This window comes from Cornus florida, unplaced genomic scaffold (assembly GCF_030987335.1).
Source record: "Cornus florida cultivar Cherokee Brave unplaced genomic scaffold, ASM3098733v1 CherokeeBrave_3.0.0_Hap2_Chr01, whole genome shotgun sequence".
NCBI classification, from domain to species: Eukaryota; Viridiplantae; Streptophyta; class Magnoliopsida; order Cornales; family Cornaceae; genus Cornus; species Cornus florida.
In genome coordinates, this window is record NW_026775571.1 from 80,891,048 (window position 1) to 80,963,136 (window position 72,089).

A 72,089-nucleotide genomic window follows, 5' to 3' on the forward strand; every position below is an offset into this window, starting at 1 on the left:
ACCCGTTCCATTGTTAAATTGATTTATAGTTATAAATAAGAATTAAAATGGAATATTTTTGCTGCCATCTATTTCTTTCATTTTTATTTTTCTTTCCTTTTGTTTTTCCATCTCTTTCAACTTCTATCATATAGTCAAAGAAAAAAAAAAATACCATGTAAATTGGGTTAAATTTGTATTCGGATCTTCACGATGCCAATTAATCGTTGCTTCATCATTAGCAATTTCACTCCATCACTTTAATTATGATTTTTTTTTTCCCCTTCTTTGTACATTCCAATTCAACTTTTTATTATTATTCATGATTTATTAAGGATATAATTGTCGAGTTAAACTATATTAATAGTTAAAAGAGTTTCAAAAAATTTACCCACCAAACAACTTTTTTGTTTTAAATTCCTTTCATCAAAATGCATTCTTCAAAGCCGATTAAGTGGAAGGAATTTTAAAATTTGAAAGCTCCCCCAAACAGGGCCTATATTTTTGCAATTATACTCTAATGGTGTATTTCATCCAAAATGCTATTTTTTAACACAACAAACATTCCATATTTTGAGAGCCCATTGGAGTGCCTTATTTTCATTTTAACAATATTTGACAATCTCAAAATATGAGAGATCTATTGAGAGAGCCCAATGGAGTGCCTATTTTCATCCACTTGTTATATTTTGAGTTTGAGAGGCCATTTTACATAAACTTGTAATAGGTTTCGCAAAATCAGCATGTTATTTGCCTCATCAAAATTCATACTCCCTCCGTTCTAATATAAATATGCACCTTTTTATTTATATTTGTTCCAAATTATTTGTGTCAATTAAAAAATCAAAGTACTATTTTTTTTTTTTTTTTTTTTTGAAACACTATTAATTTAACTTTCTTACATTGAACTTATAAAATCACATTTTAAACTCACTATGAATAAATTTGATAATTTATTAACTATCAATATAATAAAAAAAATATTAAAACTCATACTCATAAAAAAAATTAAATTCCTAATAAAAGCTACATCCAATGCTTAAACTCTTTCTTGATTATTATTTTCTTATTCCTCACAAAATATAATTTATTGGTTGAGAAGCAAATAAATTACAAAGATCATTGGTGGATTAATCCATTAACCAAGAATAAGAGTTGCTATCAGTCCATTCAAATGCAAAGAGTAACGTTCAAATTAATTGAGCAATAAGATGTGGACTTAAAAATGCTCTGACACTCCCCTCGTGTTTTGATTTATTGCTCTCATATTAAACCTTAATCATTTTTATTACGAGACTCTTTCAGCTTTGGTTTGTCTTCTTGTGACACTCTTTTTTTCTAATTGATAAAATTTAATGTCTAAATTACCCTCAATTGTTTTATGTATATTTTTACACTTAATTTGTTAGACAATTATACCTCACATATTATTTCAATTCATCCACGTGTTGCTGACAATATTTTTTTTATTTCACCTTATTATTTAGGGCCAAACAGTGACACTTCCCACCCAAAACTTTCAAACTCCAACTACTACTAGAGACGACGATCGGTAGCCAAAGATGACGATGACGACTACGACTGAAGATTCCGGCGACGATGAAGGCACGTGGCTCTGCCGACAAAAATCTGAGGATGGTGTGGGGCTTCCGCTTCCGACAACGACGACGTGGCAGCGAGAATCCAACGAGAATAACTGCCAGAAAATTGTACGATGCCGGCGAGACACTGTTCTGTTTACGACCTGTTTTCAATGGCATACAGCTCGCTAGAATGATGTTTTGTAATGCCGAAACTGTTGGTGATGTAGTTATATGTTGTTAGCCGGAAATAATGGAGGTTTCGAATGGGTTTTTGTTGGATTTGTATGATGTGTCGCTATGGTGCTCTCTAGTGTCGGTGGCCTCAGATTCTCATCATCTTGCTCTTGATTTGGATAGATGTATGGAGGGTTTGAATAAAAATAACGTTTAGATTTCGATTCCAGAAATCAATATTTTCTGAGCTAAAACTTTGGTGGATCGCCGGAGAGGATGGTGATTGATGGTGGTGGTGGATTACCGGGGAGGATGGTGGTTAAAGCCCTAATTACAAGTCGCCAATCGCTCGCAGACTAGTCGTCTATGAACCAGAGATCTGCAAACCCCAAAAAAGGGCAACACATGGTTTCTCAATTGAATTGTTTCCAATCAATTGATGTGCATCCATTCATACGAACTGACGCCCAACGATGGAGATCAGTTCTGAGCTTCTACAGTGTAGATTTTGCACACGTGCTATATGTATTATGTGGGAGCTAAAAAGTTCACCAACATTAGACATTAGACATTAGCAGATAATGACAACAATAATGATGTTTCTAAATTGTTTTGCTAGTCCTGCAGGAATACATGGTAGGCCAAGCTGTATTACATATGCCGGTGAGACACTGTTCTCTAAATGGTTTTGGCAATTAAATTACTAAAGGATAATATTGTTATTTCACTTTTTACCTGCACATGTCAGCAATGATATTAGCATGACAGTTAATAAAGTCAGGGCGTGATAGTAAAAATACTTTTTCATACTTTTTATAGTGAATTTGAGAATAATTTTGGCTGAGATTTAATATGAGAGCAATAAGTCCAAACCTAAGAGAGTATCAGAGCACTAAACCCATTTAAAATCTCTCCCGTTCCATTTGTAAGATCAGGAAAATCCGTTAAAAAAAGAACTTACCTAAAACCTCTTTTTATAGAAAATTGAAAAGTGTTAGATACATGGGATATATAATTGGATTTTTTTCTCTCTATTTTGTATAAGTCTATATCATGGTTCACAGTATCGGTTGCGGTCGCCATCGCAATGTAACGGGCTCGAACAGAGTCGGTGTAAACTGATCGATACGGATTGTGTATCAGACTTAAAAAAAAAAAAAGTCGCATATCGAGGCGAACCATAATCAAGGGTGGAGCCAGGAAAAAATATTTGGGGGGGCCAAATTAATTAATATAAAATCAAATTTAATAAATAAAAAAAAATACTTGTAATTTTTTTTAGTTCATTTTTAACTTTAAGAGCACGTGTTTATAGATGATATGAAAAAAAAATAATAATAATAAAGTAAATTAAGAACAGTTGAGGTTTTTAAGTGTTAACAGTATTTTTTTTCTTCTCTCCAATTCATAACAAATTATATATATGTGTGTGTGTGTGACTGTGTGTGTATAAATAAAGTATGTTACAATAATAATAATAATTATTATTATTATTATTATTATTATTATTATTATTTTGACTATATTTTGAATTTATTAAAGCAATTCAAATTTGAAGGGTTATAAGTAATTTAATTCACAAACCATATTTATCAAAATAAATAAATAAATAAATAAGTTCATTCACAAACCACATTCAATAATCATAAGGTAAACCATAAATAGAATTTTTTTTTTTTTTGAATTTGGAACAGGCAAGATTTAATTTTTATATAAAAAAAATCACTATTAGTAATTATAAAAATAGTTTGTTTTTTTGTTTTTACTATATTTTGAATTTTTTGAAGCAAGATGTTTATTCAAATTTGAAGGGTTATTAGTAATTTCATTCACAAACCACATTCAATAATCATAAGGTAAACCATAAATAGTTTTTTTTTAGAATTTGGGAGAGTCAAGCTTTAATTTTTACATAAATATCACCATAAGTAACTATAATTTAGTACCATAAATAAAGTTTTACAAAAATTTTGAAGAACCAACTTTAGTTTTTAGAAAAATTACCAAAATTTGGGTTGGGGGGGGGGGGCATGGCCCCCTTCTGGCCACATGGCCCCCCTCTGCCCCTGACCATGATCTATATAATGGTTTACTGTATATATATTTTAGTACAATGGATTGAAATGTTTTTTTATTTATAAGTAATCTTATCTTAGATCTTCTTTTACATTAAAAATATATTTACCAATAAAAAATGTGTATCATAATACAAAATTATAATATACTCTGCCAAACAAAAAAGCCAAGCCTCGCCCATGTGTAAAAGGGTCGGTTAAAAAAAGGCCAACGCATGGAGTTGAAGAAAGTTACTGTGTGTTACTAGTCTCAGGTTGTAAACCTATGTAAAATAGGTGAACAATGATTGTGTATAAAAAATGTAAAATAGGTGAACAATGATTGGTTATCATTTGTTTGTTACTTTAATCAAATGTTAAAGTAATTGATTGGATTAAACCGGCCGGTTCTTGGCTGCAGATTCTGGTTTATACCTCTCACTGAACGCGGCCACTAAGGGTCTTGTGACTCGATGGCATCTTCTCTATTAAAAGTAGATGGTAAGAGTTTTAGCTTCTAAAGAAACAAAGTGAATGTGTATTTCTTGCTAATGAAATATATATATATCACGGACAGATTTACTAAAGATAACACATTTTAATGGTAAAAATACTCTGTAAATGATATTTGATTTGGTCCCAAAGTAAGTAATTAGTGTTGAAAATTTCAAATAAAAAATAAATTAAAAATGATACTCTGGTTGGACCGAAAATCACTATGAATCCGACATAGCAATGTCATTCCTTCATTCTCAAACTTTTCTTTTGAGCACAAGAGAGAGAAAATAAAAATGGAGAACACGGAAAGCTTAAAAGTTGCATTACAAACTCTCTCTTTGATTTTTTTCTTCCGATTTCCCTAGTCTTCTCAGGATTAGTATGTTTCTAAAAAAAAATTGTGGGTATCTTGTGAACAAATTTTTTATGGTTTATTTTTCGAATTCATTTATTTTTGTGTGCACTCTATAATTTTGTGGGTATTTCAATCAGATTTAGTATTCTGTTGTGCTGTCTCTTGGTTTAGTGCCATTTGGTTTCCCAAACACATCCCTAAATATAAATGCTAGCATGAAGGATGAAATGTGAGTAGGGATGGCAATTTGACCAGCTCCGCCCCGTTTTTGGCGGTTTTGGTGGGCTGTTTAGCTTATTTGAGCGGGGATGGTTTGACTTTTGGGGTGTGAGTTCAAGCTTAAATTTGGGTCTTGTCACTTGAGGATTTCTTGCTCTCCTTGTTATTCCTGTCATAACCCGAAGTTTCATCGTATTAACAAGTTACCATTTTGGTCTGAGGTAGTTGAACCAGTTCAGGATGGAATTGAACCGATTCAAGTAGGCCAGAAGTGATATTGAAAATTCATCATTGTACTGGTCTTCAAACTTATTGGAAGAATGAAGCATTATTCTAGTTTCAGAAATCCGGCCAGAATACAATGGTTAAAGTTTGGGGACCGTAATTCTAGTTTCTTCCAACTAGACTCCTAGCGAGCCTTAAGAATGAACTTGAAATTAAATACCATCAAAACTACTTCACATTAACATGCTTCTACAACACAAGGTTCAACACTTTATTGGAAGCAATTCTTTCCATTCCAAGCTTCCTTATTTCTTTGTTACCGTAAACCAAAAATCTCTGAAAATGCCAAAGTAGAAACTCCACTTTGCATTCTACAAGAATCATCTAGATTTTCATTCCTGTGGTCATCGTGGGTTTCTATAGTCATATATATATATATCCATCGCCTCACTAATTAGTTTCAATGAATTTGTATAAATTTTTGTTTTTGGTAGCCTAATCAATCAATGTGTTGGCCATTCGTTTATAGCTCGGCTCACATTCTGCAATCCGCTCTGTCATTGATGAAAATTAGGTCTTGCTTTTGCCCTGTCCCCAACAATTTTGTTATTCTCTGTTGGTGATTAGGGCCTAGTTGGGCTTAGGGCTTTTTCTGTTACCCTTTGGGCTAGTTTCTTTGCGATTTGCCTTTGGGCTTGTGGGTCTGCCTATTCTTTGGTTGGAGTAGAAGGGCTTGTAGTTTCAATTGGCTTGAAATTTTGAGACTGATGGGTTGTGTGTGGCCTAAAGTGTGCCCAGGGTGAGTTACCTCACCTGCAAGCATGCCAGAACTGTGTTCGGTTCGATTTGCCGTAAGCTACCAAGCTATGCAAAAGCCAAGTAAATATTCCTGGTGTTACTGTGCCGCTAGAGCTGTAGATTTATCTCAATCTTAATATGTGGAGAGCATAAATGAGGCTCTCAAATTTCTTTGGCCTGACAAGTAGGTCTTTTTAGAGCGGGAGACAAAGCAATACAACAAAGCAGAGAAATTTCCATGTCATTTAAAATTATTATTTGAACAAAGTGGAATAAAAAACAAATAGGCAATATCAAATCAAGACCTTTTTAACCAATGGACATTAGTTCAAATTCAGATGGTATAATCTCTCGTCTTCAAAAGACAAATTTACTATTTGTGCCTTTTCTTGAACTTAAAATAAATAAAAAAGACACATCTTATTACTATGTCATTAACATGCGAAGACAGATGCACTTGAGCAAAACAAGTACTTGAATACAGTTTAACAACACGTCTCACTCTTTCTTTTTACCTAGTACATGAAACCACCAGCAAATAGAGCCATCAATACTACCTCCCTCACACCCAAACAGGGATGATCCAAACAATATAATTTAAAACGGGCTACATTTTATTCATTCACGAGCAACAACAACTAATTGTTTTCCGACGTTGCGGCCACTAAAAAGCCCTATAAGAGCTGCAGGGCCACTCTCAAGGCCTTCAGCAATGTCTTCCACATATGTTATCTTCCCTTCTCTAATAGAAGGCAAAACAATATCCAAGAACTTGGAATATTGGGGAAAGTAATCGAAAACTCTTAGTCCTTCCATACGCACTCTCTTGTGGATGAGGCACATCAAGTTTTTTACTCCTTCGGGTTCAACAAGATTGTATTGCGAAACCTGTCCACAGACAGCAATCCTGCCAAGGTTCCTCATGTTGAGGAGCACTGCGTCCAGCATCTTTCCCCCGACATTCTCAAAGTAAATGTCAATACCTTCAGGACAGTACCTGACAGTAGACAACAATATAGTCATCACATTCAGTATTTGAAGCACTTTTGCTACGTCAACTGTAACTATCCACTTGTATACAGATGCAGCCACAATTTGATACCACAACTTTAATTTTTTTACCTTTTCAAAGCTGCATCCAAGTCATGTTCTTCCTTGTAATTGAAAGCCTCATCAAACCCAAATTTGTTCTTCAACAGATCAACCTTATTCAAAATAAAAGCATAACGAAAAGCTTAGTTGAGAATTGAATCATCTAACCGGCTCATTTTTTCCCGCAAGAAATAAATAAATAAGACAACAACTCATATGGAATTCACTCTCAGTTGTGAATTTTTGAATGACTATATAATATACAAGTCAGGATCAAAATACCCACAATTAACGAAGATCATCAATATGTAACTGATGAGCTACAAATATCCAACAAAGCATCCACCAAAAAACGGCTAATGTAAAGCCAAAATGTTGTGTGGGTAAGACTGACCTTTTCTTTACTTCCAGCACTTCCAACAACATAGCAACCCATCAACTTTGCAAACTGCCCAACGAGCTGACCAACTGCACCAGATGCTGCAGAGACAAATACATATTCTCCTTTCTTAGGATTACAAATTTCGTAAAAACCAACATAAGCCGTCATTCCGGGCATACCTATAAGAAACAATGCACAAACATTAGATATATTTATGACATAACTATGAGAAAGGCGTATCTAAAATCCAGATAAATTTACAATTAAACCAAAACTTAGCTCTAGTTGTAGTCCTGTACTTTCAAAGTGTAACGTCAAGTCCCCCAAGGGACAATTTTGTGTGTGTGCGTGGCACACTTACCCAAAAAAAATTAAAAATTAAAAAAAAAAATTAATTAGTATTATTAATGTATCAGAAGTAAAATGGGGACTTCAATGATTAGAACAACGAAAAGGGAATTGCAACTTGTTCAAGTTTTAAATTTCAACAATTCAACACATTACGCAAGCCCTCTTCAAACTAACATTTTAAACAGGATCTACACCCATATCACCAATAATTAGGAAAACATCAACTAATCAGGGTTTTCAGCATAAATTCAAAATCCCACATTCAATGGCCACTGTAGTAGGAAATTCCATACACAAACAGATCATATTAGTTAGATCGATTTAATGGCAAAAGGCTAGATACTTACCCAGAATTCCTGTATAATATGAGAGAGGTACATCAGTATGTTCAATTTTGAAAAGGAAATCGGGTGCCGTAATGAGACTATACTCTTCCCATCCCGTTGTCCCCCAAACCAAGTCACCCTTCTTGAAGTTCGGGTGTCCTGAATCCAAAACTTTTGCTACTCCATACCCTATTATCACCTGCATATTTTCATAATGAATATTCATACATACAAGCTTAAGAATCTGCACCATGTCAAACAGAGTGAAAATGCATGCAAACCACTGTTAGTTCCATACTGAGTCAATTCACAATTAATTAAACTCTATCTACCCTATGTTTCTATCTATGATTTTAAAAATCAATACACAAATTCTATTTATCAAATGACTTTGAGTACCATGTGAGCTTCCTTTGATATTTCCTTAAAGATAGAGTCAACCAAGTTAGAAATCTAAATAATTATAATATGAGCATGTACTAATATTAGGGCTGCAACTTGGGCTGACCCAACTCAGTCCAGTCCCAACCCAATTTCAATCCAAATCGGGTTAGGTTGGGCTAACCTGAATTGTACTTAACATGAATTATGGTCATAATCCGGACCGAATATTTTCGGGTGGATCGGGTCGGGTTGACGGGTTAAGTTTTTTAAAAAAATAAATTTATAAAAATTATATTAATTTTTATATAATATATATATATATATATATAATATTTGATTAGATTATAAAAAAACAATATATTTTTAGGTCAAATCATTTCAGCCTCCCCTATCGCCTCTATCTTCTCTGAACTTCCCCCTTCCTCTCTCTCTCTCTCTCTCTTTCCAACTGCAAACTACAAAATCTACAAGAATCAAAAAGTTCAAAACCCAGATCGGCACATCATTTCAGATTGTTCAAAAAATCAAAACCCAGATCTTTCAGTTTCCATCGCCCGCTGTTCCGTTCGCAAGCTCCAGCCGCCGTCTCTCTCTCTCTCTTTCCATCGCAAGCTTCAGCCGCTGTCTCTCTCTCTTTCCATCCCAAGCTTCAGATCTCTCTCTCTCTCTCTTCCCATCCCAAGTTTCAGCCGCTGTCTCTCTCTCTTTCCATCCCAAGCTTTAGCCGCTGTCTCTCTCTCTTTCCCGATCTAAATATGTTATATTTTTGTTCAGGAGAGAGAAAGAAAAAGAAAGAACTAGAGTGGAAAATTTTCTGTTTCCATCGCAAGCTTCTACCCACATATAAACCAGATCGGCATATCATTGAATTGTATGTATGGGTAGAGAGAGGAAGAGAAAGAAGAGAGAATATTTTTTTTTTTTCCAGGTTTCAGGTTGGGTTCGGGTTGAGCCCGAGCTCAACCCGGATATGTCTGGGTTTTGACAAAATTCAACCCGAGCATGAACCCGATTTGTGAATTGTATGTCCAAATTTCAAAATCTTTGGATTGGGACTGGGCTGGGTTAGCCCGCCCAAATTGCAGCCCTAACTAATATATTCCTGTGATCGCATACCGTGTTTAATTAGACATCTGTACCTTATTTTTATAGTCCATTAATTTATTATATTTTGCAACTTTTCCAAAAATACTCAAATCTATCTTTGCAAATCCCAGATATCCTATTATCAATATTTTATTCATGGTTCAAAGTAAAACTATTGTAGAAATTGCAATGCCTCCATTACCTAGTGTGTTCTCGTTAAGCAAAGGTGATGAGACTGGTGAACTTACTACAGACCTTACTTTTAACATTACTTACAGAAAGTGACTGCGTCTGGACTCTATACTCAAAAGGCCATATGTCCTACCTCAACATTACTTAGAGTTCAAGTGTTTGAGGGTGCTTGTCCCACGTAAGATTTGGATTTGGATGGGAAAGATTCCGACATATATGGGCGGACATACAGTACTACCCAATAATTTAAACTTTTGAATAAGAGGGCAAGCGTCCGGCCATTACAAATGATATCAAAGTCAAATTCAATCAATTATCCCGTGTCACGCCTAACACCGACTTAAGTGGAGTCCGGGTCTGGGTCCTCCCCTCTAGGGGAGGAGGGAAGGGGGGGCTGGCGGGGGCCATGGCCCCCCCTAATTTTTTGGAATTTTTTTTTAAGTATAGGTAAAAATAAAATAATATAGCATATATGATATAAAATCTATATTTGGCCCCTTAAGAAAAAAAATTCCTTCTTTAATTAGCATTTAATAAAAGATAGTTTAAATATAATCTAAAAAACAGTGATTTAATTGACGACTAGATAAAAATTTAATGTGACTATCTTAAAATTTCAACTCAAATACCGTTCTTTCCATAATGTGACTATCTTAAAATCCTACCAACTCAAGTATGATTCTTTCCATAACCTTATTATTCAAAAATTTTATCTCATACATCATACGTTCCATCACTTCTTTTTTTCTTTTTATTTATTTTATTCGAATGCTTTTATAAAAATTCTATAAGAAATTAGTTTTTACAAAATCTAGAACAAAAATTTCATTTGAAATTTTGAATATCAACAAAAATAGATAATTTAAAAATCTAAATTCTTATTGTATTAATTTATTTGTGTTTTTTTTTTTTTATCATTGTTATTGTTTTGTTAAATTTTCAATTTTTTTTTCTTTTCAGTAGATAAATAGAGTTATTTAATTGAATTTTTTTTATAATTTTGCCATAAATCTTATTTGCGTTTGTTCAGAAAGTTTAATAAAAAATTTATTTAAATAAGTAGATTTTTTAAGTTTAGATACATATATTTTTGTATGAATATAATAAATAGTAAAATATTTTTGCCTACGTAATATTTTTTTTTTTCAAAAATTCTAGCTAAGTAATGTTATTTATAATCCCCTAACCTCAAGATCTTGGCTCTGCTCCTACTCCCCTCATTAGGGGGTACTTAATTTTTTGAGTCAGAGGAAAAGTTTGGGATCAAATAAGCAGATATGCACTATTATCCAACAACTTATCATTGATCCAATGTCAATCCAAACGCCCACCCAAATGGAGTCTGGTCCTCCCCTAATCCACAATGGCAACTTAATCCACAATGATGACATTGTGAGTATTCACAAAAAAAATAAATAAATAACATTGTGAATACTAGTGGAGGAGAATATTAGAGGACTTATCCCATATCGTTTGGCATATTTGGGGCATATATAGGTGGGTTCTTAATTTTTTGAGTTAGAGGACAAGCTTAGGGGCATACAAAGTACAAGTGGAGGAGAATATTAGAGGACTTATCCCATATCGTTTGGCATATTTGGGCCATATATAGGTGGGTTCTTAATTTTTTGGGTTAGAAGGCAAGTTTGGGGACATACAAAGAGAGTATGCATCATTATTTAATAACTTAAATTATTAGGTAAGAAGACAAGTGCTTGGTTACAGTAATTGCCGAATAAATGTATTTATTGGTAAATTATGTGATATTCTAATAGGCATGAGCCTAAATCACACCGAACAAAAGGTGAGAGCAAGAGCGAATTTGGAAACACTGAAGTGACAAAATCTAAATTTGAGAATGAGAGCGAGAGTACACACACAATGTGAGAAAGAGGGTTTAGGAAACACAAAAGTGACAAAGGGATGAGAATCATAACAAATAAATAATTACTAACATACAAGCAGTAAGTAATCATATATACAGAGAGAGACGTACAGATCCAGGGGTGAAGGAAGTGAAGACACTTGGACCTTCGATTTTTTGCATCAGAAGTCGCATGTAAGGGTCGCATGACAAGTAGAGATTCTTCACCAAAACCTTATTAGAACCTTCTGGAACCTTCAAGCATATAGTCTTATCCGTACTGATATACATATCACTCTCTTTTGGAAATCCACTGATGTAATCTTTAAATAGCACCTGTTTGTTTCTCACTTCCGCCATTTTTATCCACTAACCGAGCTGATAACAAACTCTCTCTCTCTCTGTATATTCGTGTCATTAGTCTGGACCAGAATTGCTCAATTTATAGTAGAAAAAATCAGATGGCTATTATTCTTTTACCCCTTCTGGATTTAGTACTCAACAACTCATGCCCACTTCAAAGGGCTGTTTGGTACTAGATTTTTCTAGCATCGACACCCACGCACGTAACTTCACTGCTTACTTCAGCACTTACGTCACTCACAATGGGTGTATACGGTAGTACAGTACTTTGTTTGAAGAGTGCAACATTGTCTGGTGAATTTTAAACGTGAAGATCTTGAAAATATGCCCTATATTTATTGCCGGCGTAAATTAATAATAAATTAACATATTCTATTCTAATTATTAAATTATAAATGATAATTAAATTACTATTTTTAATTTAATAAATAAATATTCACCATATTTAATTTAATAATTAAAAATAACATGTTAAAGTTTAATAATAAAAAGAAGGGAAAAGTACAAAGACACCCCCTGAGGTTTGGGGAAAGGACAAGCAGAGGAAAGTTGGCCTATTTTTGGACAATGACACCCCTTCAAGTTTTAAAAATGGACAAAGAGACCCTAAAGATGGTGAATTGACCTTATTACCCTTTCAAATAAAATTAACACTTTAATTGACTTAAATACCCTTTTATTAAACCCAAACCCGAAACCCAACCCGAACCCGCCTGTGTGTGTATTATTCAGTTCACCAGAGGAGAGAGAAGGGAGATCAAATGAATGGTGGTTTGTGACTGCGATGGTGGGTGTAGAGAGGGGGAAGAGAGGGGCGGCCATAGTTGAAGAGATGAGGTGAAGAGGAGAGAGGAAAAAGATAGGAGAGAGATTGTGGTGAGGGCTGCGACAGTGGGGGTGGCGGCGATGACTGCGATGGTGGTGGCGAAACCCAAAAGCATCGGCGAAACCCTGAAATTATCGGCGAGGACCAAGCTCCGATGACAATGCGGCCATGGACTGAACAATGTGGCGAGGTTTAAAAACCGAGTAACAAGAGACCGACGAGCAGAAACAATTCGGCGAGGACCAAGCTCCGATGACGACAAGGTTAAACATAGTCCGGCGATCGTCACCTGCAAGACCGAGGAGGCTGAAGTGGCCATCGCCTCTGCTGTCTGATTAGAGCCCTTTTCGTGCGCAGATGAGAACTGGGGATGGTGATGTGTGCAGATGGGTGATATATATGTGCGCGCGTGCGCGCGTGTGTATAGAGAGAGAGGGGAAGAGGGTGGTGGTGGCGGCGGCAGCACCGATCTAATCCTCAAATCTTCGCTGTATGGCAGGCTCAAAATCAACTCTCTGCCGTTGTCAAGAATCAAAGACGCTAGCGTGGGGAACGTCTCTGTCAATCCCGGTCAAACCCGACTTGTCCGAGGCTGAGTTGGTCACCCGAACCGAGGCTGAGCTCCGGCGAGTTCGAGGAAGTGGTGGTGGCAGAGCTCCTATTCGGCGTCTTCTTTAGGGGGTGGTGATTATGGAGGTTGGGGGTTGGTGATTATGGAGATTGGGGGCGGTGGTGAAGGATTGTTGGTGTGTGTGTGTGTGTGTATATATATATATATATATATATATATATACTTATATATAGAGAGAGATGAAAAAGGGTAATTTGGTCATTTATGTTTTTAATATTTTATAATTAAAATTAATAAAATAGTTAAGGGTAAAGTGGACTTTTTACATGATTTAAGGCTCTGTTTGGAGGGCAAATTTCACAAGGGGGTGTGTTTGTCCAAAAACAGGCCAACTTTCTTCTGCTTGTCCTTTGTCCAAACTTCAAGGGGTGTCTATGTACTTTACCCTAAAAAGAAATAATTACAATCACACTACAGTCATGATTTGCATTCGGAGTTGGGTCCATATTGGCATAATTAACGTGGTGAAATCCTTTACTTACAATAGTCAATTTTCACACATAATACCTACTTAAAGTGCACTAATAAAAAAAAAAAAAAAGTTTTACAGCATAATTTTATGAAGATAAAAAATATTTAAAAAATTTGTATTTTTATTATTTTTTTTTTAAACATTTAACACAAGTAATAACATACTAATGAATTCTAAGTTGCAGTCATTTTAAAAATTGCTTTGTATTATTAAAATATATATGAAATTGATGAGTAAAAATAAACTCAACTATGATATAAATTAATATTCATGCCATATATAACATGAGAGAATGAAAAAAACAAAATATAAAAATTCAAATAAATTTGAAAAGTATATGATTTGTGTACTTATAAAATAAATTAAAAATAAACATAAAAATAAATAAATAAATAAATCATGAAATTTTATATGTTTGGAAAATTTGGTGGGGTTGTTTTTCTTTCATTTTTTTTAACCATATGTTTTCAAAATAATAATAATAATAATAATAATAATAATAATTTGAAGTATGAGATATATATATATATATATTTTTTTTGGGAGTGTTCAGTGACGGAACCAGGATTTCAAGTGAGGGGGGGCACGCTGCCAAAAAAAAAAAAACAATAACGGAGTATATATATATATATATATATATATATAATAACTATAAAATTCAAAAGACAAAGAAAAAATATATATTAAAATATAAAAAGAAAGAAAAATGAGAGAACTTTAAAGGAAAATAGTTGAAAAGTTTCAATTGAGGAAGAAAATTTTGACTTTTTCTATTAAGGAAATTTAAAAAATGTGAAGAATAAAACAAAAAATAAAAAAAAAATATATAATTTTAGAAATTAGAAAATTGAGGGGGGCACTATATAAATTTTTTTATATATATAAAATTTTTTTTAAAAATTACGATATATATTATAAGTTGCTTACCAACGTTGGCTCCGTCCCTTGAATTGATAGGGAAGGAAACCATGTGATAAACAATGAGCAGTTAAACAAATAGAAAATTATAATATACCCATGTGATACACACGATGTTCTTGCTTTATAAAAAGCCACTCACTCATATATAGCCACCATATAAAGTTAGAAAAAACAAAAACAAAAAACATGTGTAAAAGGGTTGATTATAAAAGTCAACACGTGTAAAAGAATGTTACTCTGTGTCCCACGTTGAAATGAAAGCCCATGAAAAATAGGTGGAACAATGATGGGGATATAAAATAATACTATATATCATTGTGTACGGAACTTTAATCGATTAAAATTAATAGGTTAATTACACTCAAAGAAGTTTATCTTCTTGACAGTCAGATAATCAGATAAAAGTTTCTCTCTTTTTGACACCCCTCCCTTTCGAAACAATGACATTACAACCCAATAATAACTTGTCACATGGTGAATTGACAATATTACTCCTTTGACTTTTAAATGTCATTTTATTAGACCAAACTAACCCTCAATTGTCTCCCCTTTCACTCTCTGCACAAAACCGTCCACCCCCTCTCTCTCTATCTCCACCTCTACCACCATAGACGACACCGCCACCATCACAGTCCTTCACCACAAAAACAATATATATATATATATATACAAAGCACTGGCAATCTCCACCACCATCCATCGAAATTGATGTTAGAGACTCTTTGAAGATTCAAACCCAAAAAAAACACACAACTCAGACTACCAACTTACTAAAGATCAATCCTTAATTATCGAAAAAAAAAAAAAAAAAACTTACTAAAGATTAACCCTTGATCAAAATCAAAATCTCTCGAAACTGAAACCTTCCAAAGGTAATAAATCAATGAATCAATCAATCAAATTAACCAAGACCACCAACCAACTGCCCTATAAACTTACAGCACCTCTTGTTGGGCCGTCCAAGCAGCAAATTAAACATCAAAAAGTTTGAGTAGAGAGAAAATGAGAAGAATTTAACTGAAACCCAATACATATATACATAAATAATTCAATACAAACTGATCATAAATATATACTATAAGAGGAGAAAGAGAGGATGAGATCTGAGCTTACAAAGAGAAGCTCCGACCAGAAAGCTTCAAATCCCCAGAAACCAGTCAAATCCAACTCAATAAACTAAAAATAAAAAAAAAAATTAATAATAATAAAAGTCATCAAATCAACGATTTCGTCTAGGGTTTTGCACTGGCACACAATATTGTAATCGGTGGTGAGCAACTTGGATTTGTATCCCCGGCCTGCAGAATCGGCGGCGGCTCGCTCTCATTTCTTCCCAAATCAAAGAGTCGTCATTCTTGTACGGCCTCATGGTCCGCAATTCCACATCCTCATCGACTCTATACTTCAACACGGCCTGCTCTGGCAACTCAGTCATCACTCTGGTGCTCAGATCTCCAAATTCGACATGTTCTTTTACGTTGGCTCACAGGACTCGACGTCTGCGGTTAGATCCCCTCAATCTCGCCGTGGGATGCAACCAATCAGTGGGTGTCCAGAGGAGAGCGCCTCCATTAGATGATAGCTTAGGCTTTGTTTGGTACGGTGGGTTTGAAGGGGAAGGATAACATTAGTTATGAGGGAAAGGGAAGGGAAGGAAAAGGAAGGATAATTTTAAACGTCCATTGCGTTTGGTTGATTAATGAAGGAAAAGAAAGGGAAGGACAATAATTATGTTTGGGAAAAGAAAGGAAAAGAAATAGAAGGGAATTATTTTAACATATGGACTATTATACCCCTTTATATTTATATATTATATATATATATATATATATATATATATAGTTTCATGTACTTGCCAAAAAAAAATAATAATAATAAATAAATAAATAAATAAAAATTAGGGCAAATCATTTCAGCCTCCCTAATCCTCCATCTCTATTATATATATATATAAAGTCTTTAACTTGAGGCCATAAGAAAAGAAAAATAAAAAAATAGGGCAAAGCCTCCCCAATCTCGCTCCATCTCTGCAACTCCTTCTCAACACTGAACTTGGCCTCTCTCTCTCTCTCTCTCTCTCTCTCTCTACAAGAATCAGAAATTCAAAACCCATATATTTCCAGTTTATCTATCTGTTTGCAAGAATCAAAAGTTCAAACCCGTATCGATGTATCATTTCAGATTGTTCAGAAAATCCAAAACCCATATCCTTCAGTTTCCATGGCTGCTGTTCCAGTTCGGGTCGCCGTTCCAAGCTTCAATCACCGGCGGTCTCTCTCTCTCTATGCAATCTTGAGGGTAAAATTGGCATCTGAAATCACCCATCAAGCCTCTCCTTCCCTTTCCCTTCATTTCCTCCCATTTTTGGGAGGTTAAGAAATCTACTGTTGAAGGCACAAGCTAACCCTCCAAACCCTTCCCTTCACTTCCCTTTCCTTCCAACAATTTTTGCCAAACACACATTTTTAATCCCCCTTCATCACCTTCCCTTCCCTTCCCTTCCCTTTCCTCCCTTTTCTACTCTACCAAACTGACCCTTAGAGAGAGAAAGTAGTAAAATGAATTAAATAATAGAAAATAATTATAATGGGCATTTTGGTCTTTTTGCACTTCTGATATTTTAATGAATTAAATAATAAAGGTTTATATAGACATTTCACATGGTTTTTAAAGGAACAAACTTATTTGGAATGTCAATGTCCAAAAAAAAAATGGCTAATTTTCATTTAGCTGTTAATATATCAAATCTAAAGAAATGTGAGTATAATTAATCCAAATTAATAAATTGGATTGGATCGGCTCAGTTTATTTGATGAATTCCACTCATAGTTCTAATAAAATAGAAAAAGGATATATATATATATATATATATATATATATATGAACTATTATCCTTTTATAAATAATTTTTTTGAACTACAAATTATCCCTTTTAATTAATAATTTGTTATAATTAAAGACAAACTCATCACAAAAGATTATTATATACTTTCTCATTAAATCTGTCTACTTCTTATTAAATTATTTTATTATATTTTTTCTTATCTAAATATTAATTATATCATTTATCTTAATTTTATTATTAGTATCAATTTATCCTAAAAATTAAAATAAAATAAATAGAGTTGTAATTACCTTTTTCTAATATGATTAATTCATTATTAAAACTTTACTCTTTATAATAAAATTTATTATATTCAGTTTAAATTTTCTTATCGTAAAAAAATACCTTCTGTCTCATACAATATATTTGTGAAACACTAATAAATTACTTAAATTTAAAATAAAATAAAAATACATTTTTTTTCATGATTCATGACAAATTAAGGAATTACTTAAATTTTTTTTAAAAAATCCTACTTAAAATTTTTATTTAAATAATTATATTCAAGAATTAAAAGTAAATTTATGCAAATTTAATGGAGAATACGTCTTCAATTTAGTATGAAATTTTTCATAATTTATTTTAATAAGAAAAATGAATTAAGTGTAATTCAATAAGAAATGGTATTATAGTCATTTAATAAAAAATAATCAGTAATAGGAGCATTTTGCAACAAAATGCAATAGTTCAGGGATTATTATGATGAAAATGTACCAAGAAATCAAGAAATTTTTTTACGGCACTACAAAAGAGGATGAGAAGTGCATTACAAAAGAGGATAGTTCAGAAATGTAGAAAAAAACTTTATTAATTAACGTAACAGTGAACGGACATAGCTGAACCGTTCGCGTAATACATATGCTGAGGCATATATTACACATGCCGAATGATTGAATACACCACGTTACAACGAAATATGATAGATCAGAAATTTTTATCGAAATATGATATATCGGAAATTTTTTTTACACCACTACAAAAGAGGATCCGGCCAATGTTACGAGCAGTGTACCAAGAAATCAAGAAGTAATAGAGCCTACTGGATTCTTTTTAAGCCCTTTATTGTGCTTTCTTGAATGTATACAGTGGTATTCCCAAATTAATTATATTATGTTAATCTTCTCACCCTCTTTTTTACGGCACTACAAAAGAGGATGAGAAGTGCATTACAAAAGAGGATAGTTCAGAAATATAGAGAAAAATTTTATTAATTAACGGTGAACGAGCGTATCTGAACCGTTCATGTAATACATATGCTAAGGCATGTATTACACATGCCGAACGATTGGATACACCACCGTGCAACGAAATATGATAGATCAGATTTTTTTACTACACCACAAAACAGAATCCGGTTTAATCTTCCTACAAAAAAAAATCATTTTATGTTTGAAGGAATGCTACTTGAGAAGAACTTTTCTCTAATTTCTCTTTCATATGTTGTACGTAACATCTATCCATTGCTTAGCATTGCATCAATCTAGCATATCCATGAAAAAAATAGCATTTTTTATTTCTACAAAGTACACAAAACCACCAGCAAATAGTGCAATCAATACTAACTCCCTCACACCCAAACAATGTAATTTGAGTAGGGCTACATTGTATTCATACTTGAAACACAATGCATCAGAGGGAGAAGGATGTACACCAGAAAGGTTCAATCATTCACGAGCAACTAAAACTAATTGTTTTCCGACATTACGGCCCCTATAAAGTCCCACAAGAGCTGCAGGACCACTCTCAAGTCCTTCAGCAACGTCTTCCACATATGTTATCTTTCCTTCTCTGATAGAAGCCAAAACAGTAACCAAGAACTTGGAATATTGGGGATAGTAATCAAAAACTACAAATCCTTCCATCCGCACTTTACTGTAGATGAGGCGGGTCAAGTTTTTTACTCCTTCGGGTTTATCAAGATTGTATTGTGAAATCTGTCCGCATATAGCAATCATGCCATGGTTCCTCATGTTGAGGATCACTGTGTCCAGCATCTTTCCCCCGACATTGTCAAAGTAAATGTCAATACCTTCAGGACAGTACCCTTCAACATTATCGAAGTAAATATCAATGCTAATTCTACCATTAGCATTTTGACAATCTTTGAGTTGTAAAGCACTATGTTGGACTTCAATGTGCAAAATAAAGGTACTGACCTTTTCAGAGTTGCATCAAAGTCATGCTCTTCCTCGTAATTGAAAGCCTCATCAAACCCGAACTTGTTCTTCAACAGATCAACCTTATTAAAATTAAAACCAAAACTAAAAGGTTAGCTACTACTGAGGATTAAATTATCTAACTGCAACATTTTTCCCCAAAAGAAATGAATCAAAAAATCAGAGCAAATTAGTGAAGCTAAAACATCTGTATTTGGATACTCCGTTCCTTTTGAATTTTGTCAATCTAGTTTCCGTTATTCTATTACAGGGAGGTAGCAGTTTTTTGAAATAGATGTTTTAGTTTTGTAATTTTCTCATATTGAATTAAATTTTAGTTTAAATTTCGAATGACTATATAATATACATGTTAGGATGAGGATATCCACAATAACGAAGATTGTCAATATGTAACTGAAGCATTACCTTGGAGATGTCAACAAAGCATCCACCAAAAAATGGCTAGTGTAAAAATGAAATGCTGCAGAGATAAGACTCGCATTTTCTTTACTTCCAACACTTCCAACAACATGTCACCCTATCAACTTTGCAAACTTCCCAAGGAGCTGACCAACTGCACCAAATGAGTCGGCAAAAACGAACACATATTCTCCTTTCTTAGGAGTACAAATCTCATAAAAACCAACATATACACTCATTCGGGCACATCTAATAAGATACAAATGCACAAAAATATAAGAAATGAAAAAGGAGAGTGGTTGCGTGAAATGACAAGAGAACCCCTTTGGAGTTTGGAGATGTGGATACGAGCTGTATGGGAGAGTATGTACTGATATGTAAAAGAGTCCGTTCTTCAATCAGTAGTTATCATGCATGTCACTCCAATGGATTGTTTGGTACTGGATTTTTCTTCCATCTGCGCCCACCGCGTAACTTCGTTGCACAATTCAGCACTCACGTGAATCACTCCGTTTGAAGAGAGAAACAGCACCGTACTGCACAGCAAAAAACGAAAAATCAGATACGAAGAGAGACCTCAAGTATTAAGTCTCACAAAACTTAAACATTTGACTCTCCAAATTTACATAAACTTGTAATAGGCTCCACAAAATTCATACTCCTAATTATAAATGTTCACCTTTTTATTTATATTTGTTCGAAAATAAATGTTCACCTTTTTGTGTTAGCCTTTGGGCTAGTTTCTTTGTGTATTTTGCCTTTGGGCTTGTGGGTCTGCCTGTTATTTGGTTGGAGTAGAAGGGCGTGTAGTTTCAATTGGCTTGAAAATTTGAGAATGATGGGTTGTGTGTGGCCTAAAGCATACCAGAAATGTGTTCGGTTCGATTTGCAGTAAGCTGGTCCTGAGACCGAGCTATGCAAAAGCCAAGCAAATATTCCTGGTGCTACTGTGCCGCTAGGGCTGTAGACTTATCCCAATCTTACATACAGAATGTGGAGAGCATAAATGAGCCTCTCAAATTTCTTTAGCCCTCAAGGACAAGGGTACTGCCTGACAAGTAGGTCGTTTTAGAGCGGGAGACAAAGCAATAATACTACAACAAAACAGAGTAATTTCGTCGTCATTGACTTTACAAAGTAGGTTAAAATAAGTACTCAAACAAAATAGAAACGAAGATCAGTTACATATTGTAATCTATTCGCTAATCATGAGTATGGTGCCAAAAGGAGCCAGAGTTGGGAGAAAAAAAAAATCAGAGTATGTAACTTTATCACCACTAAGTTAACTAAGTAGATTTAAAATTATTATTTGGACAAAGTGGATTAAAAAAACAAATATGCAATATCAAATTCAGACCCTTAGAATCCATCTTCTCCAAAGGAAAGATTTAGTGTTTGAGTCTTGAGCTTAAAATAAATAAATAAATAAAAAGAGACGCATTTTATTACTATGTCATTAACATGTGAAAACAGCTGCACTTAAGCAAAACAAGTACTTGAATACTGTTTAACAACACATCTCATTCTTTCTTTTTACAAAGTACATGAAACCACTAGCAAATATAGCCATCGATACAACATCCCTCACACCCAAACAAGGATGATCCAAACAATATAATTTAAGAAGGGCTACATTTTATTCATAGTTCAATCTTAATGCATCAGTGGGAATATATAGGATGTACACCAGAAGGTTTAATCATTCACGAGCAACAACAACTAACTGTTTTCCGACGTTTCGGCCACTAAAAAGCCCTATAAGAGCTGCAGGGCCACTCTCAAGGCCTTCAGCAATGTCTTCCACATATGTTATCTTCCCTTCTCTAATAGAAGGCAAAACAATATCCAAGAACTTAGAATATTCCGGAAAGTAATCGAAAACTCTTAGTCCTTCCATACGCACTCTCTTGTAGACGAGGCACATCAAGTTTTTTACCCCTTCGGGTTCATCAAGATTGTATTGCGAAATCTGTCCACAGACGGCAATCCTACCGAGGTTCCTCATGTTGAGGAGCACTGCGTCCAGCATCTTTCCCCCGACATTCTCAAAGTAAATGTCAATACCTTCAGGACAGTACCTGGCAATAGACAACAATATAGTCGTCGCATTCAGTATTTGAAGCACTTAAGCTACTTCGACTGTAACTATCCACTTGTATACAGATGCAGATACAATTTGATACCACAAATTTAATTTTTTTACCTTTTCAAAGCTGCATCCAAGTCATGTTCTTCCTTGTAATTGAAAGCCTCATCAAACCTAAATTTGTTCTTCAACAGATCGACCTTATTCAAAATAAAAGCATAACGAAAAGCTTAGTTGAGGATTCAATCATCTAAGCGGCTCATTTTTTCCCACAAGAAATTAATAAATAAATAAAACAACTCGTATGGAATTAACTCTCAGTTGTGAATTTTTGAATGACTATATAATATACAAGACATGATCAAAATACCCACAATTAACGAAGATCATCAATATGTAACTGATGAGCTGCAAATATCCAACAAAGCATCCAACCAAGAAACGGCTAATGTAAAGCCAAAATGCTGTGTAGGTAAGACTCACCTTTTCTTTACTTCCAGCACTTCCAACAACATAGCAACCCATCAACTTTGCAAACTGCCCAACGAGCTGTCCAACTGCACCAGAAGCTGCAGAGACAAATACATATTCTCCTTTCTTAGGATTACAAATCTCGTAAAAACCATAAGCAGTCATTCCAGGCATACCTATAAGAAACAATGCACAAACATTAGATGGGGCGTTAGATATATTTATGACAGAACTATGAGAAAGGCGTATCTAAAATTCAGATAAATTTACAAATAACCGAAAACTTAGCTCTAGTTATATGTCCTGTACTTGCGAAGTGTAACGTCAAGTCCCCCAAGGGACAATTTTGGGTGTGTGCGTGTGACATACTTACCCAAAAAATTAAAAAAGAAAAAAAAATTACAATTAGTATAATTAATGTACCAGAAGTAAAAAGGACTTCAATGATTAGAACAACGAAAAGGGAATTGCAACTTGTTCAAGTTTTAAATTTCAACAATTCAAACACATTAACAATGCCCTCTTCAAACTGACATTTTAAACAGGATCTACATCCATACCACCCATAATTAGGAAAACATCAACTAATCAGGGTTTTCAGCATAAATCCAAAATTCCACATTCAATGGCCACTGTAGTAGGAAATTCCATACACATACGGATCATATTAGTTAGATCGATTTATTGACAAAAGGCTAGATACTTACCCAGAATTCCTGTATAGTATGAGAGAGGTACATCAGTATGTTCAATTTTGAAAAGGGAATTGGGTGCCGTAATGAGACTATACTCTTCCCATCCAGTTGTCCCCCAAACCAAGTCACCCTTCTTGAAGTTGGGGTGTCCTGAATCCAAAACTTTTGCTACTCCATACCCTGTTATCACCTGCATATTTTCACCATGAAAATATATACATACAAGCTTTAAGAATCTGCAGCATGTCAAACATAGTGAAAATGCATGCAAACCAGTGTTGGTTCCACACTTCGAGTCATTTCACAATTAATTAAACTCTATCTACCCTATGTTTCTATCTATGATTTTAAAAAGCAATACACAAATTCTATTTATCAAATGACTTTGAGTACCGTGTGAGCTTCCTTTGATATTTTCTTTAAGATAGAGTCGACCAAGTTAGAAATCTAAATAATTAATATATCTGTACAGAGCATGTACTAATATATCCCTGTTATTGCATATAGTCATATGTTTAATTAGACATCTGTACATAATTTTTATAGTCCATTAATTTATTATAGTTTTTAACTTTTCCAAAAAATACTCAAATTGCAAATCCCAGATATCCTATTATCAATATTTTATTCATGGTTCAAAGTAAAACTATTGTAGAAATTGCAATGCCTCCATTACCTAGTGTGTTCTCGTTAAGCAGAGGTGATGAGACCGGTGAACTTACTACAGACCATACTTTTAACATTGCTTACAGAAAGTGACTGCGTCAAGACTCTAGACTCAAAAGGCCATATGTCCCACCTCAACATTACTTAGAGTTCACAAGTGTTTGAGGGTGCTTGTCCCTGTCAAATTTGGATGGGAAAGACTCCGGCATATATGGGCGGACATGCAGTACTTTTCAACAACTTAAACTTTAACGCCCGCTTAGGTGGAGTCCGGGTCTGGGTCCTCCCCTCAATGGAGATACTTAATTTTGAGGTCAGAGGAAAAGCTTGGGATCATATATAGGCGGATATGCATAATTATCCAACAACTTATCATTGTTCCGATGTCACGCCAAACGTCCACCCAACTGGAGTCCAGGTCCTCCCCTAATTAGGGGGCAGGGGTAGGCAAGTAAATCCAACCACAATGATGACGTTGTGAGTACAAATGGAGGAGAATGCTAGAGGGGACTTATCTCATATCGTTTGGCATATTTGGGGCATATATAGGTGAGTTCTTAATTTTTTGGGTCAGAGGGCACGCTTGGGGGCATAGATAGGCAAGTTTGTAGTACTATTCAATAACTTAAACTTTTGGGTAAGAGGACAAGTACCGGTTGCAGTAATTGCCGAGGACAAAGATTGATGGAGGGAATTTTTCTGTAATTTTTGGAACAGGGGGACTAAATGTGTTCATTGGTAAATTATCTGATATTCTATCCGGCAGTGGCATAGCCATAGAAGGACAAGTAGGGCAACTGGCCTAATGAACTTTTAATTTTTTAAAATTTTATATGAAAAGATGTTTATATTTGTATTGTTGCCCCCTTCTAAAATTTGACAGTGCCACAATTATAAATATATATAATATATCTATCAATTAATACTTTCCTAGAAAAAATGATATTTTTTTTCACTTTTCCAAAATATTATATTCTTTACCACTTTCCAAAAAAAAAATTCATCAAGATATTTATCAAACTTTTGACTTTACTACAAACAAATGTATTATTTGCATCACATATTCATCTTCAACATTTTCCATAATCCAAACAAAGCAAGCGGAACAACCATTTACCAGTAGACAGGGACTCAGTCAGGACTCCAGTGCACAAACTGGTAATCTGATATATTTTTTTATAATCTAAATTTATTATTATTTGATATTATAATTTTAATTAGAAAAATTATTAGTTATTACTATCAAAATTATTTTAGGGCTTCTTGTTCTTTCAAAATTTTGTTTGTGTTTCTATTTTATTTTTGCATATGTGATATATTAGAATAGTTAGGCAACTGTATTATTTTCTTTTTCAAATCTTATTCTTGACTTATTGAATATGATTTTTTTTTAGTATATTTAATTGAATGAACTCAATTTTGAAACAACAATGAATAATCTAAAAAATTGTTGTAAATGTACTGCATAGAAATATTATGAATTAATGTTTTAATTTTTACATATATTGTTTTGGTTCAAATTTTATATATATATATATATATATATATATATATATATATATATATATTATTGCTATTAAAGATTGCCCCTACACAAAAAAAAAAAAAAAAAAAAAAAAAAAAAAAAAATTCTAGCTACTGGCACGAGCCGAAATCACACGCAACAAAAGTGAGAGTAAGAGCGAATTTGGGAAAACAAAAGTGACAAAACCTAGGTTCCATACAGTGAGAACGGGAGTGACTAGTGATAGCCATAGTTATCAAAATCGCGATTCTGAGTCGTAGAATCACACGATTCTACGACTCAGAACTCAAAATCGAGTCAAATCGTAACAGAATCGCTCAATCGGTAGAATCGGGGGCAGAATCGGTAGAATCGGAGGCAGAACGTACGATTCTACCCGATTCTACCGATTCTACAAAATTGGTTGTTTGGGCCTTTATTTTTGGGCTTTTTTTATTTTTTGGTTGGTTTCTTCTGGGCTACAAAATAAAAGAGGCCTGGCCCAAGTATAGTATACAAAGTTAAATATTTATTCTATAAAATATAAATTATTTTTCATTAGTGGCAAAAAAAGAAATATATATATGTATATATATATATATCAATTATTTTTACCATGCATGTCGATGTTCCATAATATATTTTTGTGTTTAATTATAAAAAATTAAAAAGATCAATTATATTTCAAGGATGCATACTCGTGACTAATAGGTTTAGGCAAATTTTGGTTTCATGATCAATATTTTCATTGGACTAATTTTTTTTTTTTTTTTTTTTTTTTTTTTTTTTTTTTTTTTTGAAGGCTTATCATATATATTAAAAATTAAAAATAATTTAAAAGTTTAAAAGACTTGCCGGATATGCGAGCCAAGGTATAATCTTGTAGTCTAAACTGATAATATAATGAGATCGAGTTAACATGTGATTCATTAATTTGTTGTGCTAACTCTTGATTAATTTCATACTTGTGACTAATAAGGTTACATACACCGTAACACTTGGATTGGTAGATAAAAAGGTCTTTTTATTTATTGCATAGAGTTAATAAAAAAAAATTCCTTTTGATATGTAATTTTAGTTTCTAACTTTGGAGATGGATGAATTAAGATTTGAGATTTGTAAACTCATGTTATTTTGAACTACATTCTCTTTTATTTATATTCGGACTTGGAAATATTGTTATAATTTGAGATTTATGAACTAATGTATATGTAATATTATGTGTTTTGACATTATTTTTGTTATATTTTATAGATTTTATTGTTTAAGAAATTAGTTTCAATTATTTTTTTACAATTTGGTAGAATTTTACGATTCACGATCCGATTCTACGATTTTGATTCTACAGAGCCCAAAACGATTCTGCGTAGAATTCCAATTTTAACAACCTTGGTGATAGCCCACGCATAGAGTAAGAACGAGCGTTTAAGAAACACAAAAGCTACAAACGGGTGAGCACGACACTATTAAGAAGAATTGAATAACTTAGGGCACATCTACCATCATAACAAATAAATAATTACTAACATAAACGCAGTAAGTAATCATATAGAGAGAGAGACGTACAGATCCAGGGGAGAAGGAAGTGAAGACACTTGGACCTTCGATTTTTCGCATCAGAAGTCGCATGTAAGGGTCGCATGACAAGTAGAGATTCTTCACCAAAACCCCATTAGAACCTTCTGGAACCTTCAAGCATATAGCCTTATCCGTACTTATATACAGATCACTCTCTTTTGGAAATCCACTTATGTAATCTTTAAGTAACACCTGTTTGTTTCTCACTTCTCCTCCTTCCGCCATTGTTATCCACTACCGAGCTGATAACAAACTCTCTCTCTATATATATAGATTATATATATGTATTCGTGTAATTCGTCTGGACCAGAATTGCACAATTTATAGTAGATAAAATCAGGTGGCTGTTATTCTTATTCTTTTATACCCCTTCTGTAGTTACTACTCATAAAAAAAAAAAAAAATAAATAAAAAAAGAATTTAGTTGCGTGAATTGACGAGAAAATCCATTTGGAGTTTTGGGAGAGTATGTACTGATACGTAAAAGAGTCCACGTTCATCATCACTCATGTCCATTCCAAAGGGTTGTTTGGTACTAGAGAATTTTCTAGCATTCGACACCAACCACGTAACTTCACTGCTTACTTCAGCACTTACGTCACTCACAATGGGTATATACAGTAGCACAGTACTTTGTTTGAAGAGTATTATCCCGTAAATTATTATCTCTAATTTGATAAATAAGTATCCATCGTATTTGATTTAATAATAAAAAACAACATATTAAAATTTAATAATAGAAGGAAATAATTACAATCATGATTTGCATTGGGACTTGGGCCTAGGGAAATTGGTTATTGGTAGGGGTAGTAAAATGGGTCAGGAACCATCAACACGTCCATATTCGTCCATTCCTTAATGATTATTGGTGAACCATATTTAATTGAGAGTCAAGATGAATTGGGTAATTTTTAACCACTTAATTTGAGGGTCAAGATAGGTTAAATATGGTCCCATATTTCACCCATCACATAATAAACACACAACACACATGTATTCTGTATTGCACTCAACTCATTTCTTTCTCTAAAATTCTCTCTAATTATCGCTCTCTAAATTTGCCTCTCATCAATTCCTTCTCTCTAAATTTCTCTCTTTAGAAATTTCTTCTAAAAAAAATAAATAATTAAAAAATAATTTTAAAAAATTAAATAATAATTAAAAATAATTTTAAAAAATTTATAAATAATAAATAATAAAAAAAAATCAAAATTTAGAAAAAATAAAAAGGTTTTAAAAAAAAATAAAATAAATTTAAAATAAATAAATAAAATTTAAAAAAAAAAACTTTAAAAATTTTTAAAAAAATTTAAAAAAATTAAAAATTTAAAAATAATTTAAAAAATAAAAAATTTGGAATTAAACAATTTGATACAGGAGCTGCCCCCTGTTATCACTCAACGCGCATATGGCAAGGAATGAGACAAATATATTAATGGTGAACTTACAAAGTCATATGTTTGGTTAATGTGTCCAACCGATAAAACTCTTCTACGGTTTTTTGCCTGTCAGATTAAGCATCGTAGTCCCTGTTGAGCATTTTCATGCTACAATATTTTCCATGAAATTAAAACCAACCAATATGCTTGAATATAGATACCTAAATGAGTTGCCAAATGAATTGGTTTTCAGCATTTCAAAGCCATCGTTTGGTATGGTTTTTGGCATCACAAATCCTCCGTCCAGTTCCAATGTATCAGAAGCTACCTTCTTGTCCTCTATTTGTGAACCTGCTTTAAAAATAAAAAAATTGAATTTGCTAATTAAAATGAATAAACATCTACATATATAAGTAATTATTCGAATATATATATATATATATATATATATATATATATATGTAAAGAAATTAGAAATAGTACCAAACTAAGGTTGCTCGATGAGTAAAAAAATTCTGTTGTTGTAGCTTAGTGGTTAAATTTTCACAATGTGACCTTATTGAAAATTTTAACTTTTTAAATTCTTTTTTTTTTTTTTTTTTTTTTCAAATAAGTCCCAGAGCCTTCACCTCCTCCATTAATTGACAATTTACCTAAAAAATAATAAGTTAAAATTAAAAAATTAAAAAATCTAAAAATATATATATAATTAAAAATTATAATTAATGAATTTACGGATCATAACGGGTTGACCATGCCCATTTTAAACCCAACCTAAACTCGACCCAACCCGCCCATTTGCCACCCCTATTTATTGGCAATGGTCAATTTTTCTAAACTTCACACATAATACTTACTTAAAGTGCACTAATAAAAAAAGTTTTACAACATAATTGGATGAAGAAGAAATTTTTAAAAACAAATTAGTATTTTTATTATTATTTTTTTAAACCATTTAACACAAGTACTAACATACTAATGAATTCTAAGTTCCAATTAGGGATGGTAACGGGGCGGATTTGGAGCGGGGTTCCCTAAATCGTGGCCCACCCCTTTTAATTTTTGTAAAGTCCATGCCCGCCCCGAGACCCGCGACGGGTTAGATTTTCATGTCCAGCCTAGCCCCGTGGGGAAATACTGTGCCCCCGTGCCCGCCCCGCTAACAAATTTTTTTCTCCCACTTTTTAGAACTTAAGTTCCTACTATTTAAATGTGGAAAGCTTGGGAATGGCGCAACATAAATGAAATTATGTATCCCAATAAAAATATAAAAAATAACATGCATATAACATAATTCAAATAACATAATAAACAAAAATAAAAATTTAATACAACCAAATCACAAGAAGTTCTAAGCTCCAACTTCCACAATAACTAAAATAAAAACAAATTTAATACCAAGTTTACATCCCAAATTAGGATCATAAGAAATGGGTAACTGAGTAAGCCACTAAGATAAGTTATTAATATTATATATATATATATATATATATATATATATATATATATATATAGTTATATGCTTAGCGAGGCGGGGCAGGGCGGGGCTCCTAGGATATGTATACTGAACCCTTACCCGCAACGAGTACAAAATTTGTATCCATATCTGCCCCAACGGTATAAAAAGTGTTCCCATATCTGTTATTAACGGGGCGGGATGGGGCGGGGCCCCGGCAGGGCAATAAAAATTGACATTCCTAGTTCTAGTCGTTTTCAAAAATGATTTGTATTAAAAATTTATATATATGATATTGATGAATAAAAATAAACTCTATGAAATAAATTAATATTCATGCCATATAGAACATGAGAGAATGAAAATATATATATATATATATATATATATATATATATATATATATATATTTGAAAAGTATATGGTTTTGTCTACTTATAAAATAAATTAAACATAAACATAAACATAAAAATAAAAATAAAAAATCATGAAATTTTATGATAATTTATATTATGTTTTTTGAGGCTTGGGACTAACCATATGTTTTGAAAATTTGTTGGGGTTGTTTTTCTTTCATTTTTTTTAACCATATGTTTTGAAATAATAATAATTATTATTATTATTTGAAGTATGAGATTTTTTTTATTTTTATTTTTGGACTGTTGAATTGATGTGAACAAAAGGGAAGGAAACATTGTGATACACACAATGTTCTTAATTAAGTTAACCTCTCTTAGAAAGAGAAGTAGGTGGTTTCAGTAAGTAGTAACAATAGGTGTGTGAATCAAGTTTATTAATTTATGAATCAAGCTTCCACCAAAAAATCTCCCCGAAGATGCTCAGGCCCCCCCCCCCCCCCCCCCCCGGCGGTCATTTCCCTTCCTCTCACCGTAGAGGTCACTGCGCTTTTCCCGTTCGCAGACTCTCTGATAAAGTAGGTTGTCATGGAAATCCCAAGTCCCTTGTTTCTGTGGGTGGTTCAATTGGAAGGCTTTATCTCTCTGGCAGTTTTCTGGCTAAAGTGTTTTGGCCGGTGGCCACACGATTGGAACTTTTGCGTCGGGTTTCCCCTTTGATCCAGGTATTATAATTGTTATATATTTTTTAGTTCTAATTTTCTTTCTGTGTTGTGTTGGTATCTATCTAGTCTCGCTATTGGATTAGGTTTCCTTGCTTCAAGCAGTGGTTGGAGTTGCGGATCCCTCGGTGGCTTTGGTCTTTGGGGCTTTGAGGCAATCCCGGCATCATCACGTCGGCACTAGTCTTTTCGGCCTTGATGAGGAATATGTCCATCCACTTTGGAGTTTTATATTCTCTTTTCTGGTCGTTCATGGCCATACTACTATCAACTTTGGGAGCCCTCTAAATAATTCCTTCAAGGAAGCACATGCTCCTTACTGAATTTCTTTTGGCCATGCCCTTCCTTCTCAAATCCCTTTGCGGGATATATGTCACTTGTTGTCATATTGGTCGATAGAGATGCTATATCGACCTCCCGATGGCCTCCGCTTATGGTTTTTTCCGATGCTGGTGGCTTCCTGTTGCGTCCAGTTGATGTCGTTTCTTTGGTGTCTGGTTCACGCCTGTGCTAAGGTGGGTCCACTTGTCAGTGTTCTGTGTGGTGATCCTGTGGGCGTTCATTGTGCTGAGACGTGTGATCCTATGGGCTTTTAGTGTACTGAGACGTGTGCTCCTGTAGGCTTTCAGTGTACTGTATGGTGTTTGTTTGGGGGCCACTTGTCACCAAGTGTCATGATGGTGCGTGGGAAGGGTGCCTATCCATCTATTTGTGTTGCAATGTGTTTGCCACATCAGCCTCATCCATAATGTTTGTGTTGCCTTGTATTTTTCACATCCTCTTTGTTTTTGTGGACCCTATGGGCAGTGGCGTAACCAGAAATTTTCTTCAGTGGGGGCAATTTTTAACAGCAATATATATATATATACATATGTTTTGATGAAATAATGTATCAAAACATTATTTTAACAGCAATATATTTTGATGAAATAATGTATCAAAACATTATTTTATATGAAATCTCTTGCTTGGTTTGTTTGATTTCTTTATGGAGATCTTGAATCGTAATTGGCATCTGGGGTTGTGTACCAAATCTTTCAAAGATATCAGTAAGGTTGTAAGTATTTGGTATAACAACGGGAGCTTTGTCATTTCTTTGGCCAATGCTATTGGTGAATTTAATCAAGCATTCCTTGCGTTGATCAAGATCTTCTATTTTGTCAATGAGTTCCAACATGAATTCTTGGTCCTTAGTAATCATACAGATGCATTTGGTTTAGATAGGTTGGTCATCCAAAAATGGGTTGGAAGAATCAGAATCATAATCTGTATCAGCATGATAGTCATCTTCTTGAATACCATTGATATCATGTTCGGATTCTTCATCTGAAGAGTTTAAAAGAATTTGCATTAGTTGGCTCCTGACGGTTTCAGGGAGATCGAGCTCATTAATCTTCTCTTTGGCTCTACAATCGCATTTGTAGTAACCCATCTTGCCTCACTTGAAGCATTTTATATCTGTTTTTGAGGTGGCAGGTTTCTTTTGAAAATGTTTTGAAGGAGGGGCATTTTTCTGTCTATTTTTCTCAGAGGAGAGATATTTATCTGCAAATGAGGGTTTGCTCTTGTTATACCATGACCTGTTTTCGTATCTTTTAGGAAAAGGTTTGCGGTAGCGTGTGTGACTTTTTCGTTTTGAAGGAAAGGTTAGGATTTCGAAGCCAAATTGTTGGCAAAAAGTTCCTAATTCCTTTCTGCTAGTGGCATTCTCATGCTTGATTTGCTGTTGGAGTTTAAAATCGATGCAGAGAGCAATTCCTTCAGCTGTGATGGTACTGATGATGTCACCATAGGTAAGGGAGTCATAAGGAATATGGCCATTGTGTTTTGATCTAAAATGCTTGCGAATCCTCTCAGCAAAAAGATTGGGGAGTCCAGCAATGAACTTTTTTTTCCAAAAGGCTTGGTTACAATCAATCCTGATGAGGACCTTTGAGAGGAAGACATCCTTGTACCATCTGAAATCCTGAAGTTTGCGACATCGAAGGTTGGCTAGGTCTTGTCTCTAACAATTGAGAGGTCGCCGAGAAACAGTTTGGCGATAGAGAAAATGAGAGTAGCAACTGTATCTTCTATATTTGCACCTTCTTCTGTTTTGATAATTGTTCCTTTAGGAGTTGTTTTGACAGAGTTAAGAATGGCTTGTCGTTTATCTGGAGTGAGGATGTTGTCCCACCATCCTTTGAGTTGGCTTGTGAATCCTCCTACTAGGAGTTGTGCTATAACATGATCAGAAGAGTCAGTCTTGGTTTTGTAAGCAGTGCTGACCATTGTCATTTCTTGAAGTGTATTGAGAATGTGATACTCAGTTTTGCCATCTATGTTCTATTCATAAATGGTACCACCATGATAAGCAGCTTGGGAAAACTGGCCTCGTTCTTCGATCTGGAGGTTAGGGAAAGTTGGCCTGGGATAATAATTTCGAGAAGAAGTTGGTTCTAAAGTATTGACGTGTTGGTTCTGGAAGACCTCAGTAATTTCATCAATTTCAGTATCAGTACAAATTTCTTGGTCAAGAGTATTGATGGCTCTAAGAGGTCTTTCAGGCGTATCAGGAATCGTAGTTGTGGAGGTCATAAGGGATTCGATACGCTTAATCCTGTCCTGTGCTTCTTAAATGGCACTACGTTTTGATAGTTGTTTAGACAAATGTAAGGGATTTCATGGGGTATGAAAGGGGGAGCATTATCAGATTGAATGGGGATAATTTGCTCTTTCTGAAGCAAGGTTTCCACACGAGAAAGCTGCTCGCCAAGTGTCTGGAGGTGTTGGTTTGTGTAGTTATTTTGTTCCATGATGCTTCGAACATCACGGGTCGTAGATGTGGTATTGTCATTGGCGACTGCCTTTGTCTTGAAATGAGAAGCAGTAAGTGTGACTGTTCCGGACGCCTTTGTCTTGAATTCGATTGCCTCGGCTGGGGGATGGATGGCTTCAAGAGCCTCACCACGTGATGTTTGCCAGGTAATGGTGGATTTGGTTGTGACATTTAAGGATTTGATTGTGGAGAAAGGAAAATCAATATTATTGTCGAGACAATATTTTCAAACCATGTGAAGAAAGGGGCTGAGAACTTGTGTTGTATGCAGAAAGCATACCACTTTTCTCTAATAAGGATGGTTTTTTGAGCTGAAAAGGTTTGGAAATACCATTGTCTTTTGGAATCATTGATCGCAGAGTAGAAATCTTTGCGTAAGAAGTCTTTATCGATCTCATAAACCTTTTCTATCATGTAGAGCTGATGAACCTGATGATCGGGATCTTCAAATTGAGAATCATTTGGGGATGGAGAGGAATCATGATGATCTTCGTTTAGGGGAGGTTTTGCAGACCTTTGTTTTGAGAACTAATTTGTGTAGGTAAAAGAGTGCAGCGAAGAGGATGGATGTCTTCTTCCTCAGTCTGTATGCTAACATTGTCCTGGTAAACTGGGTTAGCAATTTCTTTGTTTTTGACACCAATGAGGTTTGGATACCTTGTAGGCATTCCTGAAAATGATTTTCAGGAAGGGGCTTTTAAATAGTTTGAGGAAGTAGCATAAGAAAAAGAGGATCTAGAACTTTCTATTTCTTGGATAGAAGGTCTAGATCTTTCTATTTCTTAGATAGTAAGTCTATTGGGCCTGTTAGAATTAAATCTAACCTTTACCGTGCCATCAGAAAATTGAGATATTTGTTCCAACCTTTTATGCTCGATCTTTAAAGAGGAGCTGCATGCTCGAGAGTCCACTCTGCCGGGAAGGTGACTTCATTCCAAGTGATGGTCCTCGGAACATAAGTTTGTGAATTTTCGTCACTAGCATGAAGAAGAAGGGTTTCTCCTTTGGGAGACTCACGAAGAGCATGGGGGCTGACTTGGGTTGTATAGACTTTGTAGTGGATTCTATAGACAACATTGAAGGGTATGGCTCCATCCATTATTTTATAACCACTACTTGAAACATTGAGGGTTAAAGTATAGAGGATTGTTGGATCATCAAGAGCTACTGAATAATTTGGAAAACAATTGAAGTATTGTGGGCCATCAAAAAGACTAGTTTGGCAAACTCCTAACAAAGAGGTTTCAAAATCGAGATGCCTACAATCCCTTAGAGTAAGCATGATGGCAGTGTTAAGTCCCCTTGAGGTAAGAGGTTTAACTGCAACTTGGACAAGCCCTATATGTAGGAATTTGTACTTCTTTTTGTGTTCTACTATGGCTCTTTTTTGCAAAAGTTGGATGACTTCAAAAGGGTTTTTGAGAGAAATAGTTTGTTCAACAGTTTCGATGGAGTATCCTATTTTGAGATTGAAAGTCAAAGATTTGTAAATATCCCTAATGGGAACCTTGGGTATATTCCAAGTATCCCACTGATCATTCTGACCACTATCAATATGCTGTTCTTCTTGGTTAACTATCACTCTTCCTCCAATAGGAACTGACGATGTCGAAGACATGCTACGGTTGAAAAAACTCATTAAACCTTACCTAAATGACCATCCGTCCGACCAACCCAAAGCGGCACACCTAGCCTAAACGGGATCCAGGTCCATAAACAGAAATGAAGAAAGGTTAAATGGGCTTAATCACCACCTGATGGCACTGATACCATAAGCACCCAAAAGGATTTGGCTTCTGAGGGTAAGAATATCATGAGCAGTGGAATCTTTCAAAGTCCTGCCCTCTTGCTTTAGGAGTGAAATCCAAGGCAAGTCAGTGGCCATCAAGCTTTTCAAAAAAAAAATTTGCAAAAATGAGGAATTTTATTCAACATTATTACAAAATATTAAACAGATGAATAAAATTTGCAGGCTTTTAAATCTACAATTTAAAATTTTATTCAACAGTTCTCTATTTTCAGGCTTTTAGCACCTTTCGGTGTTCATGACAGACAAGCTTTTCAAAAAAAAAAAAAAAAGGAATCCAAGGCAAGTCAATGGCCATCACCTCAATTCAGCCTTTCAGGCTTTGTACATGGCCTCCAGCATCATTCAGAAGACATCCCCTCAAATTAGCCTTTCAGGCTTTGCACATGGCCTCCTGCTACATCCTTATCTCCAAAGAATCCAAAGCTCCCTAAGGCTCCTTCGAGGCCCTATAAATAACAGCTTCTCAAGACATTGAAGGCAGGCTCATTTTTCAAGTTTAGATTTTAGTTTCCGTTTCAAAAGTTCTCAGTTCAAATTGTAATTTTTAAGTTTGAGTTTTTAGTTTTACTTCATCTAAAGAGCTCAGCTCAGAACAAAAGTGTTGTATTCAAAGATCAAAGTTGTAAGTTCCATGTTTTAATCAAAAGTTCTTCAAAGTTATTTATGTTCTGTTGTTTAATGTTAACTTGAATCTTTCAGATATTTTATTTCATTATTTCGTTGATTATTTAACCTTTTCATTATTCTGTTTCTCTAATAGTTAATTATCTGTTATTTATCCTTTGTGCTTATGGTATCAGAGCCATCAGGTGGTGATTAAGCCCATTTAACCTTTCTTTATTTCTGTTTCCGGACCTGGATCCCGTTTAGGCTAGGTGTGCCGCTTTGGGTTGGTCGGACGGACGGTCATTTAGGTAAGGTTCAATGAGTTTTTTCAACAATAGCATGTCTTCGACATCGTCAGCTCCTCTTGGAGGAAGAGTTAACCAAGAAGAACAGCATATTGATAGTGGTCAGAATGATCAGTGGGATACTTGGAATATACCCAAGGTTCCCATTAGGGATATTTACAAATCTTCGACTTTCAATCTCAAAATAGGATACTCCATCAAAACTGTTGAACAAACTATTTCTCTCAAAAACCCTTTTGAAGTCATCCAACTTTTGCAAAAAAGAGCCATAGTAGAACACAAAAAGAAGTACAAATTCCTACATATAGGGCTTGTCCAAGTTGCAGTTAAACCTCTTACCTCAAGGGGGCTTAACACTGCTATCATGCTTACTCTAAGGGATTGTAGGCATCTCGATTTTGAAACTTCTTTGTTAGGAGTTTGCCAAACTAGTCTTTTTGATGGCCCACAATACTTCAATTGTTTTCCAAATTATTCAGTAGCTCTTGATGATCCAACAATCCTCTATACTTTAACCCTCAATGTTTCAAGTAGTGGTTATAAAATTATGGATGGAGCCATACCCTTCAATGTTGTCTATAGAATCCACTACAAAGTCTATACAACCCAAGTCAGCCCCCATGCTCTTCGTGAGTCTCCCAAAGGAGAAACCCTTCTTCTTCATGCTAGTGACGAAAATTCACAAACTTATGTTCCGAGGACCATCACTTGGAATGAAGTCACCTTCCCGGCAGAGTGGACTCTCGAGCATGCAGCTCCTCCTTCAAAGATCGAGCATAAAAGGTTGGAACAAATATCTCAATTTTCTGATGGCACGGTAAAGGTTAGATTTAATTCTAACAGGCCCAATAGACTTACTATCCAATAAATAGAAAGATCTAGACCTTCTATCCAAGAAATAGAAAATTCTAGATCCTCTTTTTCTCATGCTACTTCCTCAAACTATTCCAAAGCTCCTTCCCGAAAATCATTTTCAGGAATGCCTACAAGGTATCTAAACCTCGTTGGTGTTAAAAACAAAAAAGTTGCTAACCCAGTTTACCAGGACAATGTTAGCATACAGATTGAGGAAGAAGACATCCATCCTCTTCGTAACACTCCTTTACCTACACAAATTAGTTCTCAAAACAAAGGTCTGCAAAACCCTCCCCTAAACGAAGATCATCATGATTCCCCTCCATCCCCAAATGATTCTTAATTTGAAGATCCCGATCATCAGGTTCATCAGCTCTACATGATAGAAAAGGTTTATGAGATCAATAAAGACTTCTTACGCAAAGATTTCTACTCTGCGATCAATGATTCCAAAAGACAATGGTATTTCCAAACCTTTTCAGCTCAAAAAACCATCCTTATTAGAGAAAAGTGGTATGCTTTCTGCATACAACACAAGTTCTCAGCCCCTTTCTTCACATGGTTTGAAAAATATTGTCTCGACAACAATATTGATTTTCCTTTCTCCACAATCAAATCCTTAAATGTCACAACCAAATCCACCATTACCTGGCAAATATCACGTGGTGAGGCTCTTGAAGCCATCCATCCCCCAGCCGAGGCAATCGAATTTAAGACAAAGGTGTCCGGAACAGTCACACTTACTGCTTCTCCTTTCAAGACAAAGGCAGTCGCCAATGACAATACCACATCCACGACCCGTGATGTCCGAAGCATCATAGAACAAAATAACTACACAAACCAACACCTCCAGATACTTGGCGAGCAGCTTTCTCGTGTGGAAACCTTGCTTCAGAAAGAGCAAATTATCCCCATTCAATCTGATAATGCTCCCCCTTTCATACCCCATGAAATCCCCTTACATTTGTCTAAACAACTATCAAAACGTAGTGCCATTTAAGAAGCACAGGACAGGATTAAGCGTATCGAATCCCTTATGACCTCCACAACTACGATTCCTGATACGCCTGAAAGACCTCTTAGAGCCATCAATACTCTTGACCAAAAAATTGGTACTGATACTGAAATTGATGAAATTACTGAGGTCTTCTAGAACTAACACGTCAATACTTTAGAACCAACTTCTTCTCGAAATTATTATCCCAGGCCAACTTTCCCTAACCTCCAGATCAAAGAACGAGGCCAGTTTTCCCAAGCTGCTTATCATAGTGGTACCATTTATGAATGGAACATAGATGGAAAAACTGAGTATCACATTCTCAATACACTTCAAGAAATGACAATGGTCAGCACTACTTACAAAACCAAGAATGACTCTTCTGATCATGCTATAGCACAACTCCTAGTAGGAGGATTCACAGGCCAACTCAAAGGATGGTGGGACAACATCCTCACTCCAGATAAATGACAAGCCATTCTTAACTCTGTCAAAACAACTCCTGAAGGAACAATTATTAAAACAGAAGAAGGTGCAGATATAGAAGATGCAATTGCTACTCTCATTTTCTCTATCGCCAAATAGTTCCTCGGTGACCTCTCAATTGTTAGAGACAAGACCTCAGAAATTCTAGCCAACCTTCGATGTCGCAAACTTCAGGATTTCAAATGGTACAAGGATGTCTTCTTCTCAAAGGTCCTCACCAGGACTGATTGTAACCAAGCCTTTTGGAAAGAAAAGTTCATTACTGGACTCCCCAATCTTTTTGCTGAGAGGATTCGCAAGCATTTTAGATCAAAACACAATGGCCATATTCCTTATGACTCCCTCACCTATGGTGACATCATCAGTACCATCACAGCTGAAGGAATTGCTCTCTGCACCAATTTCAAACTCCAACAGCAAATCAAGCATGAGAATGCCACTAGCAGAAAGGAATTAGGAACTTTTTACCAACAATTCGGCTTCGAAAACCTAACCCCTCCTTCAAAACGAAAAAGTCACACACGCTACCGCAAGCCTTTTCCTAAGAGATACGAAAACAGGTCACTGTATAACAAGAGCAAACCCTCATTTGCAGATAAATATCTCTCCTCTGAGAAAAATAGACAGAAAAATGCCCCTCCTCCAAAACATTTTCAAAAGAAACCTGCCACCTCAAAAGCAGATATAAAATGCTTCAAGTGTGGCAAGATGGGTTACTGCAAACGCGATTGTAGAGCCAAACAGAAGATCAATAAGCTCGATCTCCCTGAAACCGTCAGGAGCCAACTGATGCAAATTCTTTTAAACTCTTCAGATGAAGAATCCGAACATGATATCAATGGTATTCCAGAAGATGACTATCATGCTGATACAGATTATGATTCTGATTCTTCCAACCCATCTTTGGATGACCAACCTATCAAAACCAAATGCATCTGTATGATTACTAAGGACCAAGAATTCATGTTGGAACTCATTGACAAAATAGAAGATCTTGATCAACGCAAGGAATGCTTGATTAAATTCACCAACAGCATTGGCCAAAGAAATGACAAAGCTCCCGTTGTTATACCAAATACTTACAACCATACTGATATCTTTGAAAGATTTGGTACACAACCCCAGATGCCAATTATGATTCAAGATCTCCATAAAGAAATCAAACAAACCAAGCAAGAGATTTCACTCCTAAAGCAAGAGGGCAAAACTTTGAAAGATTCCACTGCTCATGATATTCTTACCCTCAGAAGCCAAATCCTTTTTCAACAATCCCAGATAGATGCCTTACTACCTAAGTCCTCTGCAAAACTTGAACAACAAGTTTCTGAAAATCCCACCAAGGACAATGAGACTTACATCAACCTTCTGACCGAGATAACATTCCAGAAATGGCATGTTAATCTAAAAATTGTCATCAACAAAGACTATACCATTCATACAGTGGCTCTCATTGACTCCGGTGCTGATCTCAATTGTATCAATGAAGGACTTGTCCCTACGAAATACTTTGAGAAAACCAAAGAATGGCTTCAAGGTACTAATGGTTCACGACTCACTGTTCAGTGCAAGTTAACCAAAGCCCATGTTGTAATCAGGGTCTTTGTATTAAAACACCTTTCATCCTTGTCAAAGACCTCAATACCCCTGTTATTTTGGGAACTCCATTTATTTCTCTTCTTTACCCGTTCAAAGTTGATAGCCAAGGCATTTCAACAAGTGTAGTTGGACAAGAAATTTGCTTTCCTTTTACTCATCCTATAGACACCAAGGATCTCAATACCATTAAGGATTCCTATGTTACTCAAGTCCCTGCTGTCAACAGGATTGAAAGCAAAACAAAGCATTTAGACTTTCTCAAACAAGAACTAATCTTCAAACAGATTGATGAACGACTCAGTCAAAAAAGTCTCCAAGGCTCTATTCAAAGGTTCAGATTAAGACTTGAAAGTCAGGTTTGCTCTGATCTCCCAAACGCTTTTTGGCACAGAAGACAACACATTGTTGAATTACCTTATGAAAAATCTTTCAATGAAAAGGATATCCCTACCAAAGCCCATCCTAGCCAAATGACTCAAGAACTTCTTGATTACTGTATGAAGGAAGTACAGGAATTATTAAACAAATCCCTCATCCGAAAAAGCCGTTCCCCATGGAGCTGTGCCGCTTTCTATGTCCAAAAGAATGCTGAAATAGAAAGAGGTGTTCCCAGATTAGTTATCAATTACAAGCCCCTCAATGAAGTTCTTCAATGGATCAGGTATCCCTTGCCCAATAAAAAGGACCTAATCCAACGTTTTGTTCATGCAACCGTTTTTTCAAAGTTTGATCTTAAGTCAGGATTTTGGCAAATCCAAATTGCTGAAAAAGATAGATACAAAATAGCTTTCACGGTTCCTTTTGGCCATTACGAATGGAATGTGATGCCTTTCGGATTGAAAAATGCCCCTTCAGAATTTCAAAAAATTATGAATGATATTTTTATTCATCTTACGAATTTTTCAATTGTTTATATTGATGATATACTAATATTTTCTTCTTCTATAGATGCTCATTGGAAACATCTCAATGTGTTTGCTCAAACCATCAAGCATAATGGATTAGTCCTTTCTTTATCAAAGTTAACTTTGTTTCAGACCAAGATTAGGTTCTTAGGTTTCCAGATCCACTAAGGAACTGTCATCCCAATCAACAGATCCATCCAATTTGCTGATAAATTCCCTGATGAAATTAAAGACAAAACCCAGCTTCAAAGATTTTTAGGGTGCCTAAATTATCTCTTTGAGTTTTTCAAGGATCTTTCTCTTCTTTGTGCTCCACTACGCCAAAGATTGAAAAAGTCCCCTCCCCCATGGTCCGATGAGCATACAGAAATAGTCAGAATCTTTAAAAGCAAAGCAAAAAACCTTCCTTGCCTATCTATTGCTGATCCAGAAGCCTTCAAATTTGTGGAAACTGATGCATCTGAATTAGGATATGGAGGTATCCTAAAACAAAAAACAGGTGATAAGGAACAACTAGTTCAGTTCGCCTCTGGCACATGGAACCAAGCACAACAAAATTACTCTACAGTCAAAAAGAAAATTTTATCTATAGTTTTATGCATTTCAAAATTTCAAAGTGACTTACTAAATCAAAGCATACTTAGTAAGGTATCCGCTTTGGGTGCTTATGGTATAACTTTGAAGAACTTTTGATTATTTCATGTACATACATCAAAACTTTTGATTATTTCAAAAAGCCTTCCTCATTTGAACCAAAATAATGTACGTAAAAATTAAACAGTACTAAATATTTTAGAATATTTTTCATATTCTGAAAGCACGCAGTCGAGTTTTCAAAATATTCATGGCATAATAATAGTAAATTTAGATGATAAAAAAATATATATCAGATTATATGTCTCCGCACTGCCATATTTGTTTGGATTTTGGGAATTTTTGAAATATTGAAGACTCGCCAAAAAAGAAATGTTGAAGATTGAAAATGTGATGAAAATTTATAACGCATTTGTTTGTGATAAAGTCAAAAGTGTGCAGGAATATCTTATATTTTTAAAAAAAATGAGAAAGAATATAATATTTTGAGAAAGTGAAAAAAAAAATATCATATTTTTTGGAAAGATTATATTCTTTTTTTTTTTGTAATAATATGTCATTTGGTTATATATATGTGTAAATTGTACAAATATAAAAATCTTTTCATATAAAATTAAAAATAATTAAAAAAAAATTAAAAATTCAGTGGGGGCAGCTGCCCCCACTTGTCCTTACGTGGCCACTGCCTATGGGTCTTTTGTTGTTGGGTTGTACAGTTTGTCTGTTTTGATTGTAGTTTATGTTTTGTAAGTCTGTTTCATGTAGATGCTGTTGGGCGTTGCTTTTGCCATGAAAAAAAAAAAAAAACGAAAAAACACAATGTTCTTGCTTTATAAAAAGCAACTCACTGACATATCTGAAATAGCCACCATATAAAGTTAGGAAAAACCAAAAAAACAAAAAACACGTGTAAAAGGGTTGGTTATAAAAAGCCAACACGGGTAAAAGAATGTTACTATTAGTCCCACGTTGAAAGCCCATGAAAAATAGGTGGAACAATGATGGGATATAAAGTAGTACTACTATATCATTGTGCATGGGACTTTAATCAAAAGTTAAAATTAATAAATTGGATTGAACCGGCCGGTTCTCGGCTGCGGATTATTTGGTGAATTCCACTCATATTTCTAATAAAATAAAAAAGGATAAAGTGTGAAAAAAATAAATAAATAAATAAGTTATTATCTTTTTGTAAATAATTTTTTTGAGCTACAAATTGTACATTTAACTAAGAATCTGTTATAATTAAAGAAAAACTCATCACAAAAGACTATTCTATTCTTTCTCACTAAATTTGTTATTTCTTATTAATTTATTTTATTATCTTTTTTCTTATCTAAATATTTATTATGTCATTTATCTTATTTTATTATTAGATCAATTTATCCTAAAAGTGAAAATAAAATAAATAGAGTTGTAACTACCTTTTTCTAATAAGAGTAATTCATTTAGTATGAAATTTTCTATAATTTTTTTTAATAACAAAAATGAATTAAGTATAATTCAATAAGAAATGGCATTATAGTCATTTAATGTAAAATTACCTAGGCATAGGAACAATTTGTAACAAAATGTGATAGTTCAGGGAGTATTGTGATGAGAAGGTGTATCAAAAAATCAAGAAATTTTTTAACAGTGCTACAAAAGAGAATGAGAAGTGTATTACAAAAAAGGATAGTTCAAAAATGTGGAGAAAAACTTTATTAATGCAAAGGTGAAACGGGTGATCTGAATCATTCGTGTAATACATATGCATATGTATTACACATACCGTATGAACAGTTGAATATATGTACCGGTTGCGCGGTGCAACAAAATGTTATAATTCATAAAAATAAAAATAAAAAATTCACATCACTACAAAAGAGGATCCGGCCCATGTTATGAGAAGTGTACCAAGAAATCAAGAAGTAATAAAGCCTACGGGATTCTTTTTAAGCTCTTTGTTACGCCTTCTTGAATGTATACAGTGATATTCCCACGTTAATTATTTTATGTTAATCTTCCTAAAAGAAAATTTTCTTTTTTATGTCTGCAGGAGAGGAACTTTTCTCTAATTTCTCTTTCATATATTGTACGTAATATCTATCTATTGCTTAGCATTGCATCAATCTAGCATATATATCCATGAAAAAAAATGGTAAAAGACTTTTAAACGTGCAAAACATGAAATTAATTAAATTCAAAATAATGGTATCAAAAGAACACTCTGTGGCAACTACAAGATTGATACAGTTTTCGGAAAGGACTCGCCTGATATCAGTAAACTCAGTATTATAATTGAGTTTTCATAAAATAGTTTTCAGAAAACTTAACCAAATAGAACATTTTGCACCGTTTTCTATTTTCAGTTTTTCGAGAACAAAAAACTGTTTCCACAGCTACAATTTTAAAAATCTAACCCCATATATTATTTTGTATGGTCCATAATAACCTTATATCTTCAAAAGTGTAAAAAATAAAATAATAATAATAATAATAATAATAATAAAACAAACAAAAGAAAAAAGCAAATATGCAACTTAGTGGTAATTGCCTTCTTACCAAAATTTATATATATATATATATATATATATATATATATATATATATATATATATATATATATATATTATCATTATCATTAAAACTTGAAGACTTGAAAACTAATGCACTTGAACACAAGAAGTACTTAAATACAGCCGAACGCCTCATTTTTTATTTCTACGAAGTACATAAAACCACCAGCAATTAGAGCAATCAATACCAACTCCCTCACACCCAAGCAATGTAATTTGAGGAGGGCTACATTGTATTCATACTTAAAACACAATGCATCAGTGGGAGAGAAGGATGTACACCAGAAAGGTTCAATCATTCACGAGCAACTAAAACTAATTGTTTTCCGACATTACGGCCCCTATAAAGGCCCACAAGAGTTGCAGGACCACTCTCAAGGCCTTCAGCAACGTCTTCCACATATTTTATCTTTCCTTCTCTAATAGAAGCCAAAACAGTATCCAAAAACTTGGAATATTGGGGATAGTAATCGAAAACTACAAATCCTTCCATCCGCACTCTACTGTAGATGAGGTGCATCAAGTTTTTTACTCCTTCGGGTTTATCAAGATTGTACTGTGAAATCTGTCTGCATACAGCATTATCGAAGTAGATTCAATCCTGCATGTTAAGGATCACTGCGTCCAGCATCTTTCCCCCGACATTGTCAAAGTAAATGTCAATACCTTCAGGACAGTACCTTGCAACATTATCGAAGTAAATATCAATGCTAATTCCACTATTAGCATTTTGACAATCTTTGTGTTGTAAAGCATTATGTTGGACTTCAATGTGCAAAATAAAGGTACTGACCTTTTCAGAGCTGCATCAAAGTCATGCTCTACCTCCTAATTGAAAGCCTCATCAAACCCGAACTTGTTCTTCAACAGATCAACCTTATTAAAATTAAAACTAAAACTGAAAGGTTAGCTACTACTGAGGATTGAATTATCTAACTGCAACATTTTTCCCCAAAAGAAATGAATCAAAAAATCAGAGCAAATTAGTGAAGCTAAAACATCTGTATTTGGATACTCCATTCCTTTTGAATTTTGTCAATCTAGTTTCCGTTATTCTATTACAGGGATGTAGCAGTTTTTTGAAATAGATGTTTTAGTTTTGTAATTTTCTCATATTGAATTAAATTTTAGTTTAAATTTCGAATGACTATATAATATACATGTTAGGATGAGGATATCCACAATAACGAAGATTGTCAATATGTAACTGAAGCATTACCTTGGAGATGTCAACAAAGCATCCACCAAGAAATGGCTAGTGTAAAAATGAAATGCTGCAGAGATAAGACTCACCTTTTCTTTACTTCCAGCACTTCCGACAACATGGCACCCCATCAACTTTGCAAACTGCCCAACGAGCTGACCAACTGCACCAGATGCTGCAGAGACGAACACATATTCACCTTTCTTAGGAGTACAAATCTCATAAAAACCAGCATAAGCACTCATTCCTAGCATACCTAATAAGATATAGATGCACAAAAATTAGATTGGGTGTCCGAAATATTAGACATAAGTAACATAACTATGAGAAAGACGTATGATCATGCGTTGCTGCTGTTTTCATAAAAGTGTTTTCAAGCTGTCTTGCTCTGCTGTCGAGAAAAACAGAAAATACTTTTGGCAATGTACAAATGTTGCACAAAATTTTCTTCACTGATTCTTGACTTAAAACATGGTATGCTCACAAAATACTTAATATGCATTTAATTGCAATATATCAATTATAAATGAAACAAGAGACCATGATTAGGTGAAGGAGTTCAGATATATTCTTACGTTTTTCTTTAACTTCCTTAAGTTTAATGGCTTTGAAATTGAAGTGGATCAAAAGTTGGATAATTCTAAACTAAATCCTTACAAAGAACCCCTATTGCAACATCCTCTAAAATCTAAAGTAGCATTAGCAAAGTCACAATGTTGCAGTAGAATCTAGAATCTCATTCATGGAATTCGGTTTGTACCCTTTATGTCCTCGTGGTATTGTACAAAATACTTCATTAGTCAGCATTTTAGCAATTTAACAGAAGATGAATTTTACCAAACAGTTGATAGGTGTGAAAAACCCAAAAAAGAATGCTGTACCGAGACCCTTCAACTCAGGTAGCACACTAGTACTGGACAACACTAGCACACTACTGCAGCATGTGAATGGATTTATGGTGCACTAAAGCATCAAAAACTTGCATTTAGCCCTAATTATATAGGGTATTATTGTACTTTCACACCTACCCAGAATTCCTGTATGGTATGAAAGAGGTACATCAGTATGTTCAATTTTGAAAAGGGAATCGGTTACTGTAATGAGACTGTACTCTTCCCATCCAGTTATCCCCCAAACCAAGTCACCCTTCTTGAAGTTTGGGTGTGCTGAATCCAAAACTTTTGCTACTCCATGCCCAATTATCACCTGCATATTTTCAGAAATTCATAACTCAAAAAATTGTAAATATGACATCATTGTACATGAATATATTTTATTATTTCTTTCCCATAAACTCATGTGTCCATATTTACACGCATAAATTATATACTATATATTTAGAGATTGAGAGAGACATACAGAACCAGGGATGAGGGAAGGGAAGAGACTTTGGCCTTCCATTTTCTGCATCATATATCGCATGTAAGGGTCACACGACAAGTAGAGATTCTTCACCAAAACCCCATTAGAACCTTCTGGAACCTTCAATCGTATAGTCTTATCTGTGCTTATATAAATATCACTCTCTTTTGGGAGCCCACTACTGTACTCTTTCAATAACACCTGTTTGTTTCTCACTTCTTCTCCTTCGGCCTTTGTTATCCCACTTGGGGTTGCAACTTGGGCTAGTTCAACCCAACCCAACTCAGTCCTAACCCAGTCTCAACCCGAAACGGGTTGGATTGGGTCAACCCAAATTAAATTCAATATGGGTTATGATCATAATCCGGACCGAACATTTTTTGATGAATTGAGTCGGATTGACGGTTTGAGTTTTTAAAAAAATTTTCCAAAAAATTTATATATAATATAATATATTATAATAATCAAAATAGATTATTATAATAATCAAAATCGTATATATTTATTGATAATTGTTATATATAATATATATAATATTATATATTAAAACAAAATATCTTTAGGGCAAATCACTTCAGCCTCCCCTGTCGCCTCCATCTCTATTATCTCTGAACCCTCTCTCTCTCTCCTCCAACTGCAAATTACAAAATCTACAAGAATCAGAAGTTCAAAACCCATATATTTCAGTTTATCTATCTGTCAGCAAGAATCAAAAGTTCAAAACCCACATCGGCATATCATTTCAGATTGTTCAAAAAATAAAAATCAGATCGGCATATCATTTCAAATTGTTCAAAAAATCAAAACCCAGATCTTTCAGTTTCCATCGCCCGCTGTTCCAGTTCAGGTTCGCCGTACGCAAGCTTCAGCTGCTGTCTCTCAACTCTCAAGCTTACCCTGCTCTCTCTGTTTGGAAAAAAGGAATTTCATTTCCTCTTCGTCGACAAATTACAAGTTGCAGAAAGTGGGAAGATTTGTTGACGACGGATCTGGTGATATTCTCGTCTCTCCGACGGAGGTCGCCGTCTCTAGAGGCGTTCCTGGCACCGGTGGATCTCGCCGCTGCCTCTCAACTCTCAAGCCGCAGAAAGAAAAAGAAGAGAGCGAGAGAAAAAGAAAAAAAAAAAAAAAAATTGAAGAGAGAGGAGAAAAAAAAAAAATTTTGGGTTTCGGGTTGGGTTCGGGTTGAGCCCGAGCCCAACCCGAATATGCCTGGATTTTGACAAAACCCAACTCGAACATGAACCCGATTTGTGAATTTAAAACCTAATTTTAAAAATTACGGGTTGGGTTTGGCTTGGACTGGGCTGGGCTAACCCGCCTAAGTTACAACCCTAATCCCACTACAGACCTACAAACAATCTCTCTCTAAATATAATCAAGGGTTAATTACAATGACACCCCCTGAGGTTTACTTTATTGACAGTCATATACAAGTTAGTCCACTTTTGAACAATGACACCACCTAAGCTTTGCTGCCTTTGACAAAGACACCCATTGAAGGGCTGACATGTGATAAAATGACCTAAATACCCTTTGACTTATGAAATGACACAAAATTACTAAATTACCCATTCTACTAAATTTGAAATGTCCAAAATAACCTCTCTCACATCTCTCTATATAGAAATATGAACAATATATAACCTGACATATATATATATATATATATATATATATATATATATATAGACGGATTCCTCAAAAATCTCGTTCGCAAAATAGCAAAAGGTCTTCTCAAGGTGAATTTTGTGTGTTCTCTATTCTAAAACCCTTGCATGGTTGCCGAGAAAGCTGAGAAAAATTATAAAAGAAAATACTATCACATACGCTTACAAATCGGATGTTTTATTTATTAATTTTTTTGATTGCCAAGATTAGAATCATTTTGTCTACTCTCTAAAGCTAATTAGGTGTTCTGGTTTGGTTGCATGTTTTTCCCTTTACCAAACATCTAAGTCATATATGTATGAGCTTCACTGATTGGAACATGATTCTAACTTTCATGGAATTCCATTGATAATTGCATTTAAGAAGAAAAATATGAAAAGTTGTAATTGCATTTAAGAAGAAATTTTTGAGAGTTGAAATTCACACACACACACACACATATATATAGGTTTAGCTTTTAAAGCAAATCCATTTCTGGAGCAACAAGAAGCACGCATGTAAAATCCTGATTTCAAGTTACAGATTGCGCGATCTAATATGAACAATATATAACCTGACATATATATATATATATATATATATATATATATATATATAATTTATCTCCATACAGATCATGCAAAATGATTTCTATAGTCTATATATATATATATAGAAGTTACGATTTGGGTCTCTGCCAATATAGAAATATATTATACATATATATATATATATATATATATATATATAAAAGTTATGCGATCTCGATCGGTCTCTGCCAAACATAAAGATATATATATATATATATATATATATATATATATATATATATCTCACAGACCATATATACTGATAGAAGTTACAGACCATATATATATCGACTCACAGACCGTATATATATAAGTTACAGACCATATATATTGATATATATACAAATATATATATATATATGTATATATATCGACTCACATATACTCATCTATGGCCAGAACAAAGTGTTCTAAGCCTTTTGCTTCCCGGAGTAGATTCAATCAATGGGTGAAGAGAGAGAAGGCCGGATGGATGGGTTTAGAAGAAATTGGTAGAAGGACAAAAGTGCCATTTTAAAATTTTAATATTTTATAATAAAAATTAGTTAAATATTGATGGGCAATTTTGTCTTTTCAAACCTCTTAAGGGTCTGTTTGGCTCCAAATTTTCTTAGGGTGCCATTGTTCAAAAAACATCTAACTTATTTAAGAGTGTTATTATAGCAAACTTCAGGGGTGTCATTGTAATTAACCCTATAATCAATGTGTGTGGATATATATGTATATATGTGTGAGTGTGTCTGTATATACAGTGATTACTCCGGACCAGAATTGCTCTATTTATTGTAGAAGAAAAAAAGGGATACTAGGAGTAGTAATTATTTCCAGCCTCACGTCTTCAACCGTTGGGATACATAACCGACATTTCGCAGTTGGTATTAATAATTCAGTTGTGTGAAATGACAAGATAACCCCTTTGGAGTTTGCAGATGTTTTGGAAGAATATGGTATTGAAATGTAAACCAAACAGTTCTTCAATGCTCATCATCCATCAAAACGACCACGTAACGTCAATGCATACTCCATTGCCTCACCGATTAGTCACTTGTGGTCCTTAAGTTGTGGGACCTTGGATCATTTTCTAAACAGCTGTGACAAAAGCAACCGACACTGATTGCCGGGCTCTGAGTTCTTCTTTTTTTTTTTTTAATTAATAAATTAAAAATATTATTAAATAATTTATTTAACTTTTCATATATGAAAAAATCATCTTAATTCACTAATTAAATAAAAAAAAATTCATATATTTTTTTATGAAAAAGATCTCATGATGGTATTACTATAGAAATAATGAGTACTGTTACACACCTTTAACATAATATTAGTGTTGCCAACTTTTTTTTTTCTTTTCTTTTCTTGTAATGGTTTGTCAACTCGATGTTACTTTTAAACATTCTTAAATCTTGCCCAATAATAAATAAATAAATAATCGGGAGTTGCATCTTTGCAGGGTGGGCTGGGGGCTATTTTTGAAAGTTTTACTTAGTTCCTAAATAATAATTAATTTATAAATATTGTCTCTAATATTAATTACAAATTTCAATTGTCCTCCCTACTTTTCTACAAAAATGCTTATATATTTCTATTTAATATATTGTAATATTATATCTAAAATATTGCTCTTCTGATTTGGTGTGGGACGTTGGGCCTAGTTGGCTCCTCCAAGCAATTGATCGAGACCTTCCTTTCAGACCTGCATGACTTTGGAGCTTTGGTTGTTTGCTGTTTGATTTTGTTGTTTGTTCCGTCTATGTTGTTTTTCTCTTCTGTTCCTTTGCTTAGTTAAAATAGTAAAAAAAATTTACTAATTTATCATTTAACACTTCTTACCTTGTAAAATAATAATAATAATAATAAATTAAAAAAATATTTATTTAACATTGCATCAATCTTTGGATTTTATCTGAAAGCTGAAAAACATGAAAAGACATAAATGTAATAAAATTTTAGAGTAACATTATCACACCATCACAAGATTGATACACTTTAATGGGAAGGTTAGCTTGAACTCATAAATTTACTCCATCAATTAAGAAGATGGCAGTACTTTCACTCGTTAAATAAAAGATGCAAAATATTATAGTCTAACGGTACTTCTTTACCCTTCAAAGGAAAAAGGCAAAGTTTAAGTCTCCAAAGAGTAAAAAATATATATATATTAAAATAATTGTGCAAATGTATCTCTTGACAATAAAAAATAATAATAAATCTTTCAATAAAAGGCTTAAAAGCACATATTTTTATAATAATTAGTGGAAATAACACCCAATAAGGGTCTTGGATTACAGTGCTTACAAGGCCAGGCTAAGCCCAACAGGCCTTACTGCCACAGGCTCAAGTAACTATAAATTTAAAACCAAAAGGCCCAAGATTTATGTGTTTTTTTTCCTTCACTCTTCTTCTTTTTAACGTATGTATTTAGTAGTGAATTTTAGTTTCTCTTTTTCCACTACAAGCAGCTCTTTGGCACAATCAAACCAGAAGTTGTTCCACCGGCATTAGCACACAACGACTCAGCCGGTTGATTCTTGAAGGTGAGCTTCACATCTTCCAATCTTATCCCATTACACGGATACATCTTACTACAGTCGAATTTCACGGCAACTTCAGTCGCCGATGTTCCATGAATGTCTTGATATGTGACGTCGCTAATCTTCACGCCGGAGACCTAAGAAATGAAAATTAAGAGCCAAAGAGACAACTAATTATTTTTCAAGAAGATATAAGCTTATACAAGTACATTATTTTTCTATGTGAGTATAAATTTATACTAATGGGCTGAATTTAACCAGAAGGCCCAATTAGAATTGCACCATAAGGCCCAAAAGACCATGTGTAATTTTCTACTCAAAGGAAATGGCCCAAACAGAATGTCCATGTAAGGCCCAAGTTATCTTCACTTCTTTTATTTTTTTCTTTTTTTCTTTTTTTATTTTTATTTTTTTGGCTTCAACATGATAAAAAAAACAAACATTGATGTGACTGAATATTATTTTAATTTCCAAAAATGCCCTTCAAAAAAGTTACCTGGCCGGGGCAGTTCTTGTTGTCGGGGCAGTAATTCTGGGTGATAATGACGGGATTTTGGACATTTACCATAGTGGCATGCTGGAAAAGAACCCCTTTAACAAATCCAGTACTTGGCCTACCCCAAGTCTTTATCCTCACACCATTCTCAGTACCGGTAAAAGTAACGGTTTTAACTGTCACATTCTGCACACCAGGCTCTTGAGAATCCTTGCCCAAACTCCCAATGCTGCACCAAACACCCAAATCCACATTTATATTAGCACAATATTTGTACATATAATCAATGCAATGTTGACTCAAACACGAACACATATAACTCCTTTGAAAAAGAGATTTCAATTAGTTGTTATATTGATTTTTATTGGTCGAACATACCAATGATTTGGTATGCTCAGCATACTGAATATCTACTTAGTATTCAGATCTTAAATACTGTCCAGGCATTATGCTACTTCAGCCAACTTTCGGTATTCAGTTCAAATTTCTACAATTATGCCAAATAATGATCTTTATATACATAATAAATACATGTTTGTGTGTGTGTGTATCTACCTGATTCCATGACCAGGGCCGCAGGCGACGTTTTCAATCCACAAATTGGAGGTGCCGGGGCCAATTGAGACGCAGTCATCGCCAGTAGCAATCTTAGAGTTCATGATAGTGACACCAGATGATAACTGCACGTGGATGCCATCAGTGTTGGGGCTGTTGCCGGCGGCCGAGACTTTCACTCCTTGCATCATCACATTGCGGCAACCATTAATGACAATGTGGAACATCTGACTGTTTAGTGAAGTTAGTCCACTTATCTCTATGTTGTTCGAATTGGTAAATCCCAGTGTCTGCACACAAAATAAAAACCACAATTATATATATATATATATATATATAATAGTATATTTATATATATATTTGTTTCTATACGTATATAGATATGAAGAAAAATTAAATTAAGCCTATGATTATAGGACACCATGGTTTGACCTAAGAAGCCCGAAATTATTGAACCACGTACTGTATATTAATTGTGTATAGATATATATTTATATGTAAACAAACACTAACAAAGCTAATGATTTTTCAATGAAATCCAGATAATATGGTACATTAGTGACCCCACATGGAAGCTAATGGGACAAAACAAAATAGTTGACCTTTTAAGCCCGAAATCAGTAGACCATGACAAATTGGTAATAATTCAGTCCTTAACCGTAACCCCACTTCGCAGTAAAAACATTTATTTCAAACGTTTTTTTGCCTTAACTGTCAATGCTAGATTGACACTTCCCGTTTGGTAACCAAGAAAGACGAGGAAAAAATGAAATAAAGCTACATTCATTTGTAAAAACAGTTCGTAACAGCCTAAAACTCAAGCACCCACCTCGTGAAATGACAACACTACCCCCAAGCTAAACTCTGTACCATTAATAAAACGTGAGATATAGCCTCTTTGTCTTCTCAACTTACTGCTCAGTTACAGTTAAAGACTGTGTGTTTGTGTGTGTACATATTATATATATCCTCTATACAGGAGGGAAACCGGGAAAGTATTCAATAGTATTCCCTCAATGACTATATGGTGAATGAATATATTCAATATTTTTCCTAGGAGGACATATCCAAATTATTGAAAAAAAAATTCAGAAAATAATAGATATTCAAATTAATAAAAAGGCCATTTCTGTCAGTTCAACATACCGTAGCTCCACTAGGACAACCATTGCCGGAGGCCTTACAAGACCACAAACCAGTCCCTTGGCCATCAAGGGTTCCACCATAGATGGCCACGCCACTGACTCGCTCGAAAAGCAGCCAGTTACCGGCGCTCCCAATCACCCGGTAGTCCGACGGCGCCACGAGGGTCCCGTCGATACGTATCAAGATGGCGCCATTCTTGCATGGTCCGGTGAACCGGGCACTACCAAGCAAGAACCGCCCTGGCGGCACGTAGATCGTAGCCGGGCTGGCCGAGACACAAGCTGAAGCCCACGCACTCAAGAAGGCCTTGGTTGAGTCAGTCTTGCCATCAGATTTGGCTCCTAAACTCATCACATTGTATGTCATTGCATTTGCTGATGATTGAGTTAAGAAAATGAAAAGTGCTACAAGTACAACAAAATATGTCATGGGGTGCAACATTTTCATTTGAAGGAGAGACATATAGAGATATGTATGTATAGAGAGAGAAATTAAAAGAATGTAGAGAGAGAAGAGGAGTTAGAGGAGTTGATGGTGAGGAGTTGGAGCGGTTTGAGGAGTATTTATAGAGTGGGATCTGAATGCATGTTTTGGATAGTAAAAAACAAAAGTAAGCAAGTCGCGCCGAAATTGGTAGGTATGTTGCTTGTACTCAATATTCATTCTAGGTCATAATTACTGAAATGTCCTTGCTTCGGAACTGAAATTGCATTTATGAGTGTGTATTGTTTTCTCCTTGGTCCTCCCAATTATCTTGTTTGGTTTCTAGATTTAGTAGCCATGAGTGTAACAGAAAAGACTTTTGTCTTGTTAGGCTATACCACGAAAATAGGGAAAGAGAAATATGAGTGTTTGATTTTTTATTTCGCTTTAATTATCTTTTCTTTTTCCTTATTCTCCAACCATTTATTTATTTATTTATTTATAATGCTTAAATTAAGAAAATATAAATTGCTTAAGTAGGACAAAAAATTATATAAATTGCTTTATTCTTTCCTTTTCTTTAATCTTTGATTGATTGATGGATGGTGGATACGATCTATTTTATGTAATAACTTTTTTTCGTTTTTGAAGGATAATTTAAAAATTACCCGAATTACTTTCACAATAATTAATAAACTTTATTGGATACTGCGTGAACTAAATCTTTTTGAAAAATTTAAATTCCTTAGTCTTTGTTTGGTTAGATGGAAAATAGCAAGAAAAGAAAGAAAATGAAATTTTTTTGAACATTTTAGGAGTTTAATTGGTTAGCAGGAAAAGAAAATTTTTGAGAAAAATCATTTTCCATAAGCAACTAGTTTTTACATAAAATTTTCTTCCAAAAAACATAAGAAACATTTGATTTCTTGTGAAAATTTTGTGAACTTACAATATTGCCCTTTCTTTTATGATAAGTTATATGCTATTCAAATCATAAAATGGTAAATTTTATATCATTTTCTTACAAAATATTCATATTAACCAAATTGGCGTTGGAAACTTAATTTTCCTTCACTCCACTTTTACTTTTACCAGGAGTTTTAGTCTAAACCAACGGACCCTTACTGTAATACATGCACTATAATATTTGTGATTTTGGATTACCGAATTGGAAAAGAAAAGAACGCATAAAACTGTAAAACTAGTTTTTAATATATATATATATAATCATAGCAAATAATACACGCACTAACTTGTCCAACCCTAAACCTCTCACTTTAGAATTTGAAGTTGTTTTAATAATACAGTAGCACTAATTACAATATAATAACAAGGAAAAAAAAAAAATAGAACATATATAGTATTAATGAAAATCCTTCGATCTCAATAATCCATATAAGCCCTCTTTCTTCTTCCAAAGAAGAGATCAGGTATTCGAACCTCCATAAATGTATGGGTGCAAGTGTTTGTATTAGTAATGATGCAAATGAAAAAGGTGAGTCGGGGTGGCACAAGATAAAATAAAAATAATAATAATTTTTCATATGAGAAGCCCAAAATATGAATTTTTTTTTTTTAAAAAAAAAAAAAAAGAAAAGAAAAGAAACGTTTATCATTTCCACCCGTTTCTTTTCACTCACGCAACAATAAAAAAAAAAAAAAAAAAATTACAATGAAACTCACCATTTTCTCTCTCGACCTTTTTTTTTTTTTAAACACTTAATTTTTATATCAAAAATGAGATCTCTTTTCTTTTCTTTTCTTTTCTTTGCTTCCAACTCCAATAAAGTCCTAGCTAATAAATTCAAAAAGACATCAATATATGAATGAGCACACGGACGGCCGTTAAATATAATAATTATATATGCATATGGGTTGCCTGAGATAGGAGAATTTCAAAAGTTAGTTAATTTCAAATATGTGGTAGACGACCGTTAACGTGACATAATAAAACTCAAAACATCCCCCCATTCCCTCTCCTTTTATCCTGGTGCATGTTATGTGTAATGTATTATATATATAATATATTTGTGTGTGTAACTGTGTATCTACGTGTATATAAACACACACAGAGACACATTATATATGTGTATGGGCCTTTTGTGTTGCTTTAAGCGCAAGATCAACGCCTCCATTCCCGCCGCTCTAGCCTATGATGTTAACCACATTTTCCTTCTTATTTGCGTAAGTTACCAAAACATCTTTCACACATGCATATACACACACGTATAATTTATATATATATATATATATAATGGCTTTCAAATGACTTACATTGGTTTTCATTCTTTTTAAAATAGTGGAAATTCATTCGTTTCATTTACTTTCGAATCACAGCTCGTACAAAGATTTATTGTAATTAATTGTAAGATCATGAAAGGAAAGAAAAAAAATTGAATCGATTTATGCGTACTCTCTCACAATGTCATGGTGGTGGGCTCAAACCATGGTCTTGTGGCTTGTATAGCACGCACGGTTCTTATAGACTTGTCTTTATTCATATCTATAGTACAAAAGGATATAAATTTAAAATTATTTTTTCAATCACATATTTGTTGAAATTTAAATTTTAAATTACCACTATAATCTAGTGATATTTTTTTACCTAACAAAGTATCCCGATGAAAATTCAAGTCCCAAAAATAAATAAAATTTAAATAAAAAATTCTAGTATTAGATTAATTTCATACTTTACTCGTACCATAATCTGATTAAATCTTTTACAAGATTATACTAATTTGATCCATTTTTAATTCAAATTTTCTCATAGAGTTTAAATATAATGGGTGGGCACTTACTCATTTACCTAAAAATTTAAACTATTGGGGTAGTGCTACATACGTACCCACCCATTTATACACACTTCAACTCCCATCCAAATCCGATATGAGACAAGTTCCACTTGTAACATTCTCCTTCATTCGAACCTGCGCAACGTTCTCGTTGTGGTCGGGCCACCCTGCCTACCCGGGGTCCAAACCTGGATGTCCGCTGGGCTGAGCGCTTGGTATGACTCCGGATCAAGGATTGAGGCAGGCTTTGATATCAACTGTAACGGGTGGACGCTTATCCACTTATCCAAAAGTTCAAGTTATTCAATAGTATTGCATTCCCATATATTTATACACACTTCAAGTCCCATCTAAATCGGATGTGGGACAAGTCCTGCTTGTAACACCAAACCTGTTAAAATATGCCATCAAATGCCAAGTCAAACCCAATTTATTTCATGTAATAATTATAGGGCTGATTACGGATCAATTTGGTTCGGTTTTGGGTAAAATTCAAATCAATCAAGTCCTCACGAATTGGCTAAATCTGAAACTGAACTGATCCGTGGGGACTCTCAATTTGAACCAAACCGATCCGTGAAATAACAGATTGGTTCGGTTCGGTTCGGTTTCCACATATTAAGCTTTTTCAAACAGCTTAATATGATTATATTGTAATGAAGCGGCTTAAGATAACAACTAGGGAACTCCCAGCCGCTAATGGAAATCCTTTCAGTAGAGGTTTGCATCCCCAACTTTCACCCCATCTATAGGCATTTCATCACTTCGGCACCAACAAAACTCAGCAGCACCAACAGCAACAGTAATAGCAGCATCATGTATCAGAAAACTACTAATAACCAAACTCAGAGTACGTGGGCAGCCTCAACCCAGCTTTTTGGACTTCAATTAAATGGTTTAGTAACATCCAAAGAGTATAAGATAACTCAAGGTAAGTATCATATGCATATATGTATATGTGTTACAAGTAAAGATTATGAAGAGGTTTACTCAGATTAGTCATTTGGAGATGATCGAGGAACTGAGGAAAAGAGAGTTAAGAAACAGAGAATGGGAGGCAGCATAGACCTTATGTTAGAAAACCTAGTGTTAGAAACTTAGATACGTTTATGTAGGGCTAAATTTGAAAAACAAATAATAAATAAATAAATAAATAGAAATAATATATTACAGTATACATATAATTATATATAGAAAAAGTATAGTTACACCTCCTGAGGTTTGGCAAAAGGACACTCAGATGAAACTTACCTGCTTTTTTGGATAAAAACACCCGAAGGTTCAAAAATGGACAAAGACACCCCTTTACATAAAAATTTGATCAAATTACCCTTTGACCGATTAGGAAACTTTTTTAACTTTACAATTTAATAAATTAGACCAATCTACCCTCATGAATAATTTATGCATAAAAAAAAAGTAAAAAAAATCTTTATGTTGTTCACTTCTTTTTCTTTTTTCTTTTTTTTGTTAATTATTTTATAAATGTCCCAACTTCTAAAAAATGTAGACGCCTAAAGTGATTTTTTGATTCAATATATATATTTCAAATAAATTATATTTTGTTATTACTTCTTTTCTATTTCTTTTTTATTTTTAAATTAAGATGCTTAATTCTTTCATATAAAAAAATGAAATCAATCTCTTTTCCTTAAAAATTAAAAATAAGGTACCAGTATAACTTTATGCATCTTAAATTATATATCAAATATTATGCATTTTTCAGCATAAAAGAAAATAGGTACCAGTATAACTTTATGCATGCCTTTGTTTTTTTTTTTTCACATTTGTTTTATTATTTTTTTTTCCCTCTGTTTTATTACTATTTTTTTTCCCTTTTATGTTGGGAAATGCATAAAGTTATACTGATACCATATTTTTTATTTTTAAGGAAAAGATATTGGTTTAATTTTTTTAGATGAAAGAATTAAGCATCTTAATTTAAAAATAAAAAAGAAAAAGAACATAAGTAATAACAAAATATAATTTATTTGAAATATATGTATTAGATCAAAAAATCATTTTAAACGTCTACATTTTTAAGAAGTTGGGAGATTTAAAAAAAAAAAAAAAGTGAACAATATAAAGTTTTTTTTTTATTACTTTTTTTTTTATGTATAGATTGTTCATGAGGGTAGATTGGTCCAATTTATTAAATTGTAAAGTTAAAAAAGTCTCCTAAATAGTCAAAGGATAATTTGATCAATTTCTCATGTAAAGGGGGTGTCTTTGTCCATTTTTGAACTTTTAAGGGGTGTCTTTGATCAAAAAATAGGTAAGTTTCATCTTAGTATCCTTTTGTCAAATCTCAAGGAGTGTGACTGTACTTTACCCTTATATATATTATATAATTTACGGATTGAATTGAATCGGTTCAATTAACAGATCGGTTCGATTTTTTTAGGATTCAATCCGTTAACCGAACCGTTCATTGCGGATTACTAATTTTTAAAATCATCATCGAATTATAAGATCAAAAAATTGAACCGAACTACACGGATGGAAATCGATTTGACGAATTAATGGATTATTTGAACGCCTCTGGATAGTTACATGCTATTAAAGTTGTGCAGAAAGAGAATGAATTTGAAAAGTTTTTTTCTAAAAAAGAAAGAAAAAGGAAAAAGAAAATAAAAGGAAAACTTGTATTGATAAAGGAGAGAGAAGTGGGGTACGGATCTTGTGAAACTATTTAAAGAGACAAGTGCATTTAATGTGAAGAATCGGGTTCAGACCTCGGACTCATCAAACTTGATTTGGTTCAAATTTATATAAATTAAATTTATTTTAATTTATTTTGATTTGATAATATATCGAATTATATATAAATAAGTTCATATTTAATTTATCAAAAGATATTTAACCCAATAGTATAAGAAAATATATATATATATACATAACTAAAGAAAAAATATATGTGTTATAAACATGTTAATAATATGTAATTAAATACCTTCCTTTTTTTCTTTTTCTCTTTTTCACTTTGTCTGAGAACTTAAACTCTGAACCTTTTACTTTAAAAGGTAAAAAAAAATATTCAAAATTTTCAAAGCAATTTTTTTATTTTTTATCATGTGTTTATGGTTCTTTAAAAACACCAACTCATATGTCCCAAATCAAATATTAACCACTAATTACATATATTATGATATAGTGTAATACAATACATATTACTTACTCTCTTTTTTACTGTAAATAAAGGATTAGCATAGCTTTTTTTTTATATTTGATAATAAATTCAGACAGACATCACTTACACACTCATTTTATTCATTTAGAAATTTAAACCCTCATTATTCATTTTGAAAAATTAAAAAAATATTACGAGACTGACTTAATTTAATACATGAGATTCAGATTTGAAGAAGGTCAAACATAAAGTCTTATGGGTCAGGATGGAACAACATAACCAAATTCAACCCTAGGTGGAATTTTAACGGAGTTTTTTTTTATTATTAATGTTCTATTTTGACTGTAAATTAAATGGAATTAGAAGGGCAGTTTTAAGGTGCAACATTTATTCATTGCAACGTGGGGGATTGACGTGACAAGTGGAGCGGAAAACGGAGAAGAAATCGGCTTCCCATTGCCCAAAACACGTGTGGCCCCCAAATTCCTCCTCTTACCTGTGGGCCCCTCTAACTCTTTAACATTCCACCACTTGGTTTGCCCTTTTGGGCATCAACTATTGGTTTAATATCAAATCTTATTCTCACTAACAAAAGTGAAACATTTGGCAGCAATGTATGTAATGCTTATTTACCTTAAAAAAAAAAAAAAATTGTATGTAATGCTTAAATCATAAAGCTAACCCCCCATATTGCCCAAAATCACGCAACACTAACAAATTCAGAATTGAAGTTTACTTTTTCTTGTTAAAGAAAAAAATAGTAATCATTTGAAGATTCTTTTGACAATATAGGTATTTTTAGTTTCATTTTTCCCATGGTAAGAAAAAGACATGCATTATTTTACTTTTAAAATGTGATAAAGTATCGTTAGACAATATAAGTTCGGGTGTAAATTTGGTTAGGCAATTCTAACTCAACCCGTGTTGTGCCTTATTTTTTACAAAATTGTACAATTATTTTTACAATTATGTTTGGATCTAGATTAAGAAATTTCAATACGAACTTAATTAGGATTGGGTTCAGGTTGAAATATCAACATATCAAGTCCAAGTGAAACCAATCTGACTTCAACAAGGAACAGCCAAATAGGACATCTTGGATGAGTTTGGATATGTGATTGTGTAGATTTGCAATTGGGTTATTCCCTCCGGAAATCATGCTGTTGAAATTCCCACAGGTAATTAGGTAAAAAAAAATTCAATAGATAAGGTCATTTTGTCTTGTTATATATATATATATATATATATATGTATGTCATAGTAGTAGAATTTTGTGGCAAAAAGTGATTTGCTTTTGTTTCTTCAAATTCGAAGAATGCAATGTTCACCCAATAAGTAGCATCCTCAACTGTGGATGAGCATTTCATCATGACCAATGGGGAGCTTCTTTCTTATACAGATTTATGTATAATATTTGTGTCTGTGTGTATATTTATATTGATTCCCATGATTTCAAGGCACGATTTTGGGGGGTTAATCTGTAACTTTGCTTAGAATGCCATGAGAATCAACAATCCGAAGGTTGAGGGAGATCCACTATCCACAAGGTGAACAGTGGATTTTCACCTTTAGATATATATGTTGCCAATTAAGTTCATGCATTTGATCGTTAACGTGACAATGTTAACCTTGAAAAGGTGATGGAAAATTAATATAAATCAAAAGTAGCTAGGTCACTGTAGTTTAGGATAGTTGGACCATAGTGGTTAATTAAGCTGCAACATATATATATATATATATATAGCAAGTTCAATGATTGGTATTTAGTTAATTTATTTATGATCACTTGCTTAATTAGGAGATGAAATGAAGAAAAAAAATAGGAAAGACCATGTGAATCACTATTTTAGCTAGGACTTAGGTTCTAACCCTTGAATCATGCATCTTCACACACAAACATAAATATATATATATATATATACACATTGATAGTTTTTATATATGTGAAAGGCGGATTTGGATTCTCTCCTGTTCATTATCGGTTCTGCATGTCCGTCATGTGCACTATTAAATCAGCAGTTCAACACATTATATTACTTACAATACAACACGTTATATTATATATACAATACTCATGCTACATATTATATTGTATTGTTTGCAATATCATTAAATTGAGAATTCAATGTATTTACGTGGTTATTGTGTTGTAGATTTAAAATTATTGTATTAACAACTTAAAGTTGTTACATTGTTGATTTAAAATTATTGCATTGCTAATTTAAATGCACTGGACGACATATGACCTAAATTAGTAAAAGGGGCATGTTGGTCTTGCACAAATGGTAAGTTCCATTGTTGGTGAGTATTGTTCGTTATCAGTAAGTTTGAAAAGAAGATGCATGCATTTGGAGAAAATATACATACATCTGAGAGAGAATGTTACACATCTAGAATATATATATATATATATATAGGCAGAGAGAGAGAGTTATACTTACATTTGAGGGGAATTGAACTACAAATCAAAAACATGATGATCTCTCTTATATAAACAGAGAAGTATGGTCTTTTTGTCAACAACAAATTCTTGCCTGGAACTATTTAATTTATATATATATATATATATATATATATATATATATATATATATATCTTGATTCCATTCCATGTCTTTGATACACAAATTAGAAGCCACTTTTTATGTTAAAGGACTTGAAGTTTACATTATTCATGAATGCGCGCTACCCTGTTTCAGGCCTTGTTTCAGGCTGTTTTTGTTTATACAGCTACCGTGTGGTTTATTTTGACCTCCAAAACCAATATATACATTTATATATATTGTTTCATGCATTTTTTGAGCTCCAAACGAATATGTGTATATATATACACACACACATACGATTCTGCTCATGATCATATCCAAAGACCAACTTTTCGAGTCATGATCGAATTAAATAATGTAAGCAGTCATCTGTATATATCAATTATGCATATCATATTTTTAACCCTCAGAAGTTAGAACTGATGCAATATATATATAGTTATATACTTACACTATGTCATATACCAGTATTAGTTATAAACACAGATAAAACCCAAAATATTTTGAAGACATTACTTATTAGTAGTAAAAATCTTGAATGCCAACCAAAGTATTACTCAAATATAAATAAATAAATAAATATATATATATATATATATATATATATATATATTATATATGTGCAGAATATCTAGTATTGATCTCAACTCAAGAGGATGACAATATATGTGACGGCATAAGCTGGACATGTACACTTTTCTTTTCTTTTTTATCTCAATCTATGGCAAAAAACACGTTTGCTAAGTATATATTGCAGTACTCCTCCTATGTTAAAAAAGTGGCATAATTCGAAAGGGTAAAAAAAAAAATTCCATTTATTTTTACCCTTGCAGTGGAACTATTGGTCCAAGAAAATAATAATAATAATAATAAATAAATAAAAACCAACATGGTGTAAATACCAATTTTTTTTTTTTTTAACAATCTTCCAAACTTCTTTTTTTTTTTTTTTTTTTGGAACAAGTTAGGTTATGTAAGATTTAGCTTTAAGAATTAGAAGATACACTAACAGACTATAACGTGCTCGGTCAATGGATTAAGCCATGTCGATGCAAAAGAAAGAATTAGGTAGGGAATAAGGCAAGTTCCTTATAACCTCAAAGTCAATTGTATTTTGAAAAGTTAATCACAGTAAACAGTGTTCAACATACACCACTGTAGCAACTTTGATTAATTTGCACTAACCTAACTTCACCGCATGAATTTGGGGGAGCTTATTCCATTTATAACTAACAATGAATATATAACTAACAACTTTGAACAATTTTTTCTTTTTTTTTCAACTATATCTGCTTCAGAGATTAGAGTCTTCGATTATCACTTTCAAATGTGGACAAGAACAAGAAGTGTCAAAGATGATACTTTCAATGACTTTTAAGGTTGTTCATGGAACATAGACCACTATTTATATTTGTGTTCATGTTTCTCTGTACTATCCAACTCTTTTCAAGTATTACCCGTTTGTTAATGTGGGCTGTTGGGAGTCTTGGGCATCATTTTGCAATTTTTGGGTCATAACAACAATGTGATCATGAGCTGTCCATGATGGTGAGGTAATTGGGAGTACTTGCACATCAAAGCTGTCCACCTCCAATAACCTATATTAGATAAACCCGTATAATGTTTTTATTTTTGTTTTAGGAAGCACGGAGATTTTAACGAAGGAGTTGTACCCGTGTTGAATACCGACTCTCTTCAAATACGTGTCCGATACTTAATATACGTGTCTAGGGATGGGCAAATAATCTATAAATCCGTGAATCATATTCGATCCGTGCGGATCGGTAGAAGATTAAAAAAAAATTGAATCCATAACTCACGGATCGGATTATAAATTGGACTGTTAAAAATCTGATCCGTAAAATTTTTATATATTTATTTGAAGAATATATTAGTTAATGATATTAGTTTATATCATATATACTGTTATTACACTGATCTGATCTGATCCGATCCATGAAATAACGGATCGGTGGTGGATTAAGATTTGTCTAATCCATTGGTCGCAGATCGGATTAGGATTGATGCATAATGCGATCCAATCTGTGGCCACTCCTATACGTGTCCATAAATAAAAATTAATTTTATTATTTTGGACAATTCGCCGACACTTTCTGGACACTTTGCCAACACTTTCCAGACATTTCTAACACAGTATAACCAGTAGCTTGAAAATAATGTGAATACTATCATGACAAAGTAATGAAATAATCATATATATGATATAAAAATCATTACAATAATGACATAATTTCATTTTTTAATTCATTATAGAGTAACTCTTAGTATAGAAACTATAAATGAATTAAAATTTTATAATACTATTATTGAATAGATGTATAAAAATAAATATTTATATTTATATGTAGCCGTGTTCACCGTACCCGTGTCCTAATTTTTAAAAATATGACATACTGGCGCATTCGTATCGTAACATGTTTGTGTTCGTGCTACATATGAGGCCAATCAAGCTTGATATTAAACTTTTGTGGATATGTGCATGAAGTTGAATGAAATGATAGTTCTTACTATAAATATTGTCCCTAATATTAATTACAAATTTCAATTGGCCTCCCTAATTTTGTACAAAATGCTTATATATTTCTATTTAATATATTGTAATATTATATCTATATATTGCTCCTGATTTGGTGTGGGACGTTTGGCTTAGTTGGCTCCTCAAGCAATTGATCGAGACCTTCCTTTCAGGCCTGCATGACTTTGGAGCTTTGGTTGTTTGCCGTTTGATTTTGTTGTTTGTTCCGTCTTGTTCCTTTGCTTAGTTAAAATAATAAAAAAAATTTACTAATCTATCATTTAACACTTCTTACCTTGTAAAATATTAATAATAATAAATTATAAAATATATTTATTTAACATTGCATCAATCTTTGGATTTTATCTGAAAGCTGAAAAACATGAAAAGACACATAAATGTGATTAAATTTTAGAGTAACATTATCACACTATCACAAGATTGATACATTTTCATGAGAAGGCTAACTTGAACTCATAAATTTACTCCATGAATTAAGAAGATTGCAGTACTTCTACTCATTAAATAAAAGATCAAAAGTATTATAGTCTAACGGTACTTTTTTACCTTTCAAAAGAGAAAGGCAAGGTTCAAATCTCCAAAGAGTAAAAAAAAATTGAAATAATTGTGCAAATGTATCTCCTGACAATAAAAAATAATAATAAATCCTTCAATAAAAGGCTTAAAAGCACATATTTTTATAATAATTAGTGGAAATAACACCCAATAAGGGTCTTGGATTACAGTGCTTACAAGGCCAGGCTAAGCCCAACAGGCCTTACTGCCACAGGCTCAAGTAACTACTAGTACATATTTAGAACCAAAAGGCCCAAGATTTATGTTTTTTTTTACTTCACTCGTCTTCTTTTTAACGTATATATTTAGTAGTGAATCTTAGTTTCTCTTTTTCCACTACAAGCAGCTCTTTGGCACAATCAAACCAGAAGTTGTTCCACCGGCATTAGCACACGACGACTCAGCCGGTTGATTCTTGAAGGTGAGCTTCACATCTTCCAATCTTATCCCATTACATGGATACATCTTACTACAGTCGAATTTCACGGCAACTTCAGTCGCCGATGTTCCATGAATGTCTTGATATGTCACGTCACTAATCTTCACGCCAGAGACCTAAGAAATGAAAATTAAGAGCCAAAGAGACAACTAATTATTTTTCAAGAAGACATAAGCTTATACAAGTACGTTATTTTTCTACATGAGTATAAATTTATACTAATGGGCTGAATTTAACCAGAAGGCCCAATTAGATTGGCACTATAAGGCCCAAAAGACCATTTGTAATTTTGTACTCAAAAGGAATGTCCCAAACAGAATGGCCATGTAAGGCCCAAGTTATCTTCTCTTCTTTTCTTTTTCTTTTTTTCTTTTTTTTTTTATTTTTTTGGCTTCAACATGATAAAAAAAAAAAAAAAAAAAAAAAAAAAAAAAAAAAAAAACCATTGATGTGACTGAATATTATTTTAATTTCCAAAAATGCCCTTCAAAAAAGTTACCTGGCCGGGGCAGTTCTTGTTGTCGGGGCAGTAATTCTGGGTGATAATGACGGGATTTTGGACATTTACCATAGTGGCATGCTGGAAAAGAACCCCTTTAACAAATCCAGTGCTTGGCCTACCCCATGTCTTTATCCTCACACCATTCTCAGTACCGGTAAAAGTAACGGTTTTCACTGTCACATTCTGCACACCAGGCTCTTGAGAATCCTTGCCCAAACTCCCAATGCTGCACCAAACACCCAAATCCACATTTATATTAGCACAATATTTATACATACAATCTATACCTTACTGACTCAAACACGAACACATATTACTCTTTTGAAAATAACTCTCAATTAGTTGTTATATTGATTTTTATTGGCCGAACATACTAATGATTTGGTATGCTCAATGCACTCAATATTTACTTGGTATTCAGACCCCAAATAGGGTCAGTATGCAACTTCAGCCAACTTTCCGTATTCAGTTCAAACTTTTACATTTACGCCAAATAATGATCTTTATATATAATAAATACATGTTTATGTGTGTGTGTATATATATCTACCTGATTCCATGACCAGGGCCACAGGCGACGTTTTCAATCCACAAATTGGAGGTGCCGGGGCCAATTGAGACGCAGTCATCGCCTGTAGCAATCCTAGAGTTCATGATAGTGACAGCAGATGATAACTGCACGTGGATGCCGTCGGTGTTGGGGCTGTTTCCGGCGGCCGAGACTTTCACTCCTTGCATCATCACATTGCGGCAGCCATTAATGACAATGTGGAACATTTGACTGTTTAGTGAAGTTAATCCACTCAGCTCTATGTTGTTCGAATTGGTAAATCCCAGTGTCTGCACACAAAATAAAAACCACAATTATATATATATATATATATTACAGTATATTTTTATATGTATTTGTGTCTATATGTATATAGATATGAAGAAGAATTAAATCAAGCCTATGATTATTGGGCACCATGGTTTGACCTAAGAAATTATTGAACCACGTACTATATATTAATTGCGTATAGATATATATTTATATATAAACAAACACTAACAAAAAGGCCATTTTTGTCAGTTCAACATACCGTAGCTCCGCTAGGACAGCCATTGCCGGAGGCCTTACAAGACCACAAACCAGTCCCTTGGCCATCAAGGGTTCCACCATAGATGGCCACGCCACTGACTCGCTCGAAAAACAGCCAGTTACCGGCGCTCCCAATCACCCGGTAGTCCGACGGCGCCACGAGGGTCCCGTCGATACGTATCAAGATGGCGCCATTCTTGCATGGTCCGGTGAACCGGGCACTACCAAGCAAGAACCGCCCTGGCGGCACGTAGATCGTAGCCGGGCTGGCCGAGCCACAAGCTGAAGCCCACGCACTCAAGAAGGCCTTGGTTGAGTCAGTCTTGCCATCAGATTTGGCTCCTAAACTCATCACATTGTATGTCATTGCATTTGCTGATGATTGGGTTAAGAAAATGAAAAGTGCTACAAGTACAACAAAAGAAGTCATGGGGTGCAACATTTTCATATGAAGGAGAGACATATAGATATATGTATGTATAGAGAGAGAAATTAAACGAATGTAGAGAGAGAAGAGGAGTTAGAGGAGTTGATGGTGAGGAGTTGGAGCGGTTTGAGAGGGTATTTATAGAGTGGGATCTGAATGCATGTTTTGGATAGTAAAAGCCAAAAGTAAGAAAGTCGCGCCGAAATTGGGAGGTAGGTTGCTTGTACTCAATTTTCATTCTAGGTGTTAATTACTGAAATGTCCTTGCTTTGGAAATGAAATTGCATTTACGAGTGTTCATTGTTTTTCTCCTTGGTGGTCCTCCCAATTATCTTTGTGTTTTGTTTGGTTTCTAGATTTAGTAGTCATGAGTGTAACAGAAAAGACTTTTGTCTTGTTTGGCTATACCACGAAAATAGGGAAAGAGAAATACGAGTATTTGATTTTAGGGAAAATTACATATAAATGGAGTTAAAGTTTCATATTTACTTAGAAACTGAGTCAAAGTTCCATATTTCTTTAAAATGGATTGCTGAGGTGGCACATGGTTTTTTACTGTTTAGAAAATTGTGGTGCCTAAAATGCCCTTCCCTAACAAAAAAGTAGTACCTTCAGTTCAAAAAAGTAGTACCTTCAGTTCAAAAAAGTAGTACCTTCGAAGAAAAAGTAGTACCTTCGCGGGTGTTTAAAAAACATGGTACCTGGACACCAAAAAGTAGTACCTTCAGTTCAAAAAAGTAGTACCTTCGAAGAAAAAGTAGTACCTTCGCGGAAGGGTATTTTAGGCACCACAATTTCTAAACAGTAAAAAACCATGTGCCACCTCAGCAATCCATTTTAGAGAAATATGGAAATTTGACTCAGCCTCTAAGTAAATATGGAACTTTGACTCCATTTATATGTAATTTTCCCTTGATTTTATATGTGGCTTTAATTTTCTTTTCTTTTTCCATATTCTCCAACCATTTATTTATTTATTTATAATGCTTAAATTAAGAAAATATAAACTGCTCAAGTAGGGGAAAAAAAAAAAAATATATATATATATATATATATATATATATATATTGCTTTATTCTTTCCTTTTCTTTAATTTTGATTGATTGATGGATAGTGGATACGATCTATTTTATTAATTAAAAAAAAATTGTAACAACTTTTTTTCATTTTTGAAGGATAATTCGAATTACTTTCACGATAATTAATAAAATTTATTGGATACTGCATGAACTAAATCTTTTTGAAAATTTAAATTCTTTAGGTATTGTTTGGTTAGATAGAAAAAGCGAAAATAAAGGAAATGAATTTTTTTTTTTTTGTTGAACATTTTGGAGTGTGATTAGCATGAAAAGAAAAAATTTGAGAAAAATCACTTTACATAACCACCTAATTTTTACATAAAATTTTCTTTCGAAAAACGAAGAAAATTTTGATTTCTTAAGAAAGTTTTGTGAACTTACAATATTACCCTTTCTTTTATGGTAAGTTACATGCTATTCAAACTATAAAATAGTAATTTTACATTATTTTCTTGCAAAATCTTCATATTAGCTTTCGTCTAAACCAACAGACCCTTACGGTAATACATGCACTATAAAATTTGTTATTTTGGATTACCAAAATTGAAAAGAAAAGAAAGAGTAACACTAGTTTTTACTGTGTGTGTATATATATATATATGTATATATATATATTATCATAGCAAATAATACACGCACTAACTCGTCCAACCCTAAACCTCTCACTTCAGAATTTGAAGTCGTTTTAATAATAGAATAGCACTAGTTACAATATAATAAGAATGGAAAAAAAAATAGAATATATATAGTATTAATTAAAATCCTTCTCAATAACCCGTATAAGCCCTCTTTCTTCCTCCAAAGAAGAGATCGGATATTCGAGCCTCCAAAGAAAACACCGGGTATTTGAGCCTCCATAAATGCATGGATGTAAGTGTTTGTATTAGTAATGATACATCTTCACGAAAAGGGGGTGTTATGATATGAGAAGGAGTTTTTTTTTTGCCTGTTTCTTTTCACGCACGCAACAATAAAAAAAAAATTACAATGAAACTCACCATTTTCTCTCTCGATTTTTTTTTTATTTTTTAAATCACCTAAATTTTATATCAAATATGATATCACATTTCTTTTCTCTTTGCTTCCAACTCCAATAAAGTCCTAGCTAATAAATTCAAAAAGACATCAATATATGAATGAGCACACGTACGGCCATTAAATATAATAATTATATATGCACATGGTTGCTTGAGATAGGAGAATTTCAAAAGTAAGTTAAATTCAAATATGTGGTGGACGACCGTTAACGTGACGTAATAAAACTCAAAACATCCCCCCATTCCCTCTCCTTTTATCCTGGTGCATGTTATGTGTAATGTATTATATATATAATATATTTGTGTGTGTAACTGTGTATCTACATGTATGTAAACACACAGAGAGACACATTATATATGTGTATGGGCCTTTTGTGTTGCTTTAAGCGCAAGATCAACGCCTCCATTCCCGCCCCTCTAGCCGATGGCCACCGCCTCCATGGTAACCACATTTTCCTTCTTAATTGCGTAAGTCACCAAAACATCTTTCACACATGCATATATACACACATATAATTATATAAAATGGCTTTCAAATGACTTACATTGGTTTTTCTTTCTTTTTAAAATAGTAGAAATTCATTCGTTTCATTTACTTTCGAATCATAGCTCGTACAAAGATTTATTGTAATTAATTGTAAGACCATGAAAAGAAAGAAAAAGGTTGAATCGATTTATGCGGACTCTCTCACAATGTCATGGTGGGCCCAAACCATGGTCTTGTGGCTTGTATAGCACGGACGGTTCTTATAGAATTGTCTTTATTCATATTTATAGTACAAAAGGATATAAATTTTAAATTATTTTTTCAATCACATCTTTGTTGAAATTTATATTTTAAATTACCACTATAATCTAAGTGATACTTTTTCACCTAAGAAAGTAACTGGTCGAAAATTCAAGCCCCTAAAAAAATAAAAAATTCTAGTATTAGATTAATTCATACTTTACTCATATCATAATCTGATATAAATCTTTTACAAGATTGTACAAATTTGATCCATTTTTAATTCAAATTTTTTCATAGAGTCTAAATGTAACGAGTGGGCACTTGCCCATTTACCCAAAAGTTTAAGTTATTGGGGTAGTACTAAATACCTACCCATTTATACACTCTTCAACTCACATCCAAATTCGATACAAGACAAGTCACACTTGTAACATTCTCCTTTATTCGAACATGCGCAACGCTCTCGTTGTGGTCGGGGCACCCTGCCTACCTGTGGTCCAGACCTGGGCGCCCACTAGGCGGGACGCTTGGCATAACACCGATCAAGGATTGAGTCAAGCTCTGATACCAACTGTAACGG

At 33.8% G+C, this 72,089-nt stretch overlaps 6 protein-coding genes and 1 pseudogene across 7 annotated transcripts; all 7 read right to left on the reverse strand.

The window, feature by feature from the left end:
• Window positions 1-6,286: 6,286 nt before the first annotated feature.
• LOC132302678 (2-alkenal reductase (NADP(+)-dependent)-like) lies at window positions 6,287-12,058 on the reverse strand. The gene is made up of 5 exons (XM_059799597.1): window positions 11,695-12,058; window positions 8,058-8,235; window positions 7,372-7,538; window positions 7,008-7,090; window positions 6,287-6,882 (listed from the first exon to the last, which is right to left on the reverse strand). The coding sequence occupies exons 1-5, from the start codon at window positions 11,920-11,922 to the stop codon at window positions 6,504-6,506; spliced, it is 1,035 nt and encodes a 344-aa protein (XP_059655580.1). The 5' UTR covers window positions 11,923-12,058; the 3' UTR covers window positions 6,287-6,503.
• A 7,096-nt stretch (window positions 12,059-19,154) lies between these two features.
• Window positions 19,155-21,805, reverse strand: LOC132275964 ((+)-pulegone reductase-like). Its single transcript, XM_059777190.1, has 5 exons — window positions 21,780-21,805; window positions 20,703-20,771; window positions 20,391-20,484; window positions 19,816-19,898; window positions 19,155-19,738 (listed from the first exon to the last, which is right to left on the reverse strand). Exons 1-5 carry the CDS (start codon window positions 21,803-21,805, stop codon window positions 19,324-19,326), a joined length of 687 nt encoding a protein of 228 aa, XP_059633173.1. The 3' UTR covers window positions 19,155-19,323.
• Window positions 21,656-27,564, reverse strand: LOC132302690 (2-alkenal reductase (NADP(+)-dependent)-like). 2 transcript variants are annotated; one of them, XM_059799616.1, is made up of 5 exons: window positions 27,224-27,564; window positions 23,500-23,677; window positions 22,805-22,890; window positions 22,439-22,521; window positions 21,656-22,313 (listed from the first exon to the last, which is right to left on the reverse strand). In XM_059799616.1, exons 1-5 carry the CDS (start codon window positions 27,458-27,460, stop codon window positions 21,935-21,937), a joined length of 963 nt encoding a protein of 320 aa, XP_059655599.1. In that variant the 5' UTR covers window positions 27,461-27,564; the 3' UTR covers window positions 21,656-21,934. The 2 variants fall into 2 exon arrangements, with proteins under 2 accessions (XP_059655599.1, XP_059655591.1); XM_059799608.1 differs by having other exon boundaries at window positions 22,805-22,968; window positions 27,224-27,563.
• A 5,022-nt stretch (window positions 27,565-32,586) lies between these two features.
• Window positions 32,587-33,419, reverse strand: LOC132275972 (uncharacterized). Its single transcript, XM_059777201.1, has 2 exons — window positions 33,159-33,419; window positions 32,587-33,114 (listed from the first exon to the last, which is right to left on the reverse strand). Exons 1-2 carry the CDS (start codon window positions 33,417-33,419, stop codon window positions 32,587-32,589), a joined length of 789 nt encoding a protein of 262 aa, XP_059633184.1.
• Window positions 33,420-44,763: 11,344 nt separating this feature from the next.
• Window positions 44,764-47,094, reverse strand: LOC132302702 (2-alkenal reductase (NADP(+)-dependent)-like; annotated as a pseudogene).
• A 4,574-nt stretch (window positions 47,095-51,668) lies between these two features.
• LOC132303165 (polygalacturonase-like) lies at window positions 51,669-54,674 on the reverse strand. Its single transcript, XM_059800349.1, has 4 exons — window positions 54,213-54,674; window positions 53,067-53,356; window positions 52,512-52,740; window positions 51,669-52,152 (listed from the first exon to the last, which is right to left on the reverse strand). Exons 1-4 carry the CDS (start codon window positions 54,672-54,674, stop codon window positions 51,934-51,936), a joined length of 1,200 nt encoding a protein of 399 aa, XP_059656332.1. The 3' UTR covers window positions 51,669-51,933.
• An 11,620-nt stretch (window positions 54,675-66,294) lies between these two features.
• On the reverse strand, window positions 66,295-68,750 carry LOC132303234 (polygalacturonase-like). Its single transcript, XM_059800449.1, has 4 exons — window positions 68,238-68,750; window positions 67,706-67,995; window positions 67,153-67,381; window positions 66,295-66,769 (listed from the first exon to the last, which is right to left on the reverse strand). The coding sequence occupies exons 1-4, from the start codon at window positions 68,697-68,699 to the stop codon at window positions 66,551-66,553; spliced, it is 1,200 nt and encodes a 399-aa protein (XP_059656432.1). The 5' UTR covers window positions 68,700-68,750; the 3' UTR covers window positions 66,295-66,550.
• Between the last annotated feature and the right edge of the window lie 3,339 nt (window positions 68,751-72,089).

What these genes read in the sequence shown, in the direction of transcription:
- LOC132302678 (XM_059799597.1), bottom strand. Translation starts at nt 11,922, where the DNA reads ATGGCGGAAGTGAGAAACAAACAGGTGCTATTTAAAGATTACATCAGT. An exon ending in ATATTATACAGGAATTCTGG is followed by an intron (nt 7,539 to 8,057) that starts GTAAGTATCTAG and finishes TGTTTCTTATAG; the next exon opens with GTATGCCCGGAATGACGGCT. An exon ending in TTGGATGCAGCTTTGAAAAG is followed by an intron (nt 6,883 to 7,007) that starts GTAAAAAAATTA and finishes GTCTACTGTCAG; the next exon opens with GTACTGTCCTGAAGGTATTG.
- LOC132275964 (XM_059777190.1), bottom strand. Translation starts at nt 21,805, where the DNA reads ATGGCTATATTTGCTAGTGGTTTCAT. An exon ending in ATATTTGCTAGTGGTTTCAT is followed by an intron (nt 20,772 to 21,779) that starts GTACTTTGTAAA and finishes TTTGCTGTGCAG; the next exon opens with TACGGTGCTGTTTCTCTCTT. An exon ending in TTTGATGCAACTCTGAAAAG is followed by an intron (nt 19,739 to 19,815) that starts GTCAGTACCTTT and finishes TGCTAATGGTAG; the next exon opens with AATTAGCATTGATATTTACT.
- LOC132302690 (XM_059799608.1), bottom strand. Translation starts at nt 27,460, where the DNA reads ATGGCGGAAGGAGGAGAAGTGAGAAACAAACAGGTGTTACTTAAAGAT. An exon ending in ATACTATACAGGAATTCTGG is followed by an intron (nt 22,969 to 23,499) that starts GTAAGTATCTAG and finishes TGTTTCTTATAG; the next exon opens with GTATGCCTGGAATGACTGCT. An exon ending in TTGGATGCAGCTTTGAAAAG is followed by an intron (nt 22,314 to 22,438) that starts GTAAAAAAATTA and finishes GTCTATTGCCAG; the next exon opens with GTACTGTCCTGAAGGTATTG.
- LOC132275972 (XM_059777201.1), bottom strand. Translation starts at nt 33,419, where the DNA reads ATGGTCAGCACTGCTTACAAAACCAAGACTGACTCTTCTGATCATGTT. An exon ending in TTCTCGGCGACCTCTCAATT is followed by an intron (nt 33,115 to 33,158) that starts GTTAGAGACAAG and finishes CGCAAACTTCAG; the next exon opens with GATTTCAGATGGTACAAGGA.
- LOC132303165 (XM_059800349.1), bottom strand. Translation starts at nt 54,674, where the DNA reads ATGTCTCTCCTTCAAATGAAAATGTTGCACCCCATGACATATTTTGTT. An exon ending in GTTGTCCTAGTGGAGCTACG is followed by an intron (nt 53,357 to 54,212) that starts GTATGTTGAACT and finishes TTTTGTGTGCAG; the next exon opens with ACACTGGGATTTACCAATTC. An exon ending in ACAAGAACTGCCCCGGCCAG is followed by an intron (nt 52,153 to 52,511) that starts GTAACTTTTTTG and finishes TTCATTTCTTAG; the next exon opens with GTCTCCGGCGTGAAGATTAG.
- LOC132303234 (XM_059800449.1), bottom strand. Translation starts at nt 68,699, where the DNA reads ATGTCTCTCCTTCATATGAAAATGTTGCACCCCATGACTTCTTTTGTT. An exon ending in GCTGTCCTAGCGGAGCTACG is followed by an intron (nt 67,996 to 68,237) that starts GTATGTTGAACT and finishes TTTTGTGTGCAG; the next exon opens with ACACTGGGATTTACCAATTC. An exon ending in GGCCCTGGTCATGGAATCAG is followed by an intron (nt 67,382 to 67,705) that starts GTAGATATATAT and finishes TGTTTGGTGCAG; the next exon opens with CATTGGGAGTTTGGGCAAGG.